We start from the raw sequence: 69,059 nt of genomic DNA, 5'->3' as shown, positions 1-69,059 counted from the left end.
ATGGTGGTTGGTTTTAGATGGAAAGGGACACCATCTCTCGAGTGTATCCCTTGAAGTTCTCTACATGCATGAGAGAGAGATGTGAAAGAGAGACATAGCTACTGTGGCATAAGAGAATCTTGATAAATACATATGTTTATTTCCTTGCCTTTATTCCACCAACTTCGTCGAAATGGAATTGGCCAATGATGATAAAGTTGCAGATAGGAAATGATGGTCAACCATCAAAGTTCTATTACAGAAGTGTGCAGTCTACGAGTTTAGTGAAGGTCGATATGTGTTTCACATAGTAATCAATGAATCGTGTCATGAAGTTACTAAATGATTGTGTTTTTTGCGTTCATGGATTAGATCTAATGCCGTTTGGCATTTGAATCATCTACCAAAACATGTATCTAACATTGTGGGTGGCATGGAAAGCAAGAAGCAAGTGTTTGCATGTTAGACTCTTGAGAGGAGTCAAGATCTATTGCTTCATGTACAAGATTGTGACAGTTGTGTCACCAGGAGCAGAATAAACTATTAGCAATCATCGAATGAAACAACTTTAGGAGAGAACAATGAGGGAAGAGTATGGAAACCTTACTTTGAAATAGACTTCAAATGAGACAATGAGTTAGCCACCACTAAGATATTGTGAATGAAGGGAAATCACCAATGACAAGAAGAAAAAAACAAAGTGATTCTAAACTAGTTGAAAAAACTATCTAAATAGCTTGTAAGGACCACTGATAGTCAAAATAAGACCTTACAATAACCATAATACTATAGAAAAAAGGAGAAGGTTATTCATTGACAATAAACAACCTTGCAATGACCATAATACTATAGAAAATAGGAGAATGTTAATCACTAGGTAAACTCTTTATGATTTGATGTGCCTTTGCATCAACTCTTTCCTAAAGACCTCCTCAAGTGGTAGCTTGAGAGTGCACATCTTAAGACCAAGTGTCAAGTTTTGTAGAACCTAAGGAGACTAAGATAATTAGAATGGTGGCCAAGAGATGAGATGGGAGGAAGAAAGTGACTAGAAGACTAGCTCGGATATCTAGTAATCAACTTTTAAAAGTGACCTAAGAAGTAAATGAGGTAATAAGTATAACTATCCACCATTATACTATTGCAAATGAAGGAAAGAGGCCTCAAATCACAAGAACAGCATGAAAGTGGTCTAAACTACTTAAAGAAAGCACCTGTACTAGTTGAAGAAACCATTTAAACCAGTTGAGGAAACTAGTTGAACCATATAAACTTTTATAAGGACCACTAATAATGAAAGAAACCATCAACAAGCCCTTACAACAATCACAATACCATAGAAAACCAAATGAATGTCACTTACCAAGTGGTCCAATTGATAGACAAGTTAAACTCTACATGCTGATATTCCTTTACCTCAACTCTTTCTTGAAGACCTTCTTGAGTAGTAGTTTTAGTGCCTCAACTTTGGTTGAACGTAAGGAATTGAATATCATTAGAATAGTGACCCCAAAAAAGTAGGAGGAAGAACGTGACTACAAGAAGACTAGCTCAAAGTGGAGGTCTCGTCAATCAAGGTGGACTCAATCCTAAATATTGGAAAGTTTTGTTAGTCAAGTGGAAAAGGTCTTCCCTAGTCTCAATCTCATTGAATTCATGTCTAGGTCTGAGGATTGAGTTCTCTGCCATTATCTCCTATGATTACCTCCATGTCTTCAGGTTCAAGGTGGTAAACACCCTTTGAGGTGAGCTGTCCACATGATTGATGATTGATTATAATATGACTTGAGATTTTGAAGTGTAAATCACTATTAGAAAAGCAATGTCGATAGTATTGAAATGTTACAAGCACAACTTCAACTCCTTATGCTTAGAAGAGGTTACTAGAGGGTCCATCTTCCTTCACTATCCAAGATTTTTTGCTCCTTGAAAATGCACTAAATGTTGGAAAAGCTTATGCCCACCTCATGTGAAGAAACTTAGCATCAATGAAGCTGGTTCACAAATGCAAGTTTGGTTCACTAAGTCCTATACATCTAGGCCCGACTCTTCTTCAACAATGTAGGATTCAATGAATAAATGTGCCAAGTGGTTGATTGTATACTCAAATTTAGTGCAATCTATTAAAAAAAACTATTGTCCTATGTTAGATACTATCTTCCAAGACTTTCACTTCACCTCTTAGATTTTATCTATATTAGTAGCAGATCCTCTCATGTTGTCTTAACTCGGCAAGAGAATTACATTATACACTCAACGAAATACTCTTATACAGTGAACGATAGTTCAAAATATTCATACATCAAAATGTAAAATAATTTATAATTGGAAATGCTCAAAAATAGAGACAAAAGATTATATAAAAGATTTCATTATATTAAAGAATTGCAATAGATTAATTGTCTTGATATGATACAATAGCTAGGTAATCAAAAGATCTCGCATCTTCTTGCCCTGCACTTGCATCTGCACTTGCATTCTTGAACTTGACACTCAAACTATATTGATTCAATCTTTGGTAGTCTATCTCTTCTCAAATACATAGCTCAACACACTCTTGAAATGCACTAGCGACTCACTGTAGCTCACCTGCTCTCAGGCAGTTAGCCAGGTGGCATCATTGCAAAAAATCCTTGAGATCAAAATGAAACTCAATAGTAAACCCAATTAGAGTACTTAAGGCCCTTGAACCTGAGTCAAAATACAACAAAGATAGCACATTCTTTCGTGCATTCATCCACTATCACATAATATCCCTCTTTGGACCAACTTTCTCAATTTGGGATTGGGATCATCCTTACTCCTCCTCCTTTTGTTTTAATTGCTCTATCAACATGGATAATCACTTTAATTCAATGGAAAGCATGGATCATGTATAATCGTACTCTGTCTAAGACTTTTAAAGGCTGACCACTCGGACTTTGCAAGGGCCGCCTTGCATGAATGGAGCTAGTTTACCATCTACGATAGCTCTTTTGCCACCTAAGATCCTTTGAAAACTTTCTCCTAAGCACTGATTCACTCATTATTACTATAGATCAAATCATCTCCTACGACCTTCACTCAAGTTTCATCTTCCTTGTATGCAACCTTGTATTGGTCCACCTTGAACTTTTGTTTGTCAACCTGGCCTCAAGGCTGCCAAGCCTAGATGCTAAGGAACATGCATGCTTCTTGGTGATTCTCCACATATTCTTCATTGCTTGTCCTTGTGTCTAAATACTTTGAAGAAAGGACTCCCATTTAGTGTTTAGTGATTGAGCTTCTCAAACTAGGGCTTGTTCCATGTCTTTGGTTAATTGATTGAGTTGATCATAGGCACTTGTTTCCCTATGCATTTTTGTTAAAACCCTTCTAATCGACTGTCTTCTTGGGGGTCTTTGTTGTCTCTAGTTATCAGCTCGATCATTTAAATCTTCTTCCTCCTTCTCCTATGGTTTACATTGTTTCATGAGAGAGAGCAACAAATTTGCTGCTTCTCACTTTGGAAGCCTAAAGTATCATCAAAATCGATGATTACAAGTGGTGTTAAGGGGGTGTGGACCCAAGCGTTAACTAAGAATATATTGAGAGAGTGCTTGTGCTCAAATGGACAATCATGGGTCAAAACATATAGACAGATAGCAATGTCAAAATGGAAAGCGACAAGTAGAATGAATAGAAAAGACATAGATAGAATGCAGAAGTACTTCATAAAAAAACAATGCTCATTTCACTATGGAGCTCACTCACTCAACACTGGATACAACTGAGTTACAAAGAGAATGTATTCAAATTCAAATGGCTAGTAACATTTACAATGGGGCAACATGCCTTTTAAATACAACTTTCCCACCATAGGTCATTTGCAGATGTGCATAATGCCGAGTGTTCTAATTACTAACAACTAATTCCTTGAGTGACAACTACATTAACTGTCTAACTATTTTTAGGCCTACAACGGTGCACCCTTTAATGCCTATCAGGCTTGGGTGTCGATGGGAGATTGAACACTACCTACATGGAGTCTAAGTTGCATAAGTCAAAGTTAGAGTCGGATGAGCCAGACCTGCTACACTTTGGCGCTCAAGGTGGATAGATGAGAATCTTTGAACCCACAAATGGATCGAACAATGCTGAGATAGAGTTAGAAATGACTCAAATGATGCTACCCTTTTTGTTGATGGCAACAGCCAGTTGGTAAGCAGACTGGTGAACTACTCATCAGTAACCCTCATGCCGCATGCGGGGAATTCTATATGAGTAAGTTAAACTCCTGTTGTAAGTTATATCCATTTCCTCCACAAGTGGTTACATAGCTTTTGTGGAGGAAATGATGGAGAACTTGCTGCCTATGGCGATAGAGAAAGCTGGCCATCAGACTGATGTTGGAAATAGAATCATGTTACTTATTGCAAAAACTCCGAAATTGGTATATACAGCGTATGAATGCCCCAAAAGAATTGGCTTCTTCCTCCCAAATTGGTATATACATCTAGTACTTCTTCCTCTTCTTTGACATTGGCGGCAAGTGCTACTGCTGGGGCTCCATCTAAGGCAAGCAAAGGTGGCAGTGGTGGGGGTGGAAGGGGGGAAGCGCTGCATGGCTTAACACATACCACTACACAATGTTGGAAAGGCCGAGTACCATAGAGGTCATGGTATTTGAGCTTGGGTCACGAGCTACACAAGGCATTGAATGCCGGTGTAGGCATCGTCAAGAACCATGTCAAAAAGCTACCAATCTCCACTGGGTCTCCACCAATTGCATCTATAGGTTGTTGCAGTTCTGCTTGCAATACCAGATTACCCATGTGTAAGTCCTCCATTTTGGTGTGCATCTTGGCATTCTCTTCTATCAAGTGTAGAACTTGATTCATGGTGGATAGGCCTCGATCACAACCTCAAGATTGAGGCATTAGAGGGGTCAGAGATAATGTACCTCAGGTCGGAAGTGGGGTGGGGTGGAGTGGACGGTGGCATTCTCGGAGTGGTCTGAGCAGCCTATGTGAGAGTGGCAACCTCCAGATATTCAGGGTCAGGATCTCTTGGAGCCAGGCCTTTGTGCACTTGGTACTTGGCGTGCACTACGTTGAGCTGCTGCTTGATGCTCCTTTTTTTTTTCATGTCCTCCTCCTCCTTATTCATGACCTTGTTCTCCTCCTAGAAGTGTCTCTTAGCTGGCCGGAGTTCCTCCTTGGAGATGTCCCAATTTTGCTAGATGATGGAGAGTTGCCTCTTCAACAGTTGGACCTTTGAGGATTCCTTGGGCCATGTCTACCAAAAGTAGGAGGGTATCCATCCAGGCTGGCTCTTCAATGAGGCCTTACTCTCTGCATCAAGGCTAGCTCCACCTTTAACTACTCTTGGGAAAGATCCAAGGTAGTAGTCAGATTTTGGGTGGGCTGCATATGCATCATGTAGCTGCCTCCTTAACTAGGTTCTATTGAGTGGTCAAGCTGATGATCCACAGGGCTCGTTGGTTAGGCAAGAGTGCCACACTGCCTACATTAGTGTTTGGCTCTAGTTCGTCCTTTTAGAGCACATGTTGAGCTTTTGGAGGATTAGGTGTAGCTAATCCATGTAATGCTACCACTGGGATATGAGCTCATTGTTCATGATCTCTGCTAGCTCTGTCAGCTCTTGTGGATCTAGTTGAATGACTGTGTTGGTTGGTGAATGCCTTACTTGAGCCTCAAGGAACGGCACCTGAATCTGAGACTCCACATTCTGATTTTTTAGGCCATCAAGCATTCGAAGATGTTCCATGCTTGCAGCTTGCTATGCATTGCAGAGCTTAGTATGGAGCTTCTCGATGAGATTCTCCAATTATTCATGTTGCTCCGCGGCTTCCCTTGTTGTGTCTATGAGGGTGGAGTATAGCTCGACAATTTCCTACTTGAGGTGCTCGATCTTCAAGGGACCGTCTCCTTGCAAGAATCGAGACAATTATTGGGCACACTACCAGGCGGCCGATAGATTTGAGGCATCTGGAAGTTGGATTGTGAGGGCGTCTGATGGGGCTTGATTGGTCGGGTGATTAAAAGTGTCATCATTAAGACGGGCTACAATTCTATGTCTGACTGCTACTTCTACGAGGCTTTCGAGGGGTCCAACACCACCTTCTATTTTACAAAATCAGCCAGCTTGTCGAAAAAGCTTGTCTGAGTTGTGGGCACCAAAGTCCAAGCAGTCATGGACATAAGGGGCTTGGGGATTGTGGACACTATGCCCAGAGGAATGATGGATCATAGTGGTGCGGGGCAATAACGCCACTAAAGGAGAGGGAGAGCAAGCATACAAAAGTCTACAAAGCAATGGACACCAAGGTATGAGGAGGCAAGGGCTCTGAGGATAGAGGAAGGATTGGGGCAAACACAATAGTTTGCGGAGCAACTCTTCCCCAGGATGGAGGAAACAAGGACTTTGGGAATAGAAGAGCATCTAGCCCAGCAGTCAAGAAAGGGAGGCATAATTGTGAAAAAGACGAGACGAGCAAAGTGATCAACTCCAAATGGGCTAACTCGGTTCGTGTTGGACTCATCCACCTCCCGTGGTGCTGATTGAAGGATTTATCAAAGATTACCTCTGCTTGGGGGATGAGCATTTTTTGAGCGAAGTCTTTCGAGCATCCGAGCGAGGGAAAAAAAAAAGCTTCCAACTATGTAAAAATATGGCAAAAATAGATCAGAACAAAACATAATTTCACTTAGAAATATGCAAAGTATTATAGCAATGCCTATTTTATACACGAATCTTTACAAAAATCTTTGGGAATGGTGAGTAACATAATGGGATGGATTTTGAAGGAAACTCACATGTAGAGTAGACTTCTCTATAAAAATTCCCTTATGATCCTTCTTACAACTTTTACTTAATAGGGGGTGACATCGAAAACCCTCTCTCAACGTCGCTTCATGAAAGGGTTTCTCCAAAGAAACCTCATTGAAGCAAGCCATCAAGGTAGTTTCGCCAGTGAAACCCCTTTGAAGTAGGTCTTCCAAGGTAGTTTCACTGGCAAAACTACCATGGACAGCACTTTTAAAAGTGGCATAACTTTCACATCCAATGTCCAAATGTAGTCATTCAATCACTCAAATTGATCCAAAAACCCCATTTGAGCACATCTATGGGGTTATATTTTGGGAAATCTTGCATATATAGTATTAAACATTACATGTATTTTATGAGAGTGATATATGAAGAGACTGAAGAGACATAGTAGCTAGCTAGGAACGGAATGGAAATATGGAAAGCATAATGAAAGGCAAAATGGAAAGGAAAGAAAGTACAAGTGCAAGGCAATAACCAAAAATACTCACAATGTATTGATAGCTTGATGTTGACTGATATATTAAAAACTCAAGACAAGTACAACACTATATAGTGTGCCACTAGACTCTAGAAAGTGACAATGTCTATGGGATATCTTCCAATATGACACGTGGCATGTCTAGGACTCAGTAGACTATAAAACACCCCCTAGACACCTAGTACACTCATTTTTGACTCACTTTGGCTTCATATTCCAACAATATATAAGCTTGTTAATAATTATTAATAGTAATTTAATTTTCTTTAGAAACATATCAATAAATATCTTGTTATTTATGCTATTGAAACACTAGAAAACTCTTGTCCTATTGATATAAATGTGTTTGATAAGTAATTATATATGTATAGTATTATTTCATTGTTGAGAGTGATTCTGAGGGATGTTTCTTAAACAAATTAATTTTCAACACTTTTTAAAGGTAATAACAGGGGTAAAAAGGATGCCTATGATAAGAAAATTTATGTTATGTAAAATTAAATGAGTGACTATTCTGGATATTTTTATGATAAAGGGATCTAGTTCTAGTGAAAATAAAATTGTAAAAATCACGTTTCCTAAAGAAATACAATTTTTTAAATCTCTTGAAAATCACCCTCGGATAAACCTGCTCATAGGTTTTTGCTTGTAAAATTGATGCATCCCCTTTGCTTAGGTGCCAGTTGAAACTTGAATCTGGGTTTTCTCTTCTTTGGCACTGGTCCTCAGGTTCCAATGCCAGAGCCTTCACCAATGGCCAGTAGCTCTGCAAGGCCTAATACTATTGGTTGGGGCGCTGACCCTAAACTTAGAAGAGTACCCCACTCGGGTACTCTTCTCTTGAATCTCTTGAAAAACACCCTTGGATAAATCTGTTCATAGGTTTTTGCTCGTAAAATTGACGCATCCCCTTTGCTTGGGTGCTAGTTGAGACTTGAATCTGGGTTTTCTCTTCTTTGGCACTGGTCCTTAGGTTCCAATGCCAGCCTTCACCAATGGCCAATAGCTCTGCAAGGCCTAATATTGTTGGCTTGGGCGCTGACCCTGAACTGAGAAGAGTACCCCACTCGGGTTTGTACATTGGACTTTTCTTCCTTGGATTTCACTCCAAAACCTTGTGAGGATGACATGGCCAAATGCCAGTCCTTGCTCTGCCAGAAAGAAGCACCCTGTTGTTGTTGCTGCCAAGATATTGACTATCCGAGTCTTGGAGACATACAAGCTCCAAAAAGAAGTGGTAGCACGAGACAAAGGGGCTTTGTGTCCAGGTCTACTTTTTGCAGAATAGCCCCTCCATTTCAACTGATCAGGGGGGGGTGAACCTCCTGCTTCCTGTCAACAGGTAGATGCAAGCGAGTTCTAACACTTGAACTTTGTCTTTGTTGGGGCAAGCCAACTTCTCCGCAATACTATCGGCTTTGGAGTGGACTTGGGATGGTGCTCCATGGGAGGGACATGACACTTTGGAGTCGGGATGTCACTAACCAACCCTGGATGTGTGATGGTGTAGTGTTGAAGGTAGAGAGGAGCTCGTAAACCACCATTTTGGCTATTTGGATGTGTAGGATAAAGCTATGAAAAAGGGCATGAATATTGACAAGCAACAGCAACAGCAACAACAACAATAACAAAATGGTGACTTGTGAGAGGGGGTGAGTGCGAAGGCGAAGGAGCTCTAGGTGTGGGTAGCAGAAGCAAATAACTTGCAAATAAGGGGGTTGTGGAACCTTCGTAAGGTCAAGAAGAGATGATAATCCTCTAGGATCTCTAATTTTTTGCTTCAACTATGTTTGCATTGCATTAATCACCTATGTATAGTGATGTGCCTACTTGCCTATTCATCGCAATCTATAGTGATGTGCTGACTTACCTATTCATTCTTTATTCATCGTTGTCTAAAAAAGGGATGGAAACAATAAGAGGTGCATAAACAACATGGATGTTGAGAAAAGAAAATGTATTGTGCTCATGTTTTGTTAGGTGTAGAATCTTAAGGATATGGCATTCTAGGTAGCTTTAAACGTGCCTAAAGTTGAGAGGTGAGGTTTGTGAGTAGCATTTTGCGATTCAATTGCATCCAAAGGCCTTATCTTTTCTTGCAATAGTCCTAGAGTAAGAAAGCATGTTATCAAGGAGAGAGGCATCTCGAATTCAGATGTTCCATCCCATATCCCCACCCATGTTATGACTGGTATGTTCTCCATGCCGTTCCACGTTCTAAGAGTTTGAAAGATTTGGTAATCGCCTCCCTCATGCTACGTTTGCCTGCCCGGTAGCAAAAATTGATGTGGAGTCCGCATCACGCCTGAGCGAAAAAAACACGATATCCAAGAGTACGTGTCCAGCATCACAGACAAATTCGCACCCGCACGGGGGAATTCCTTTTTTGGTTCTTGTAATGTGGAGCACATAACAATACTTGAACAAAACGTATCGGCCCAGAGGGAAACGGTCAAATGGGGGATTGTGGGGACTTCACCTGTCCGGGGAGGTGTGTGAAACTGCCCCAGGGAAATGTGGATTTCAGCAATAAGTAGGAGCCATGTCTTAGTATTTGTGTTATGTTTTTGGTGTAATGACAGAATCATTCGGGATCAAGCGCTACATTCCCCATATGACATACCGATCTGCCCGATGAAGATGACGCCAGGAAGAAGTTCGTGCGAGTGAGGCAACGTCCATCGCGCCGTTGAGGGCTAATGGATGCATATATATACATAGGCGGTAGAGACCCTCAGCAACGGGCTGCAGCTGCAGCGACATTATGCAGCCCTTCCGTCGCTCAGGTGCGTGGCAGCGCTTGTTCGGAGATTCAGACTCTGACTGCCCACTGCCGCAAAGGTTTGCAGCGCATGTGCGCAGGCTATCGAGCAGAAATTCTCCGACAGCTTACCCTGAGTCTTCATGGGGAAGTCAGGGGGCTTACAGAGCGATGATGGAGGATTCTTCACCTGACTCTATTCGGATTTCTTCAAAATGTTCGCGTTCAGGTACTGCAGAACAGACTTCAAGCACCAACATAGTTCTGGCAAATTGGAGTTTATTTGAAGCAAAATGACGCAGAACAGAAATCGAAACTAGATTACTGTGTAAACAAAAATAGATTTACAACCATAACCATGTAACTAGGAAGACATCCCACGCAGGGCTCTGTTCATTGATCTTACATCTTCCGCACTCATCTAGAGATACCCAAAAAGGTAATCCTATTTCAATGCACTATTTCCTACGATTATGCCATTGATTACCCGCAACCATATGTTTGCATAGCATCTGATGCCACTCCTTGGTAAGCGGCTTGGTCAAGAGATCAGCAAGCGTCTCTCGCTTGAACAATATTCTCTTCATTTTGCAGGACGTGTCGAATGAAATGGTATCGCTACTTGTATATGTTTGGTTCTTTTATGAAATGAACCATTTCCTGAAAGGCACAATGCACCTTGGCTATCTGAGAGCAAACGCATGGGCTGCTTCTGAGCTTTCAGCACTTCTGCTACGAAACGCTGCAACCATATTCCTTCTCGTGCTGCATGACTCGTTATGTATTCTGCTTCTGTACTTGATGCCACACACTAGTACGGATTCCACACACTCTTGTCTCTTTGGTGACCAACTGATAGGTCCTCCAGCCATGGGAAAAATATAACCAGAAAAGTTCCAATCCTTTATCATGATAACAGTTTTCTGCTTTCAAAGTTCCACGAACATATCTCATAACCCGTTTCAGAACTGCAATATGTAGCCCATGTAGATGAGTAACTAGTAAGATATGAAACTGCAAATGCCAAGTCAGGGCATGTTGTAAGTCCACCCAACATTTCTCTATAGGGGAAAAAACACACTGATTACTGGTAGTTCCGACTCTGACATTGGGGTGGACATGGGTTTGCAATTGCCAAATCCCCATGGTTCCAGGAATATTGACAGTTGTGATACACTGATCTTTTTTGAAATTTGCTGACCGTTGTATATGCAGCCCTAAAAAATGTGTGATTATGCCCAAGTCTTTCATTTTGAAATTTGCCTGCAATGCATCTTTAGCCTCACGGGCGAGTAAATGAATCATCACTTGGACACGTCAGCAATAAAGCATCAACATAAACTGCAATCAGGCAAAGATTTCGATTTTTGTTCATCAGATAAATGCTTGGGTCAGCATGAAGCGGCGTTAAACCATTTTGTATAAAAGAACCATCTAGCTTCTTGTACCATGCCCGTGAGGACTGTTTGAGTCCAGAGATTGCTTTGTACAGTTTGCAAACTAATTGTTCTTGCCCTGATGCTACAAAACCTTCTGGTTGTTGAAGATATATATCTTCGTCAATATCTCCATATAAGAAAGTTGTAGTGACATCCATATGATGGACTTTCCAGCCATTCATGACTGAAAGTGAGAAAATACATGAACTGATGATATTCCTGCAACTGGGGCTAATGTATTAAAGAAATTGCCGCCTTCATGCTGACTAAAACCCTTGGCAACGAGTCGTGCCTTATATATTCTACAAATCCATCTTCCTTTCTCTTAATTTTGAAAACGCATTTGGTTTGAATAGCCTTGCAACCCTCAGGCAATTTTGTGATTTTCATCTATTGATTTCATCTCTTCCTTCATCACATTGATCCATTTTTCAGCGTCTCGACACCTAACAGCTGCTCCTACAATACGAGGTTCAAATTGTTCAACGATCATACCAAAATCTTGCCTTTGATGGGAAAGGAGATAATCATCATACCTTCGTGGGATTCTCCTTTGACGTCTGGGTCAGCTCTCAATTGCATCTCCCTGTGATTATGAGGGGAATCCCACGGAGTTTGGCCAAATGAATGAAATGTTCGGTAAGAATGGGCACGGAAAATTAAGAGTCACCAGGGACTCATCACAAAAAGGGGGTTAACCGGTTGGAGAGGGCCTTTTGGTCTTCCGTATCTTGTTGGGCATCTCCTTCTTCATCTTTAGTACTTGTTTGCAAAAATATCTGAGCATTGTCACTTGCTGTTGAGACTCCTGGTGTTGGAAGCATATGTAGACTGCCATTTGTCTGACATGTGATGACGTTTCTCTGTTGAAATACTTCAGACGTAGGCATTGGATCAGATGCTGCTCTAATTCTTCTTCAGCATCACTTTCTTCTATGAAACGGACATCTCTGCTTTGAATTATTCTTTTGTATGCTCGGGCAGTAAAGACGATAGCCTTTTGGTTCTGGTTGCAAACCCATTAGAATGCAAACTTGGGTTTTGGCTTCTAATTTAGATCTTTCTTCATCTGTTACATGAACCAGTTCCTTGTTAGAATGTCACTGTCCCCACCTGTGAGCCCCTGATTCGAGGGGACAAGGGGGCAGGAGACAAAAGGGGTATGGGAGAGTTTTATAGCACACACATACCTGGCTTTCTGGATGAGGATCTGCACCAGATCTGAGGCAACAGGAAGCAGCACCTTGCATGGAATATTGCGCCAACAGAAGGGGGCCTGGATCTAAGTATGCAGGGCAGAGTTTGGGACCAGATCTGGTCAGTTATATAGGGCAGAGGATGGCTGACCAGATCCGACTGGTCTGGCCTATAAGTAGGCCCCTTTGCGGGGCTTTACCAGTCGGTGCATGCAGCAGGGGACCGACCCCTGGTCGGCCACTTCTTGAGGGCTCCTGGCCCTCCTATAAATAGCCCCCCCAATCCCCCTCATTCTCCATCAACCTACACCTGCATCCAGGCAGTGTGCTAGGAGAGGGAGAGTGCTCAGTTTGTGACAGCAACCCTTGCTGCCTTTTGTGCTCAGTTCTGAGCTTTGTCATCCCATATTCTGTGGATGAATACATATCTGAGTTCTCTCTCTCTCTCTCTCTCTCTCTCTCTCTCTCTCTCTCTCTCTCGCTTGAGAAAGGTTTTGTGTATGAGTGTGATCATGTATCTAGTTACTGAGTGTTATATGAGCTGCGATTGGAGTGAGAGGTGTGAGAGATTCTATCCTCCTATTTCCAACATGATATCAGAGCAGGGTTTCCAGCTCTAGAAGGGACTTCCTTAGAAAGAAAGTGACTCCAATCGACACTCAGGTTTGCTGTGTGGTAAAGTTCTCTACCGCAAGTTCATTTTCAGTTTGCTATTTACTATTACAGCAAAGATGGAAGAGAAGGAACCATCTATAGCCTGTTCCCATGCTTGTCCTTCCTCCTCCTTTTCTCATCTTCCTTCTTCATTCATCCCTAACTTTGGCGAGTCTGGGAAGCTGGATGGGACGAACTATCCCATATGGAAAGTGAAGATCCAAAGCCATCTCGTGGCTCGGAAACTGTGGAAGCTCATGACGGGTGTTGAAGAGAGGCTGGAGGATGTTCTGGACAAGAAAGAAAGAATTTTGATTCCAGTAGATGAGACGATCTCGTAGCATGGGAAGAAAGAGATGCCCAAGCCCTAGCCATGCTGATAGGGATGACGGCAGATGCAGTAATTCCCCACATTCAGATGGCGGAGACGTCTGTAGAGGCGTGGGCCATCCTGAAAGATCTGTACGAAACAGATAACACGTCTCGGATCCTCACTCTCCAGCATCAATTATACAATCTAGATATGAGTGAGGGAGACAATGTTCATGACCATCTGACGAAAGTCAAGGTGGTGAGGAATCAGCTCGCAGCAGTTGGTCAGAAGGTAGACTCAAGTCATCTAGCTTTGCTTACACTTCTTCACAAGCTACCTCGCAGTTTCAAGAGTTTCGTGACGACAGTCACTGCAGGACAGAGAACCAAGCCTCTCACCTTCGAAGAGCTTGGCCCTTTACTATTGCAAGAAGAGGCTCGGGAAAAACTATCAATCAATCGGATGAGAAAGCACTCGTGGCAAGGAACAAGCCAGGCAAGGGCAAGTTCAAAGATTCCAAGAATAACAAGACCGAGGATGTAGAGAAAAAGAGACAGATGAAATGCTTCTACTATGAAAAGCTTGGTCATTCATCTAAGGAATGGCGTAAGAGGAAGGCAGATCTCAAGCGAAAGAAGCAGTCCAAAGCCAAGGAGGAGCCAAAGACTGAATTGGCCAACATCACTACCGGTGCTCTCTTTATCATTACTAAGTACTGCTCAGCCTACGTGGTCAACGAAGGAAAGGAAGGCTAGTATGTGGACAATGGAGCCTTAAGCATATATCCAACAAGGAGTGGTTCAAGACCATGGAAGGTACGCATCTTGACTCCAAGGTCACTATGGGGGATAACCAGACATGCCCTGTGAAGGGTGTTGGTAGTATCCCATTCACCACGATTGTAGGAAACAAGGAGCTGATTTCCGGTATACTCTATGTACTGACTTTGTGCAAGAATCTTTTGTCTGTCACTCAGATGGACAAACACAACATGTTGGTCCTATTCGACGACGGCAAAGTAACTATCACATCCAAGGCAAATGGAAAGGTGGTGGCTCATGGCGTCGAGGAGCATGGGCTATATCGGCTCAACGCTTTGTTGGTGCACAGGGACCATGGCAGATCCAAATTATGGCATGAGTGGTTCGGTCACGTCAATTATGGCACTCTTGCCAAGATGCAAAAGTCCAAGATGGTGGATGGACTTCCACCAATTGTAGGCAATGATTGTGTTTGCAGGGCTTGCTTGGAGGGCAAGCAACACAGGGACAAGTTCCCACAGGAGGCCTCATCACGGGCCAAGAAGCTGCTCGAGTTGGTTCATTCCGACATTTGCAGCCTGATGTCAACAAATTGATTCACAGGATCGCGATATTCTCTTTTATTTGTGGATGATTTCTGTTGAATGACTTGGATATTCTGCCTGGCCAAGAAGTCTCAGGCTTATGAGAAATTCAAAGAATGGAAGGATCAGGTAGAAAAGGAGAGCGGGAAGTTAGTTAGAGCATGTTGCACAGATAGAGGGAGGGAGTTCACTTCCACGGAGCTCAATGGATTTTGCAAGAAGCATGGGATCAAGCGGCAACTCACTACAGCTCGTACATCTCAACATAATGGAGTTGCTGAGAGAAAGCACAGGTGCGTCACAGAGACAGGTTTGACCATGTTGCGAGGGAGAAATCTTTCAAAAGCTTACTGGGGTGAAGCCGTGAGGACTGTCGTTCACATCCTGAACAGAACCAAGACCAAGGATGTTGATGATAAGACTCCATATGAAGCTTAGTATGGTAAGAAACCGACCATATCTCATTTACGGATTTTCGGTTCTAATGAATTTGTTCATGCGCATAAAAATGAGCGGACGAAGCTTGATTCCTATAGCAGAAGATGTATCTTTGTAAGATACAATGAGGAATCCAAGGCCTATCGCCTTTTCGACCTGGTGAAGAAACGTATCCTTTAAGATCCTTATCGGGACGTGATCTTTCAGTAGTCAGAGCCCCAGACTGTAGAAGAGGTTTAGGAATGTCCGACATTACCCCCACCCATGGTCACCATCAAAGAGGTGGAGACGAGTGAAGAACCGGAGGAGGAGGAGGAGCATGACGTTCCAGTACCGGCTCCAAAGGTATCTCCAGCAAAGGCACCTCTGTTAGAGAAGAAGCTACCTCAGTGGTATTTGAAGACTTAGCAGACTCACGGGTCACAGACATTCTTGAGAACAGTTCCGTAGCGTGGCGGTCTCAATGCAACGTGAAGACTCCCTCTATGAACTATGCTATGGTGGCTTAGCTTGAGGAGCCTAGATCCTTTGAGGAAGCGAGGGATATTCGAGAATGGCAGGATGCTATGTAAGCAGAGATGGACGCCATTCTGAAAAATGACACCTGGGATTTGGTAGCAAGCCGACCAAGCGGAAGGTAATTGGTACTAAATGGGTGTACAAGCTTGGACAAGTACAAAGCTCGATTAGTGGTGAAAGGCTATGCACAGTCAGAAGGACTTGACTTCGATGAGACCTTCGCCCCCACAGCTAGGATGGTGACGATACGTACAGTTATTGCCTTGGCTACTCATCACAGTTGGCCTATCTTTCAGATGGACATCAAGTCTGCATTTTTGAATGGAACCCTGGAGGAGGAGGTATATGTGGCACAACCACCAGGATTTCAGATTCCAGGATCCACATCAAAAGTATGCAAGCTGAAGAAGGTAGTATACGGGCTGAAACAGGCCCCAGAGCATGGTACCAGAGAATAGATGTTTTCTTTCACATCATAGGCAAATCTTTATGTCTTCTCAGAGGGGGGTTTGCGGCTTGTATTAATCCTGTATGTGGATGACCTCATCATTACAGGATATCCTGCGAAGAAGATTGCTCAGGTCAAGAAACTTATCATGGAGGAGTTCAAGATGACGGACTTGGGAATACTTCATTACTTCTTGGGATTGAAGTGAAGCAGGGAAAGAGCTGCATCTTTATCTCACAGGAGAAAAACTGCAGGGAGCTACTCAAACACTTTCTGATGGAAGATTGCAAAGCGGCAATGACTCCCATGGAAGCTGTTCAGAAGCTGAGTGTACATGATTCATCTCAGCCAGTTGATTCATCACTGTATTGACGCATGGTGGGTAGTTTGCTTTACCTCACCAATACTAGACCAGATATTTCTTTCTCAGTTGGATTGCTCTGCTAGTTCTCTGCCACACCTAAGAAGGCCTATTGGGACGCATGCATGAGGATGTTGAGATACTTGAAAGGTACTTGCACCTACGATATGACTTACACGAAGGGCATTGAGTTGGACGGTTTCTGTGATAATGATTGGGCAGGTGATGGTGACTCCCGGAGATCGACTACTGGGTACTGTTTCATACTCTCATTAGGAGCCGTGTCATGGCTGAGTAAGAAACAACCTACTATTGCCCTTTCATCAACAGAGACAGAATACATGGCTGCTTGTACAGCGGCATGCGAGACATTGTGGCTTAGGTGGATCTTGGAGGACATGAACGTGACTCAAGAATATGCGACGGTGATCATGTGCGACAACCAGAGTTGCATAGCAATTGCCAACAACCCTGTGTTCATCGAGGTCCACTACCACTTTGTTCGAGAACTTATTGACGAAGGTGTCATAGAGTTGATGCACTGCCCGACCGCCGCTGACATCTCAGATGTTTTCACGAGGTGCTCCCCAGGGAGCAAATGGAACACCTCATTCAACGCATGGTCACATTTGTGTAATTGAGAGCTGTGCCCACTTCATCATGAAGGAGGCTTCCACCCCGAACAGCTCCGCACACTTCTGGAGGGGCCAGAAGTGTGCCTGCTCCACCTTTGCTTCCAGCGGCAATCTGATAACTCCTGTCGTCAAACCACACACCGGCTCCTCGTGTGTGAAGCTCAACTGAAAGTTCACCTCCGCACCATGGGTATACCAAAGGTCTAGTCCACGTGGCCCCATCCACTCATCCATCATGATTGTAATCTAATTCCCCAAAATAGCATCGAACACCTTCGGGGACCATTTCTCTACCCCTGTGGAGGCAAACAGAAATCTCCAAATGGGGTGTGTCGGAGATTCCATTGCACTGATCAAACCCGCCTTTCGGGGCTGAAGGACCATGAGCGTTACCTCCAATTGTAGAGGATAAGAGTCCGGAACCTCCAGATAGTTCCAGGGTTCTAACCTCTCGAAGTCCCGCGGTAAGGGACGCCCAGGCTGGAGGTTAAGGTCCGCTGACTGGGAAGACGAGCCTCGTTTCTTAGGATCCCTCCTTGAACGGGCCTGCTGTTGCGATGAGGAGGCAGAAGGGGGTGTCGTCGTTCCCTTGCCAGCTGGTAGGGGTGTCGAAGCAGGAGAACCTGCTGCTAAAGTGGAGAGGGGGAAAGCAGGAGAGGGAGCGGTGGGGATGCGGGGGATAGAGGGAGGGGGACGGGTGGTGAGGGTGACTATAGGAGGGGGAAGTGAAGAAGAAGAGGGGAAAGGGTCTGGGGGGGGAGGGGGAGGAGGAGGGACAAGGACCACAGGGCCCCCCTGCTGGTCAGGCTCGTCGGGGTTTTGGATCGGCCCCTTCGCGGTCCCCATCGGGCTAGCATCTGTGGCTTCCATCATCGCCGCATCTGGAGTTCTTTAGGCTCGCTGCTGCTGCAAGGGTGGAATCGGAGGCTGAAACTCCGAAGCTGGAGGACCGTCTGGATGGGCGGTGGCCCCCTACCGCTGGAGGAGGTGGCTCCTGCTGTTCCTCCTTCGGGGCCTCTCGGTCAATCCTGTCCCTCTCTTTGCGATTAGCCCTCTGCCTGCGGCACTTGCGGGCCTGCTTGCTTGGGTTCTTTTTCTTTTTAACTTGGGTCTAGTCCCCTTCTGAGGGGGTAAGCCAAGGGGTCTGAGACTCCTGCTGCTCTTGCCTAAGAGGACGCTGGGCCCGGGCCTGCTGACTTTGTCTACTTTGTGGAGGGGGGGGGAAGACGCATGAGGGAGGCCACGGGGGCAATCTCTGGCGAGGTGACCCATCTGTCTACACCGAAGACACTGGCCTGGTAACCTAGAAATCTCCACCCTCTGGCAAAGTGTGCCTCCTTCAAGGGTCTTGAGAAGGATCAACTCTGGGAGGGACTTTGGGCTCTCAACCACCAGTCTGATCTTGGGGACTCCATCATCTGCTCAAACTAAAGCGGCTGACTCTGGCGGGGGCTTGAGCACTGTGCCAAATGCCCGACCAATGGAAGGGAGGATGGCTCAATACTCCTTGGGGAGCCTTGGGAAGCGAAGTGTAATTGGGAAACATGGAACATGGTGTGTCTTATCCATGTCCTCCACTGTGAACCCATGATGCCAAGGAAAGAGGTAAACAAGATGTGGGCCGAGGAGGATGGGGCTCTGCTCCACAAGTGTCGAGGCAGTGTCGGGGGAGCTCAGCTGGATGAGGAGAACGCCTTGTCCATAGATGGTGACCTCCTGGATGTGGTCTCCTTTTAATGCCAAGCTCGCCTGGATCCACTCTCGCACCTGTCTCTGTGTAGGCGTGAGGCCCACAATTTTGCCCACAAGCGCCTTGTCCTGGAGGGACTGAACTGCCTGCTATACCTGTTGCTTGTCAGCTGGGGAAAGAAGAACCTAAACGGCCGTGGGATTCGAGGGTGCTGCCATAGAGCCCCTTTGGCTAGACTAAGGGTCACCACCAAGGTTTTCTTTCGCCTTAACAAGTGCAAATGCTCCCGCTGCAGGGAGGAAGAAGAAGAAAAGGGAGAAAAACGTTATAGGGGGAGGCAGAGACGAGGCGGAGTGAGGGGGGGTAAGGACGGAAGAGGAAGGAGGGAGGCAAGGAGGGCAGAAGGCAGAGAAGGGGGGGGGGGGGACGAGAAGGCGAGGAGGGAGAGAAGGCGAGGGCAAGAGGCGAAGAGGAGGCGGGAGAAGGAAGCCGGCGGGGGGGGGAGGAGAGAAGGAGGCGGAGAAGGCGGAGGGGGGAGCAGGTAGGGGCGGTAGGAGGCGGAGAAGGCGGAGGGGGAGGAGGTAGGGGCGGTAGGAGGCGGAGAAGGCGGTGTTAGAATTATTATTATAATTCAGCAGTGACCAATGTAATGTAATAAGTAGGTTAGGGGCACTTTTCCCTCATTTAGAGGTTTTCCCCCCTAACCACAGTTAGTTCACTAACTATGGTTAGTGAAGGATAAGGTTTTGTCACTTACACAAAACCCATCCCACTTCTTGTAACACTTACTTCTTCTATTGCAAACACTACGTTCAGCTCTCTAGCTTCCTGCTCTCTCACTCTCTTGATATCTAACATTTGGTATCAGAGCAGCAAGATCCTGCTCTTAGCTTCCTTGCCCGCAAGCTTACTGCCCAGCTACCCTGCTCTTCCTGCTCGTTGTCCGTACAGCCCGTCGTCCGTATAGTCCATCCGTACAGTCTGTACGGACTCAGCTCATGCACTGCTGTACCAGCTCCTGCACCGTCGTACCAGCGCCAATCTGCTTGCAGCTTCCGTTCGTACAATCTGTACGGACTGATTTCGTACAGCAGCCCACGCTTCAGCTTTCGAGGTGCCGTACAACGCCGTCAGGTCCGTACAAGCGCACGGAGCTCCAGCATTCCGTACATCTGCGCCAGTCCGTACATTAGCCGTATCTTCGCCGCACGTCCGTACTTCACCGTATAACTCCACGACGTACAAATTTCGTACAACTGCGCCGCACGTGTGGCAACTGCAAGTCGTCCGTACCTCTGTCAGCGACGTACAGATTTCGTATCTTCCGTACAACTGTAGTCCGTACTCCGTACAGCAGCACCAGTAGCCGCACATCCGTACATTTTCGTCCGTACAAGTCGCTGCACACAGTCCGTACATTGTACGGATTTCGTACTGACAGTTCCGTACTGTCAGTTCCATACAATCTGAGGAGCCCGTACTTTGTGCAGATTTTTTCTTTGCAGGTGGACTCTGGAAGGTGTTTTTTGATAGGCATTTGCTAAGATCTTGCAAGAATTTGGGGCATTCTGTATTTGTGGACAGACTATGCATTTGTTGCAGAGAATTGCAAAAATTTGGGGCTTTTGCAATCACACTACAATTTTGCAGTGAAATTTGGGGCTTTTGCAGGCAGAGTGCAATTTGTGCAACATTTGGGGCTTTCAGACCATTTGCCCTCTTTTGTATGCAATTTCCCACAAGAAATTGGGGCTTTTGCATTTGGGTTGCAATTTTGCAGGTAAAAGAGCATTTTGGAAGTTTGCAGACAGTTTTGGACTGAGTACGAGTCAAATTGCAGACTTTTGCCATCTTTTGCAGATTCTATTTGCAGATTTTTGGGCATTGAGCAGAGCATTGTGGTGCATTTTGAGCCTTTGACACGTTGTGACAGTATTTGTCACTGTGGGCATATTCTTCTTTGCAGAATTTACTTGTGCATCTTACATCCCAGGAAGGGATTCTACTTGTTCAGTTCGCTGTATTTCTGAGTTTATCTGGCAAAAATGGCACATAACAACTCAAATGAGGTGTTCGGGGTTCTCACACAGGAGGATAAGTTGGATGGCACCAACTACTCCTTGTGGAGTTTCATGGTTCGCAATATCTTAGTTGGCAGAAATCTTTGGGATTATGTCAATGGAGATGAAGAAAGACCAGATACAACCCCTATACCTGTCACTCCAGCTGGAGGCAGGGATAGAGGTACAAATACAGCACAGGTAATTGGAGCAGCCGCTCCAGGAGCTCCCACAGCAGAGCAGAAAAGATGGGACTCTAGAGATGCACAAGCTCTTTCAGTAATTTCTCTTTCTGTCAAGAGGTTCATTATACCTCATATTCGGTCATGCAAGACATCTATGGCAGCTTGGGTAATACTGGAGAGTATGTTTGCAGCAAGAAACGATGCCAGAGTTTCCTTTCTGAAGCGAGAACTTTCCCATACACATATGGAGGAGGGAGATTCCATGAATTCTCACCTCACGAAGCTTCAGGATCGCAGGGAACAATTGCTGAACATTGATGAAGTCATTCCGGATTCAGAGATGATCTCCACCACTCTGAACTCTCTTCTTGAGTCCTATCTTGGTTTCCACACCTCGCTGAATTTGTCATTGAGGGGGGGCAGCAATCCTCTCTCCTTTCACGAGTTGGTAGGACTTCTGTTGCAGGAGGAACAAACACGCAAAAATATGGCAACCCGGGCTGGCGAGCATGCTATGCTCTCTAAGTTCAAGCCCAAGAGTAAAGGGCAGCATAAGCCACATGCCCATCAGCCCACACATCAGCATAAAGCTGATTCTGGACAGCCTTCTTATAAGGCACAGGGTGATACAAACAAGCAGAAAAAGAAGGGCATCTGTCATTACTGCAAAAAGCCAGGTCATTATATTGGAGAGTGCAAGAAGCGCATAGCCAAAGAAAAGAAAAGGGATTCCGGTATGGCTGTATCAGATGCATCAGGTCCACATTGCCATGATGGAGGAGATGTTGCAGCCAACTTGGTTGAAGAGCACTATGCCTTTCTTGACTTGCACTTCAGATTTTTCAGTGGGTAGTTCAGATACTACAGCCACTAATGATGATGACCCATATGCTTTTTTGACTTGCAGTTACGATCCTTCAAAGGATGAATGCTCTTTCAGTGTTGATGAGACACTAAATACTTGGTATTTTGATAGTGGTGCTTCAAAGCACATCACTTCCAAGAAAAATCTGTTTGTAACTTTGCATTCTTCACCCACCAAGAAGAAGGTCACATGTGCAAATAATTCTTCTCATTCAGTATGTGGAGTTGGAGATATTATTCTCACATCCACTGATGGCACAGATTTCAGAATTTCAGATGTACTCTATGTGCCAGGTATAAAGAAGAATTTGATTTCAGTGTCCTCACTCAATCGAGGAGGATTTCAGGTTGTTTTTGATGATGACAAGTGTGCAGTCAAAGACAAAGAAATGAATATGCTTTGAGATTGTTTGGCACTTTGTATCGGGGTCTTTTTCAGCTTGATTTATATGAAAAAAGATCCCAACTTGCATTATCAGTTAGCACTCCCACTGCTGCAATGCACAATGCGGAGTTGTGGCATGCCAGGTATGGGCACATGAGCTATGGCAGCTTAATGACACTTCAGAGGCATAATATGGTTGATGCATTACCTCCTTTGGAGTCCCCTCCTCCTCATACATGTGAAGGTTGCATTCTTGGCAAAATGCATAGGCTTCCCTTCAAGAAGGATGGTGCAGTGAAAGCTACAAGAAAATTGCAGCTTATTCACAGTGATGTCTGCGGTCCCATGAGGACACCTGCTTTTGGGGGTTATCTCTATTTTGTTACATTCATAGATGACTTTACCAACTACACTTGGGTTTATGGTCTCAAGGCAAAATCAGAAGTGTTTATGCATTTCAAACACTTTGTGGCTATGGTTGAAAATGAGACAGGACTCAAGGTGCAGACACTTCGCACAGATCGAGGGGGGGAGTACATGTCTCATGAATTTGAGACATTTCTGAAAGAAAAAGGCATTATGCATCAGCTTACAGTGAGGCTTACACCTCAACAGAATGGCAAAGCTGAGCGGAAGAATCGCACCACCATGGAAATGGATAGATGCATGCTCACAAGTAAGAAGTTGCCTCACAGGTTTTGGCTGGAAGGCCTCATGTGCGCAAACTATATTTTAAATCGGGCTCCTACAAAGGCTTTGAAGACAATCACTCCCTATGAGGCATGGCATGGGAGAAAGCCTTCAGTGGACCACTTCAGAGTTTTTGGTTGTGTTGCATATGCCCGCGTGCCTGTGGAGTTCAGACACAAGTTGTCAGATAAGGCACTAAAATGCATTTTTGTGGGATATAGTTCACAAAGCAAAGGCTATCGTCTCTACAATCCTGCTACACGCAAGATTTTTGTCAGTAGAGATGTCATATTCTCTGAAAATTCTGCACATACAAATGCTGAATTTCAGATTCCGGCCTCTTCAGATGATGTGTTTGAGGGGATGCTTCCTATAGCATTTGGTTCCCCCGCTGAAAATCAGAATTTACAGCAACCTCCGCCAGCTCCACAAGTACAAATTCAGCCCCCAGCTGAGTTGGTACAACCTCAGGGTGTGGATGAAGTTGTCAGGCAAGAAATTCAAGAGATACACGCAGCCAAAACAGTCCCGCATTGGTTGCTTCAGACTCTCAGGGAGAGTAGGCTTGAAGCTCCATTGCCTGGCAGAAGTCGTAGTGCAGTAAGGCACATGGAGGGAGCTCATTCAGTTGAATCAGCTTATGCAGGTACTGTTCTTGATGAGGAGGAGCCTGACACATTTGAAGAAGCAAAAGATAATGTGCATTGAATGAATGCCATGCACGATGAGTTGCAGTCCATTCATAAAAATCAGACTTGGGATGTTGTGGATTTGCCACCAGGTAAGAATGCCATAGGTACACGGTGGGTTTTCAAAGTCAAAAGAAAACCAGATGGGTCCATTGATCGGTACAAGGCAAGGCTGGTTGCAAAAGGATATGCTCAGAAAAAGGGCATAGATTATGAGGATACTTTTGCTCCTACATCCAGGATGACAACCATCAGGTCGGTTATAGCCATGGCTGCAAATTTTGAATCGAATGTTCATCAGTTGGATATTAAAATAGCTTTCCTTAATGGAGATTTGTTGAAAGAGGTTTATGTCAAACAACCTCCGGGCTTTCAAATTTCAGAAAATGCACTTCAGGTATGCAAGCTGAATAAAGCTTTATATGGGCTGAAACAAGCCCCACGTGCATGGTATGCCAAAATTGATGCCTTTCGGACCAGCAAGGGGCTGCACAATAGTCCAACTGAGAGCACCCTCTACATCAAGAAGGATGGGGGGGATATTCTGGTCATCATTCTTTATGTAGATGACATGCTGCTCATTGGATCAAATGAGGAAGTAATTGCAGATTTCAAGACCCAATTGAAAGCTACATTTGATATGTCAGACTTGGGCTTGTTACATTTCTTTTTGGGGATCCAGTTTATTCAAGAGAAACGTGGCATTGTTATGTCTCAGTCCAAGTATGTTCAAAAGCTCTTGGACAGATTCAACATGCATGATTGCAAGCCTATGTCCACTCCCATGGAGCCGGGGCTGAAGCTTACAATGCATGATGTGCGTGAATCAACTGATGTCACACTCTATAGTCAGGCTGTTGGATGCCTCATTTATCTCTGCAATACACGACCTGATATTCAGTTTTCAGTTTCTCAGGTGAGCAGGTATATGCACAGCCCAAAGATTATGCATTGGCAGGCTGTAAAACGCATCTTCCGTTACTTGCAAGGTACAAAGTCTTTTGGCTTGATGTTTCCCAAGGGGGGTGACTTGCAGATGCATGCTTACAGTGACTCAGATTGGGTTGGAGACTATGATACTAGGCAGTCCACCAGTGGGAATTGTTTCTTTCTAGGACATGCTTGCATTTCTTGGTTGAGCAAGAAACAGTCTACAGTGGCTACCTCCTCATGTGAAGCTGAGTACAGGGCAGCTTTCACAGCGACAGTTGAATGTGTTTGGCTGCGTCGTTTATTTGCTGATCTTCATCTTTCATTGGAGGGTCCTTCTCCGATTCTCACTGATAGTCTGAGTGCTATAGCAATGGCAAAGAATCCTGTGTTTCATGCTCGCACGAAGCACATTGAGGTTCACTATCACTATGTCAGAGAGAAGTTGCATGCAGGAGAGATCAGTATGATCTATGTGTCAACACATGACAATGTTGCAGACATCTTCACCAAACCACTTCCACGTGAAAAGTTTGAGGCATTTCGCAGTGCCCTGAACTTATATCCTTTTGGTGATTGATCATTTCCTTGTACATGACATTGGCACTGCAGGGGTCCTTCTCCGATTCTCACTGATAGTCAGAGTGCTATAGCAGTAGCAAAGAATCCTGTGTTTCATGCTCGCACGAAGCACATTCAGGTTCACTATCACTATGTCAGAGAGAAGTTGCATGCAGGAGAGATCAGTATGATCTATGTGTCAACACATGACAATGTTGCAGACATCTTCACCAAACCACTTCCACGTGAAAAGTTTGAGGCATTTCGCAGTGCCCTGAACTTATATCCTTTTGGTGATTGATCATTTCCTTGTACATGACATTGGCACTGCAGGGGGGTGTTAGAATTATTATTATAATTCAGCAGTGACCAATGTAATGTAATAAGTAGGTTAGGGGCACTTTTTTCTCATTTAGAGGTTTTTCCCCCTAACCACAGTTAGTTCACTAACTATGGTTAGTGAAGGATAAGGTTTTGTCACTTAGACAAAACCCATCCCACTTCTTGTAACACTTACTTCTTCTATTGCAAACACTACGTTCAGCTCTCTAGCTTCCTGCTCTCTCACTCTCTTGATATCTAACAGGCGGCGGGGGGAGGTGGTAGAGGCAGCGGAAGGAGGCGGGGAGAGGCAGCGGGGGAGGCGGAAGAAACAGCGGGGAGGGGAGGGGAGGAGGAGGGGGAGCGGGGAAGCGGAGAGGGGAGGCGGGGGGGGGCAGTGCGGGGAGACGAGGCGGGGGGAGGGTAGGCGAGGGGAGACGGGGAGCGGGGGGCGGAGAGGTAGCGGAGGAGGTAGAGGGAAGAGGCGGCGAGGGGGAGCGATGGCAGAGGAGGTGGAAGGGGCTGCGGGAAGGAGGAGATGTGTGGAGGGGGGCAGCGGGAGCAGCCAGGTTCTCGCAAAAAAGGTTTTTAATAGAGTCTTCGAAAGACCAAAGCACCAAGGCTTTTCTGATCATGTGCGTCCCTCATACGAACGGTTCGAGACTGAGCTCCTGGTAGACTTCCATCCATTCACGCATGGCCAATATGTGTTGTGTTGCTCCAGAATCAATGAACCACTTGGCACCAAAATATTCCTCAGTTCCGCATGGGTCATCATCCGTCATCGCTTAGTCTTTTGTCGTTCTCTCTTTCTGCCTCCTTTTCTTTCATGTTGCAATCTCAGGCATAGGGCCCGAAACATGCCACACTTGAGGCACTTCAGAGTGTTTACATCATGTCTTTTGAATGCGGTCTTCTCTCCAAGGTTGAATCTTTTATTGTTGACCATCTTCAGCTCCCACCCAAAAAAAGAATAGCAACATCCTCCACAGTTTCTTCATGACTAGTCTGGTCTCCTTGCTCTCGTAACGGGAGCTTCACTTTTCCGATAACAGTCTCTCAAGGCCGTATTCATGCATGTATATTTCCATGCGCCACGTCCACATCTGGTAGTTAGTACGAGCGAAAGCCTTCAGGCCTTTATACCCTATGATTGTGGTTGTATCTCATGACAGTGGCAGTTGCTGCTGTAGATGTGGAGGCATTTCCAATATGGTTGGTGCTGGCCATGGTGACTAGGAAAATCACACGATGAATGACTGGAAGTAAAATGAGAGTAGAGTCAAACTCTTTCTAAACGTGCTCCAATACCATGAAGCAAAATGATGCAGAACAGAAATCAAAACTAGAGTACTGGGTAAACAAAAAGAGCTTTACAACCATGTATATACGAAGAGTTACCACACAGAACGCTATTCATTCTAGATCCTACATCACCTCCACTATTCTAGAGTTACCAAAGAGGTAATCCTATTTCCTCGCACCAGCCCGTATGGGTTGATGTGATGTAGATAAGTTTAAGTTGCATTTACATCATATTGTGGTCATGCTGCGCAGGTAGCTCAAGTACTGAGCACTTATGGAAGGAGTACTTCATGGATCCCTCCTGCTGGTGGGACATCCGAAAGACCAAAGTAAGTGTGCAACGCGTTTGAAGTACACGGTTTGCACAGACAAAGTTATAGATTGTTTCTGATGAGTCTATTGTGAACTTTAACAGACAAATCCAAGAGGTCCGGATTTCAAGCATAAAATTACTAAGGAGTTGCTATGGATAGATGGCTGGTACAACCCAGGTTGGGTTAAAGACGTGTTTGAGGAGGAATCGTCCACAAACAAAAGAATGCATAGGGCGAAAACACCTAGTGGTCAGGCCTGCTCAAGTGGTAAAGTATGTGGATTGGCGGAGAGCAGCTTGAGGTCTGAAGTACACAAGGAAGAACATCGAAAGGACGGTGTCTTGGAGATGCTTAGCTTAGAGGAGGCACTTGCATCTTTGGAACAGATTTCACAGCCACCTTCGGTTGAGGCCTTTACACGCATCTTGTGTAAGTGCAAAAAATTGAAAAAACTAGAGTATACCAAGCGCTTGCTTGCCTACATGTGCAGAAGTGGGCTGGAAGCTGATAGATCGATTGGGAACTGCCTTGTCCCAATGTTGGTGGATGTTGGAAGCATGTGCGATGCTCAGCAAGTTTTTAACCGCTTGGTTGATCGGAATGAGTATGCTTGGACTTCCCTCATCACAGGTTTTATTCAATGTGGGGAATCACAGCACGCCCTCAACCTGTACCATAAAATGCATGAGGAATGTGTACATCCAAGCAATTTTACATTTGTGGTCCTACTGAAGGCTTGTGCTAGGCTTAAAAATGCAGAAAGAGGCCGAGAAATACATGCGGAGATTGCCAGAAAGGGGTTGGAAAAAGATCTTTTTCTTGGCAGCACTTTGGTTGATATGTATGCCAAGTGTGGCCTGCTTGCAGAAGCACAGGAAGCCTTCGATAAACTTCCAGTTCGAGATGTAGTCTCGTGGACTGCACTAATAGCAGGGTATGCTGATCATGGGTTTGGTGAGGAAGCCCTGAACTACTTTGAACAGATGCAACTGGAGGGTGTCTTTCCAAACGCTTTCACATTTGTTTGCAGCCTGAAGGCTTGTGGCAGCATAGGAGCTGTAGAGAAGGGCCAAGAAATACATACTGAGATTGCCAGAAGGGGGTCGGAAAAAGGTCCTTTTGTAGGCAATGCCTTGGTTGATATGTATGCCAAATCTGGCTCACTTGCAAAAGCACGGGAAGTGTTTGACAAGGTTCCAGTTCGAGATGTAGTCTCGTGGACTGCACTAATCACAGGATATACTGAACATGGGCTTGGCAAGGAAGCGCTGCGTTGTTTCAAGCAGATGCAAATGGAAGGTCTCCCTCCAGATGCTCTCACGTTTGTTTGCAGTCTGAAAGCTTGTAGCAGCATAGGAGCCATAGACAAAGGTCGAGAATTACATGGTGTGACTGCCAGAAAGGGGTTGGAAAGAGATCCTTTTGTTGGCACCACATTGGTTGATATGTACGCCAAATGTGGCTCCCTTGCAGAGGCATGGGAAGTGTTTGACACACTTTCAGTTCGCGATGTAGTCTCATGGACTGCACTAATCTTAGGATATGCCCAGCTAGGAGAAAGTGAAATTGTTTTCCACATGCTTGAGAGAATGAGACGAGAAGGCATCCATGCAGGTGGGGTCACATTCCTCAGTGTTCTTACTGTATGCAGTCACACAGGAATAGTGGATAAGGGCCAGATATACTTTGAGGCCATGAGCAAAGACTATGGCATCACTCCAACTATCGAGCACTACACTTGCATGGTTGATCTCCTTGGCCGTGCAGGCCAATTAGACAAGGTGGTGGAAATGGTTAGGAAGATGCCTTACCATCCTGATCTTGTGGTATGGCTTACTGTGTTGTGTGCTTGTCGAAAGTGGGGTAATGTGGAGCTTGGAAGACAGGCCTTTGAACATGCCGTGCAATTTGATGAAAAAGATGCTGCACCTTATATCATGATGTCTAACATCTATGCAGATGCTGAGATGCAGGAGGAGGCGAAGAAGGTTGAGGCAATGAGAGTGAAAGAACAAGCATGGATGAAGCCAGCACAGAGTTGGTGGACTGATCTCGAGGGAGTTGTGCACTCATTTTCGGTTGGGGATACAAGACATTCCCAAAGCAAAAACATATATGCAAAATTAGAGGATCTCTCTCTCAAAATGCAGGCAAAAGGTTATACCCCAAATTTGCATTGGGCCTCATGGAACATATTCATTGATGCAAATAGAGATGGGTTATGTGGGCACATTGAAAAGCTTGCTATTGCGTGTGCCCTAATCAATACACCCAAGGGGAAACTAATACGTGTATTTAAAAATCTCAGGGTTTGTACCGACTGTCATGCAACTACTTCACTTATATCAATGATAGAGCAGCGAACTATTCTTGTCAGAGATGCAAACCGCTTTCATGTCTTCAGGGATGGAAAGTGTACTTGTGGGGACTACTGGTAACACTAGAATGTGGAACACAAGCGAGGATGCACTCAGATGATGAGGATGATGGGTGTGAGTTAAATCATCATTTGTGTCATAGTGAGTTGCCTTTATAAGATCGTGAATCTTTTGCTGAAAGCAAGCTGGTATGATCTCTGAATAGTGTCTAGAAATCAAATCTGAATTTTCTATGAATCAATAGATCTCAAAAGTTCTGTGATTTTTGCAAGCTTGTAAAATTTTTGGTGATTTTGTGGGATGTTGTGCTTGCTGTCTTACTACAGATTTATCCCATGTGATTTTCATGATTATCCTTTTAGAATTTCATTTACATGCATAGTGATCTAGATGGAATATTTGATGAGGATATGGTGTATTCTTTTAGATTGTTCTTTCTCTATTGAGGAGACTTCCAGATGGGTTGACGTGGCGAGCATGCAATCTGCTATTGAGGAGACTTCCAGATGGGTTGACGTGACCAAACGGGAACCCGCAAGGGTAACCGTTTTGGCTACCCTCATGGAGCAGCAGCAGAGAGCCAGTAAGGCTCTCAACATCAGAGTACGCGGGATCCCACGCAATGAGGCTACACCGATGGTAAATGCGACTGCATTCGTGGCCGCTACCTTGGGTGTGGCTGAGCATAGGATAGAGGGCACGGCGGGCGGGGAGAGATCCCAACTGAGAGCAACCTCTGATCATACGGTTCCATGACACTTAGGCATGACTTTCAGCTCTACGACGCAGGTCAGTCCTTTGAGATCAGTCAATGATCGCTATGGATGAGGACCTCACACCTCTACAGGTTGAGGAGAGGCGCTCTTTGCTGCAGTAGCGGGATCAAGCCTGGAAGGAGGGGAAGTGGACAGTGGTATGAGAGGGACGACTTCTTACAGGCTCCCGTAGGGCACCAGTCCCCTCCCCTACATAGGGAAGCGGGGTCTATGAGACTTAGATATCTGAGACCCTGTCCTGCACCATTTGGAACTGTAATGGTACCTTATGGTCAGAACCAGGAAACTTCTCGGAATCCTATACAGGCCAAGACATAGTCTTTTATACAGAGACACATCAGAGTCCAGAGCGCCCTCTTCCAATAGTTAGCGGATATACATGGGAGTCTGCCTACAGAGATGAGACGAGGGGTACAGGAGGAGTTCGAGGTTCAGGTGGAGTTGCAGTCCTTTTTAGATCCACACTTTGGGGGACCGTTTCAGTAGAGCAGAGAGATAACATTCCAGATTTCTTTGGATCCGGATTCGACATATGGACAGTCGGGATCTGTTTGTCGCAGTTTGCTACTTTCTCCCTGAGACCTCCCACTTTGCCAGAGATATCTGAGGTGATGATGAGACATCCCCGTTTGTTGTCCTTTACCTGTCCATCGTTGACTTTTCAGTAGAGCAGAGAGATAACATTCCAGATTTCTTTGGATCCGGATTCGACACATGGACAGTCGGGATCTATTTGTCGCAGTTTGCTACTTCCCCCCTGAGACCTCCCACTTTGCCAGAGATATTCGAGGTGATGATGAGACATCCCCGTTTGTTGTCCTTTACCTATCCATTGTTGACTTCTCTAGCCGCGGAGAAGTCCTCCTAGTGGGGGACTTCAACGCAAGGACAAGGGCTTGTCAGGTACCACTTCTTGACTTCAGAGATTATTCCACTCTACTGTCAGATATTGACCTTGAGGAGGTAGGTATGCTACGGGTTTTGGCCGACAGGCGAGGTCCATTCTCATCTTATGGGCAGGTCCTATTAGGCCTCGGTAGGATACATGATCTCATTATCTATAATGGTATTGACAGATGGCCCGCTTCAGGTGGTTTCACATGCTTTCCACATGGGGGGGCTCTAGTGTTGATTACATCATGGGATCCCCTGTCTTCACATCTCGCATTACTGACTTCACTGTAGCACCTCTCCCCCAGGGACTGATCATACATACCTTTTCTTTAGCATCTCCACCTCCCTTCACATAGCACCTTTCATCCCACTCAGTGCTTACTCCACCTACCATGATATACGCTTTGATCGGGATCACTCACCTTCTTACTCTGGCCGTTTGTATATACTTCTCGCTTATATTGACTTCATACCCCTTTTAGAGGATCGTACTGCCCTTGTCACCCGCTCACTACACGAGGCTGTCATTCACGCTTTTTTCCACACCACCTGCTCCACCCGTCCACCACTCCCTAGAACCGTACCCTGTAATAGTTGGTATGATGATGAGTGTAAGGCTTTACGCCGTCAACTCAGATTCGAAACCAAAAACAGTCTTTTGAGCGCACCAGATACGCTACGCGAATATCGTAGACTGGTACGGAGGAAGAAACTAGACTTCGTTTGTTGGAACGAAGAGGAGCTATTGAACATTTTGTTTAGTAACAACTCTTAAGGATTTTCGGCGGATATTTCTAGGATGGTCTCCTCCGCCACTCACTGACACTCAAATTTGGTTTGATTATGCACGCACACTTTATGACATCCCAAATCAGCTAGTCCCTAATCTCACACATGCCTCGTCCCACATTCTGCACCCTCTTCACTAGAGGAGAGGTAAAGGATGCCGTAATGAAACTTCATAATGGTAGAGCGAAGGATCATGAGGGGCTATGCACTGAGTTCATTGCATATGGGATTAATCTCCTAGCCTCGATCTTAGCAAAGCTTTTTAATGAAGCTGTTTGTTTGGGGTTTCTACACACTTGGACCATTAACACTATCTCACCCATCCACAAGGCAGGGGATCCCATGAGCTCGGAGAACTACAGGACCATTATGATTGGACATGTCATGTCCAAGATTTATGCATTAGTACTTGACTCCGAGGTTAGCAGACTTGCCGAGTGTTGAGGACTTACAGCAGTAGGACAAGCCGGATTTTGGTGTGATCATGAAACCATGGACCATATTCTCACGCTCAGATGTATCATCGAGGAGGCGAGGTCATGGAAGCAGAGGGTTTATTGTTGCTTCGTGGATTTTCGCAAGGCATTTGACACGGTTCCGAGAGCCCGTCTCATGCGGTGCCTACAGGACTTGGGTATGACCAGGAGATCATTTGGGCTATCATGGCACTTTACGAGAGTTTCAGGCAGGATCCGGGTGGATAGATGAGATCATGAGTACCATCAGGGTCAAACAAGGGTGTCCTTTGTCGCCTACCTTGTTTGGCCTCTACATTGACGAGCTTGAGACAGTGATGCAGACACATGGAGGTGTAGGTTGCTCTCTTGCGGGCACGTTGATCCAGATTTTGCTCTACGTAGAGGAAGTGGCTGTCTTGTCTTCCTCAGCAGAGGGGCTTTAGAGACACCTAGACGCACTATAGTCCTTTTGTGAGTCTCATGATTTGAAGGTCAACTTGGGTAAAACCAAGGTTTTGATCTTCAATACATCTCGAGCCATCATGTGTCAGGAGCAGTTCACGTTTGAGGGATCATCTGTCGAGATAGTTTCATCATACACTTTTTTTGGGGTTATCTTCTCCTGACCCAGCTTCACTGTGAGACCCGCGATGCAGGCTCGCTTGAGTAGAGGGTATGCTTCATTGGCCAGACTAGAGAGGTAGTGCTTCCGCTCGCACTTTCAGGATCCACGCACCAAGGGGTTGCTTTTTGACTCCTTGGTTCACCCAGCGGGGATGTATGACAGCCCTTGTTGGAGCTAGACTATAATGAATGCTAACTCACTCTCCCCCACTTAGCCTTACAACTATTATGATCCAAATCATGGTTCCAGGTTCTCGTGTTATCACGGATGATTCGTGGGAAGTCATCACTCGTTAAGGATCTCTCTTGGGCAGTTTCGGATCTCTTCACACAGACTTCGCATCGAGAGCGATAGAGCAGAGCGACTACCTAGGGAGAGGTGCATATGCACACTGTGTGACATGCAGGAGGTTGAGACACATGAGCATTTCATCTTCAGGTGTCTTGTGTACTATGAGATCCGAGGGCGTTTCCACTGCCTCTTCAGGGATAGTTATGGGATTCTGGCCTATTTTCTCTCCTACCCAGACCAGTGGTGTTTGACAGGTTTCATTCATGAGGCACTTAGACACCGCGAGAGGATACTCCGAGCATGGAGACAGGAGCAGACTTCTTTCTCGGCTGATCCCTCTTAGAGCTCTATCACGGAGTTCTTTCAACTAGATCACATGGATCCCCACTAGACGAGGCATCGACATGACCGTGACCCGGAGCTTGTGACCCGACAGCTCAGACAGAGGGTCGATACACAGATCACACTTGGAGACATCCCCTCCTTGTTTAGAGTCGGAGCTCGATCGACGGGGGTCACAGTAGCCCTGGTCAGACGCAGAGCTACGACCAAGAGACGTGCCAGGACCGCACCTCTGAGTGGCCGACAACACTCTATTGCCGACTTCATGCCTCCACTGCCTCATCCATCCTGATATCTTGTTGCGGCCAATGATGATGATGATATTGATGACGATGCTGAGATTGATATATAGTCGACCATCGACATGACTGTGTTGTACTTAGGACTTAGTACTGCCATTCTGCATTTTTGCATTTTGCATTGGTATGGACGCTCGTTTAGTAGCTCCACTACCACAGCTTGTTGTATCAGGATTTTCACAGTCTCATAGACCCATCGGTCTTCCGAAGACTTTAATAAACCCTCTTTCTTTCTTTCTCTCTCTCTCTCTCTCTCTCACACACACACACACACACACACACACACACACACACACACACACATACACATACTTTTTTTTTGGGGTGAAATCTTTGATTGATTATATATTATGAGTAGCAACCTCAAAACAAGGTGCTACAATTACATCAACTGAAAATTTCAGTATATGCCAAAAAGACCTCATGATCTATGCAGTGGGTCTGCAAGCAATCAAAGAAAGATTGCTGCAGAGAACGCCTAAAAAAGCCAAACAGAGAGAAAGTAGGATCACCAAAGGCTTTACAATTCCTATATGTCCATAAAGTCCATAGTGCCTAGTAGCGAATCCAAACGAAGAAAAGATGAAACTCCGGTTTGGATGGATTGAACCCAAATAGCTAGAAGAACTTCCCAAATGGAACAGATGGGAATCTCGCTCGCAGGCATTGTCGAAGCAGATAAAAAAACTCACGAGAGCATGGATAATGCCAAAACAAGTGAGGCACACTCTCCCAAGAAACAGAACATCTGTGGCAAAGTGTAGGAGCAATGTGTTGATGAGCTAATAGCTGTCCAGATGGAAACACTCCCAAAAGAACTCGCCAAAAGAAAACCTGTTGCCGAAGCTTTACTTTATAGGCCCAAAGTTGCTGTAATCTTTTCCTCCACCACTTGGCTAGGCAATGCATCACACACAGACACACACACACACACACACACTCTTTTTTTGGGGTAAAAACTCTCTCTCTCTCTCTCTCTCTCTCTCTCACACACACACACACACACACACACACACACACATGATGCATATGTATGTGTGTATGTATATAAGCATTATCAAGTTAAAGTGCCATGTTATGTCATGTTTTATTTGCAACCGTTTTGTCTCATGCAACTATTGAACAACTCTTTGAAGCTTGTTCGAGTATGGTTTGTCCATGCTCTCAATGGGATTGGAAATGGTGTCTGGGTTGTCTATTCCTTGCGTTGAGAGTGAATAATTGCAGAGGTACTAATTGTCTATCAAGTTGATGTAACGATGCTACTTTTGAATATTAATCTTATATTTCATTTGTTGGAGAGTAACCTGCATAAGGGAACTCCAGGCGGGTGGCCCCTGATTATGGCGCAATTAGAGAGTGGAATGGGCAACCGTTCGATTAACCATAGAGAGACGCAAGGAAAAAGCAAATGTTCTTTAATGTGAATTGAGGGAGGTCTTGGCTGAATCTATTTGTGAACATACGTGCTGTCAAACAAGAGGTCACGAGACGTGCCTGACAGTTTGTTGCTTTTAAGAAGTCAAGAAGATTGGAAGGAAAAAGAACTTTTCTAGAAGTGTGCCTGCTTGGCAAAAAGCGTTTGAAAATTTTCCTCGCAGAAAGATATTCGACCAGCAAACCAGAGAAAGAAGGTGTGAATTTTCCAAGTAACTGCAAGAGGACTAAAGAAGGCTCAATCTAAACTTGCTCCATGGATGCCACTACGTGCAGAGTCACAACCAATCCTATGAGTGCCTGTTGTCAACACACCCGAATTCAAAGGAGCAACTTAATCGTTGCTATAGCGTGCCCCTTTTAGGGGCAGTGCTAACAAAATTGAATTCCTTATTGCACCACTAAATCTTTCTATACAAGGTACAAATTCTATTCGATTTACTTTCCCTTCTGCATTGAGATATACCATTCTAGCTTGTTCTTGATGCTCATATATATGTATATGTAAATGTACACCTGCACCACATGCGCCATAGTTACTAGGAGATGGGAATGTTTCGTTAAGGGAAGAATGTGGGAATGTGAATGGGAACGCCATGTCATATGACACATCGTATCACATAAAATTATACGAGATCCACAGCGTGTCATGTCATGCCATTAAGAGATGAAACTATACTACAATCTGAAAGTCTAATTTTCTATAGCTTTGAACTTTCCATTTAGCTTTAAACTTTGAAGAACACACAAAAATGCATAGAAAAATAATGAGTTTTAAGCTTTGAAATGCATTAGCTATGCTTTTTAGGGATACCATTTCACTAATATATAAGAACGTCACTTTTGCAAGTTTTGAAAAAAACAATCAATCTTTTTCTAAAAAATTGGAAAATGTTTCAAAACAGCCTAGAATCAATGAACACGCTTCGAAAATGTTTTGGGAATGTTGGAATCCCATTCTTGTTCATTCCTCCTTTCTCAAACATTCCATAGATGTTTAGACGTTTCAAAAACGTGCCTTCTCTAGACCAGTGTTCCTCTGTAACTGGTTTGATTGTTTTCCCTTGGGGAGAAAACTTTTTGCTTGCGAGATGGCAACATCTTAGCCAAATGAAAATCTCTTTGCCACCAACCATTAGGGGATATTTGGGTTCTCTCAAAAGGGCATCACAAGGAATGGATTAAGTTAATTTGAAGTGAACCTCATATGGTAACCCATGGGCTAAGGGCCCCGTAGCACTGACTCAAGTAACATGGGTACTTTTGTTTTGAAATTGGGCAACCTTGGCCTTTGGATGGACGTGGATGTGGATAGTCAAAGGCTTAGGATGCCTTTGGTGGATGGTGGATGCATTTTGGTAGGCTATACAAGGCAAAATTTGACTTTGAGGAGGCCTCATTAAGTGGGAAAAGGTGCCTTTTAATGTGGGACCCTGAGTCAAGTCCAAGATCAATGGTTGAGATGGAAGCGCCTAATGGAGGGCTAAGATTGAAGCGCATTTTGGAGATCTAGTATTGAAGCGCTTCATGGATGGCTCGGATTCAAGCGCCATTGTCCACTTGCAAATCTAGGGCCGGAATTGAACGCCATTTTTGCTCATCTCACCCCTTGATCCACTTGCAAGTCTAGGGCCCGGATTAAAGCGCCATTTGCACTCATTTCCACCCTTGGATCTACTAGCAAATGTATGGCTCAGATTGAAGCACATTTTTCTCTCATCTCCTCCATCAGATCTTTGTGTTGATCTATGATGGATATTTGATCACGCTATCCTTCGATGGTATCCCTAAGATCTACCCCTTGATCTAATGGTTTGGAGTGCTCTATCTCAAATTTGAAAGTATCCCTTGGATTGGAGATTAGATCAAGGGCTAGAAGTGAAGATCATGGGCGTAGACCATGGGCAAGAGATCTCCCTACCCTTAAATGCTTTTGTCAACTTCAACATGGCATTGCCCCACGCCTCAAAGCAATCTCATTGTTACACCTCAATTTGCTCTCTAATCCCTTGAAATCAGGAAACACTAATTCAAGGCCCTTTTGAGATCCCAAATCTCCCCTAATGTTCCATGGGGCTAGTGAGAAAACTCTTGAAGTGGCTAGGGCTTGGGTTGGTAGTTAGGCTAGCAAGAAAACTTCTTGCTTTCAAGACTTGCGAGCAGAAACCGTGCATTTAAAAAATGCTATGTCTATCCCTGAGCCTACTTTAGGCGAGGAACTGGAGCTCCCTTCCACCAATCCAAGGTAGTATAGCTAGCCGTCATGTACATCACCGGAAGAACTATTTTCGATTGGTTATAATCTTCAAAGCTTCACATTTTTGAAGAGAAAGAATCGTTTTTCGGGGACCCTTACCATGTGAAATCACCCCATCTTGCTGGAAGCTATAACATGCATATATGCATGTAGACACACGAGCACACACGTGTAGTTATAACTAGTCGACAAGCTATCAATCTATTTCACACTTTTTTTTGGGGGGTGAAAACTATGTAGCTTACATTACAAAAAGCAATCCCCGAATAGGGGACATGAAATTACAGCATTAAAAGATAGCAGCAGTATGCCGGATAATCTAGATGTCGAACATATAAACAATTAAAGAAATGATACTTGCGAGAGATGGATTACCAAAGATTCTATGGTTTGTATCTTTCCATAGAGTCCAGAGTGCCCAATAGCAAAGCCATGCAATGAAAAGGTCAAAACCCTACCCCTATCAGGGTGGAGCCTAAAAAACAAAAAGAGAAAACAAGATAGTATGGAGAATAAAAAATTTGATTACTGTAGAACTGATACAATAGATGGCGCTGCCTCCCAGCCGTGCGCTCCTGTGCAAGAAGCCTCGATGGCATGCTGGAAACAGTAGAAGACGGAGGCTGAATGCTAAGGAATCAAGGTTGCTGTAGCCAGTGATGAAATGGGCTTCACGGGCTTGCTCTTCTATAGCCACCAGTTGTAGTCGGTTAGGCTCAATTGGGTGGCCGACCCAGTCCGCCCAAAACGGTCGACTGGGGGTCGGTCCCGAAATAGGCCACCGACCATATGACAGAACCAGTGCACCCATAGCCATCCGGGATCATCTGAGGCTCCAAATGGCGGCAATTTCAAAATAGATGAGCTATGGATTCCCTAGGAGCCAAACATATATGATAGGTAGTTGGAGCTACATGCCGACGTGCCAAGAACTGTCCAAATGGAATAACTCCAAGCATAACCGGCCATAATAAAATCTGACGGCAAAGGAGTTTGCATTTCCAACGTTGTTGCAATCTTTTACACACTTTTTCTTATGGGGTGAAATCTCTCTCTCTCTCTCTCTCTCTCTCTCTCTCTCTCTCTCTCACACACACACACACACACACACACACACACACACACATGCACGCATGCACGCACTTGAGTTGTGACTTACATTATTACTGACTCTCTTGCCACACTTGCCTAGTTTACCTTGCTTTTCTAGGTACACTATAATTGTTGGGAACATAAACCAAGCTCTACTATTTTGCCACTTGTTATCCTTGCACCCTATCTTTATACCCAAGACTTGGCACATATATATTTAGTCATAACTTCAATTCGTGTTGAAAACCTTTGTTGGGAATGATTGCCTTACGAGTTTAGCACTCCACTTAACCAATTCTTCCAAGATGTTAACAAATTGTGGTTGGTTGACTGAGTAGATGGCATCATTTGTTATGTGGTATCATGTGAAACTTGCAACTCCTTATCTTCTTATTCTTTTTGGTGACCACCAAGTGTCCCTCAACTCCCCTAAATCCCCTTTCTAAAATTTCTTTCCCTATCTAAATCCTTGTCGTTTTCCCTATCTAAACCCTTGTTGTCGTAAGGATTTCTCTTGTGTCTTTTGGCTTGGTAATAGTGGCTTGCTTGAAACCTATGCCCTATAATTCAAGAAGTTTGGGTACATGGTAACGCTTATTTGGGTACCTTAATTGTATGTGCTCTCTTCAATCTACTAATAGTTTGACTTGGCTCCATTGGTGCCTTTTTTTCCATAAGATACCACATATGCTCGACAAAATGATAGAATCGGTATGTCTTTTGACCAAGAAGTGGTTGTTTTTAAATTTGGATGTCACTAAAGATCAACTAGGGCAATTGGATCGATAACTTTGTTTTGACCTACCATGCATCACTGTCACATTAGCTAGGGTAGTACATAGAGTTATACTTACCTTGTTTTGTGTGTCTCTTTGTGATCAACTAGGGCAATTGGATCGATAACTTTGTTTTGACCTACCATGCATCACTGTCACATTAGCTAGGGTAGTACATAGAGTTATACTTACCTTGTTTTGTGTGTCTCTTTTAGACACTCTTGCATATATTATTAATCTTTATTTTGAGCTTAATTTTGTGTGTCTCTTTGATACATTTTTGCATACGATGTCCCTCTTTAATTGTGAGAGATTAACTGATACAACTCGGTCCCCCCCCCAACCCAACCTCTCTCCGATTCAGCTCAACAAAGGAATAGAGAACTCATCATAGCGAGGGAAGCACACAAAGCATGCAAATGGGCGGTCTATCAAGATGGGCAAGCTTTAATTAAGGATTTCAAATCCAAACCCAAAAACTCTCAGTCTTAAACTGATGTAACGAAGGTCACTTTATGCTAAAATAACTTCGAGTTGAGATGCCATTTGCACTCCTCGACGCTTTGATTCCCAGAGATGTAGTAGCTCCTCTTTTTTGGTGTGTACTTTGTCTCATAGGCCCGTGAGGCCTCCCAAAAACTTTCAAGTATTCAAATCACTCTCTCTCTCTCTCTCTCTGTGCTAATGAAATTACTTAGTTGAAATATTCAAATGGATTAAGCCACACCTTCAAGTAGGAAATCACTAGTCTTGTAGCAAGGGACAAAATTTTAGATCTCTCTCTCTCTCTCTCTCTCTCTCTCTCTTTGCTAATCGAATTTGTTAACATTTAAACTTGGCAATGATAACTTCTTCAAAATATCGATACATGACATTTCGCATAATCTCCTTAACATTCATTGCCTTGTAGTGTTGGTTGACTCTTACCCCAATACACTAGATATTGGAGTAGTCAACCAGTTCCACAAACGCAATTAATACTCTCTCTCACTCTCTCTTTCTCTCACAATGCAATTGCGGTCCCACTTTGCCCCATCAAGCTAAGTGCAATTGATTTGGTCTACAATCTTTCCAAATAAAGAGCACTCACGCCTCTAGCAAGTCTTTTGGAGGAAAAAATGGGCAGAAGCCAGTCGAAAGTATACATGGTGTGATATATTGATATTTCTAATTATATTGATGGTATTTATTAGCGTATCGAAGGTATTGTCAAAGCACACTGCGGTATTTTTCCTTTTGCAACTGGTTTATGGTTTATTACTATTGGTACTACACGTACTACCTATGCTATATTTATCTAATTCATTGGTGAAATTTTCAAGCTACTGAAGTGATGATGTGCTTTGGGGTTCATTGGGAACCCTACAAAATATTTCCAATAGGAATACATAATGATCTCCTCTCTCAGAAGAATAAAGTACAGATAACTACATCACAAATATATTGCAGAAACTCCTTACAATATCGACAACGTAATATGCATTACAGATAGCGCGATCGGAATACACAACATAATATTTCACAACTACAGAACAATGAATTGCAAAACTGTAAACATTTTAATGGAATCTCAAAGGTAATACACATATGTATTCATCAAGCTTCTCTTCTATGACCATAACTATATGAAAATAGAAAATAATTATCTGCATATGTGTGTGTGTGTGTATGCATGTGTGTCTATATATATATATATATTCGGTCGGATAGGAATTTGGAACAAATTCCTGGACCTGAACCCACCCTCAAGTGTGTATCAGTAAGTTCTAGTGGAAGAATAGTAAGCTCTCTTCATGAGGCAACATGTCCCCAATCCAAGACTATGCGATTAATTGTCAAAAGAGCTTGGTGTAGTACGAAGATTGTGGCAATTCCCATACATGGCTAAAAGATATACTGAGACCTGTGTTTATTGTCTACACTATCTAAAAAACAAGACAAGTAGAACATGAAAATGTGAGCTGTTTGTGTTTAAAAGCACGTTTAATATCCAATCTGTAAGTCACATGTGTTGATGGTTTTGACAGTGAGAAGATCCTGTAACTTTTGTGTTCTCTTAAAAATGAATGAATTTTGCTTCTGTAAATCTGTCAGAGCTGATTGAGCCTCCATTATTTTTTGCTGAGACTGCTGCTGGCTTTTCATGAGGTCCTCCTCTTGTATCCATGTAGTCTTCTCCTCTGTGAGTGTTCTGATATCTATTTGCAACCATGTTAACTTATTGTGCATGTGGTTTTTGAACTTCTCATGTCCTTGAAAGTATGATGGATCTGCCTTTCATCTTCCAACTCATCTCTGAGCCCATGCATGTCTTGCAATTTTCCTTTTTGCTGCAAGACATGCAAGGGCTCATCCTTAAGCCCCCTGCATGCCTTGCAATTTCCCTTTTTGTTGCTAATGAAATAGCTACATCAGCTGATCTTTTGAGATTTCTGTAATCTCCCATGGTTCTGTTTATTATTACTGTTGTGTTCCCACAGACTTCCCTGCTTGCTCTATTCTCAGCTTGTGGGTTGGGATATCTGGTGATGGAATCTGGATGATTTCCTTTAGCTCATCATCTGTTTGCTTAGCTCCTGTTGCAATACTGATACCAACAACTTTTTCTGCCAGAGACACTTTAACGCCTTTTGTTTGCACCCTCTATTCTTCAGCCAAGGCATGAGCACCGATATTTTCAGGTGGGTTATTCACATCCAATTATCTTTTGGTCCTTGATTCTTGTTTTTCTCCTCCATGCTTACATCTTAGCTTCATATATTCCCTTGCTCCTAGAGTAAACACATTGGCGTGAGGAGGTGATGGTAAAATATCATCAACCACTTTCACAAGCTTGTAAGGTTCCTCTAAGTCCTGCTCTATATACCCAATCTTCTTGAATTCTAAATTTTTATCCTATGTTAGTGGCACCTTCAAAGATATACTTGATAGTTCCTCTACTCCAATAGGCTTTTTTGGCTATGAACAATTCCAGCCTAGTTATACTTTTTCCCGCTCTTCGAAGGAGATATTAAAGAATAATTAGCCTCCAACATATAATCATATTTGGTGAGAAATACACTCTCTCCAGAAACGATAGAAGCTGCTTCTGTCTGATTGCTCCTGTAATTTTTGATCATGTAATAGAGTCTAGCTGTTTGAGGCATTCCGAATTCTACAATCATCATCTATGTCGTACACTTAACCCCTGCTGTCATCAGCGCATCTGGTCATTAAGGCAATTTGAACACTGTTGTACACTTAATGTCGTACACTTAACCTCTGCTTTCATTAGCGCATCTGGTTGTTAAGGCAATTTGAACAGTGTGGCCATGACTTCCTCTGTCAACTGAATACCCAAGGCTAAATATCCCCCTGACTGTTGGAACTTGGCAAACTACTGAGATTAATTTTCCATTTCCACCAAGTGGTATCCTTCCAAATCCATCTTTGGGAGCCATATCTAATTCTGTAGCTCAGTGTCATCCAAATAAAATTTAAAATCGATGAAGGGAGATGAGTCCAGAACTTCATATTGACTTACACATTTGGCTCACTTGTTTCTAACTCCACTACATGATCTTCCAGCTCTGCTAGTTTTTGTGCCTAAGATCATAGGTTGTGAGGTGCTTTGAACGATACCTTACTCTTGCCCATAGTATCAGCGAGTGTTTGTGAGTCGGACTGTGCTTGAACTCCAGACGTCACGCTTGCTGAATCTGCTGCTTTGTGATGAGAGGACAGTCTTGTTGTCTGGAGAAGACCTCGCATAGTGAGCTGAAGATTGATAGAAACGACTCCTCACACAAGGTTATTGAACTCAAGGATAGGGGTGCTCTTGAAATGAATCCTGAAATTGGACACATGCAACTCAAAACATCTCCTTAAGGTGACACACATGTTCAAACTGTCAGTCAACTGACTACGAACCACCACCACCCACTATCGTATTATATCCAAATACGGCCCCCACCAGAACCTCCAACTCCGGATCATCCAATTGGGTCATCAATTTCCGCAAACCTATAAAAGGCTTCATGTAGAATCCGTTCACTGGTGTTGGGAATACGTTACCATGCAAGTTTGCAATGGAATGTTCCCTGTTTTAGATCCTCCACTATATGGTATGGCCCTTTATATCGTAGCTTCAGCTTGCCCAAAAACCTCCCCAACCTGGAGTCGTAAACTAGCACTAGATCACCCTCAAAATTCCCAAATTTAATGTTATGGTTCACTCATTCCCTTCTCCGTTCTTGGATGACGTGCGCCGTATATTGACTTTGAATCCAATCTTTCTCCAATTGGAGTAGTTGTTCCTGACGAAAATGAACGACTCTTTACGGTTCATCTTCTAGGTCACAATTAGCAAACTTGATGAAATGAAATCCATCGATACTACAACCTCCAAGCTGTAAATCAATTGAAATAATATGCTAGTAGTGACTTTAAAAGCTATTCTGTATGCCCACAAGGCTGAATCCAATTTTGTGTCCCAGTCTTTCTATTCTCCGATATGGTCATCTTTAAAATCCACTTCATTGTCTTGTTGCTACTCGTCACCTCCTTGTTTTCTTGTGGATGATATGTTATAGACATCTTATGAACCACCATATGTACATTGGTCAACTGCTTCATAGTATCATTTACAAAATGAGGCCCCTGATCCAAGACCAACTTGATCGGGTATCCAAAATGGGTGATGATATTCCAATACAAATTTTTTTCTTACTTGTCATATTATCCCTTAGTGCAAGAGCTTCAATCCATTTTGTTGAGTAGTCCATGGCCATCAGCACATACTTATTCCTCGTATACTGTGTTGCTGGTTTAAATGAACCCATGAAATCAAGGCCCCATTCTTGAAATGGTTTCAATGGAAGAATTGGATTCAAAGGCATCCTATCTGCATTCATCAGATGATCATCCCTTTGACAATACCAACAATGCTATGCAAATTCATGCGCATCTTGGATAATGGTTGGCCACCACAATCCGTATTGACAAATCTTCTTTGCTCTGATTTCTCCTACAAAGCGGCTATCGGATACTCCTTGATGTGCCTCCGTCAGTACATCATTTTGTTCGTGTTTCGGTACACATCTTTACAACACCTGATTAGCTCTTCAATGCCATCTATTCTCTTTGATCCAATGATATTTCTTTCAGAAAAACACCATCCGTCACAAACTACACCATCCTATTATACCAATATATACCACAAATAGGTTCTACTTCAAATAGATCTACATCTGACAAATCATCTAGAATGCCCTTCGAGGGAGTTTCCCTTGTATTTAGCTGACTTAAAAAGTCCGTCACCGTTTAATCAAATTCTCAACAAGAGAATCCATTTAGCCAACTTGCCCATCGGTTGCACCTTGTTCACTAAATACAATAATACTAGGTGATCCACATGAAATACAATCTTGTTGCGTAGAAAATAATGGTAAAATTTTCCCCATGAATAAATCCTACCCAAACACTCCCTCTCAGTCACAGAGTAATGCACTAGTGAGTGTACGGCTTGCATAATAAGCTAGTTGATACCAGCCCTTTTACCTTTTTTGCATCAATACTGCACCAATGGCAATATAGATGCATTTACAAAAACATGAAAATCTAGGCTCTAATCCGATGGCTGTAACATTGGTAGAACCACCAAATTATCTTTAAGCAGTTGGAATGCCTTTTCGTGTTCCTCTCCCCAAATAAATGGGACATCCTTCTTAGTCAATTTTGGAAGAGGCTGGCAAACATATGATAGATAGCACAAAAACTGGTATGTCAGTTTACCTGGCCCACAAACGTCTACAAGTCGTTCACATTCCTAGAAAATTTAGCCTTCTGAATGGTCTCAACCTTACAGGGATCACTTGCCATCCCTTCTTTAGAAATAATTTTACGCAACAATACTCCCCGCTTCACCGCAAAGGCACACTGGCACACTTAGCTTGATTTAGGTTTAAGGGAGCTGTCTAGTATTTGTCAAAGCATAGGCATAATTGATGCAGATGTTCAATATTTTTTACAAAGATGCTGAAAGCATATAAGAACACCCGCATGAAGCTGGTAAGATAAGGTTCAAACACCTTTTGTATCCAGGACTGGAATGTTAGTGTGGTGCATTTTTCAACCCCAACGTCATCACATTACTGCAATAGGCCCCACATTCCATAACAAATGTTGTCTTATATTTATCTTCTTCAGCCATCTAGATCTAATTGTACTCACTGAAACCATCTAAAAATTGCACATCTCATGCCTAACGAGACAACATCTAGCAGAGTAGCGCAAAATGGCAAAGGGGATGAATCAGTGAGATGATTATTGTAGCATTTAACTTCCGATAGTCCTTAGCTTACCATTCTTTTTGGAAAAATGACTATCAAGAACAACCAAGTCACCTTGGTAGCATTGCTGAATCACAGGTTTGGCATCTTTCTTCAGATTGATCCAGTGAGCTTACAAAGCCACTCCCTTCATGTCCATGTAGTATCATGCAAAAATATCTATGTAATCACACAATAGCTCGACCAACACCAGCCGTAACTCTCCTATGGTATGTACACTGATCTTCACTAGTTTCATGTTTTCCTGTGTTCATAGATTGAATTCTTCCAAGTCATCTTCTTTGATGCAAGATGTCCTCCACATCTGCTCCTCATAGGCCAATTCAGCCTTCAAAATCAATCTTCTCCATACTTCTGACACAAAGCAATTTCTCCCTCATCCGGTTCTAGATCCGGGATGGGGGCGGGTTGCAGGTCATCCTGATAGACTGGCTTGTTTGGTGCCGGATCTTCCACTATTATTGCATGAACACCACTAATGGGCTGTTTCCTTCGGATGAGCTGCTCAATAATTTCTGCCACATCTATTTCAAAGATGGGAACCACTGACAAATTGCATTTAAGAACTTTTGTTCCTCATCTCATCAACAAGTTTTGTGCCCACATTCACACCTTGCACCACAATTGGTCACTCCCTTTTCTTCAAGAGCATACTTGGGATCATCTGCATCTTGAGCTCTGTTTTTCACTCCTTACTGTATTGATAAACCCCAGTCCTATTTTACTCTAGTGGCATTGAACTATGGCCTACCCAAGAGCACGGGGTACCACACATCTTCTTCTTCTATAAGAACCATGAAATTGATTTTGAACACCATTCACTGCATATGAATCGCTTGATTACTTACAATACCTACCGGTGGTGAATCCTTCTTTGATAGGCCACATAGACCTAAAATGGGGTAGGATCTAGACCAAAAAGTCCCAAGCTTTTGAACATATATTGAGGCGGAATGTTTACTCCGGAACCTCCATCTAGCAATACCCCTGCCAAATTCTGGCCATTGTACTACACCTTCACCAGTTTCACCATATAATCAACATCCTCAGGTTCAACATGGCATGAAATTGGCGCATCCTCAAGTAGGTTGCTTGGTAATATAAACTCATGTGGTCTATACTGGTCATGGGGCCACATCAGTTCTCCTATTAAACTTCTTCTGACCTCTAGGACCATCTGTAACAACTGAGTCTACAAGGATTTTCACCTTTGCCTTCTTCAAAGCTATCAAGTCCATTTGAATTTTTCCCCAATTCAGGGCCTTTCACATCAATGTGAGTTGCACGACTTACCTCTGTATCCACTTGTGGGGCTATGCTCACTCCAAGAGAATTTGGTGAGGCTTCCCATAACACAGGTGTAACCAGTCGTTGTTCCTCCTTTGGCTTGCCGGATTCTTGCATGTACATTCACTCATTCTTACACTTTCTTTTGAAAGAATACTTTATATTTTTTTTCAGAGAATGTGAATGAATGATTTGCACGTACATTCAATCATTCTTACACTTTCTTTTGAACGAATATAGAATATTCTTTCAATAGAATGTGAATGAATAACTCATATTTTACATTCACTCATTTTTACACTTTCTTTTAAAAGAATACTTTATATTCTTTTAGGAGAATGTGAATTGAATGATTTGCATTTACAATCACTTATTTTTACACTCTCTTTTGAATTAATATTTTATATTATTTTAAGAGAATGTGAGTGAATGGATGAAAGATAAATACTATTGTACTTGTCATTGAATGAATGTATCTACAATCTTTTATTCTTGAAAGTGTATTTGGATGAATATTTATTGCTTTCAATGATATATATATTGTATCGTGTTCCTTTAGCATATGCAAGTAATGATTCATGTGTCCTTTATGTTTTCAAGTTATATTTTATTTATCCTTTATGTTTCTGCATGCAACTCCAAAAGCATGGTGCATGGCAAGATTTGGACATATGTGATGGAGATATGAAAAGTGCATGCCTCTGTTTCTTTCTTGTAGTGTAAACATTGTGGACACAAATTTACGGGCAGTGCTACTCGCATCAAGCAACATTTTTTAGGGATTGGCAATGATGCTGAAGCTTGTACATGCACTCCATCTGACGTTATTCCTTTGTGCAACTCATATTTAGAAAAAGTGAAAAGAGTGGTTAATCCAACTCTAGTAAGGTATGTTGGAAGTGCTAATGTTAGCACTGAGGTCATTGAGACAATTGAAGGAGAAGAGATGGAAGAGCAATCAAATGTAAGAGATACCTCAGCACATAATGGGAATGCATATCTACAAACAAATGGATCACAGGTGAGTTCCTCAGCACATAATGTGAGTGTAGATTTACAAAAAATTGGATCGCATGTTAGTTTTGATGCAATAAATGCTAGTCAAGTAAGAAAAAGGAAAAGAGGAGATCAATCATCTATGGAGGATGGTTTTCTTCAACAACAAGTGCATGAAGAGCACTTGAGATGGACTGAAGTATTTGTAAAAAATGGCACACCATTCAATGTCATGAGAGACGAGACGTTCCGGCATGCCTTGAAGTCATGTGCTAGACCAAGAGTTGTTATGCCAGGTTATAACAAAATGAGAACGGATCATCTTGATAGAGTTAAAAAGACTGTGGCAGATTGTCTAAAGAAAAAAATATTGGATTTTATTCCTAAATATGGGTGCACTCTTGCTTTTGATGGATGGACTAGTAAGCAAGCCAGATCATTGATAAATGTAATGTGCATTACTCCCAAGGGGACAATATTCTTGGAGGGTATCGACACCTCCCTAAAAGAAAAATTGCAGCATATATTTCTAGATATATGAAAGAGAAATTCACAGAATTGGTGGTAGTGAGAATGTTACTGCATTAGTAACAGATAATGCATCAAGCTAGATGATAACAACAAAGTATCCCACAATTACATGGTGCCTTTTGGTGTTCATACTCTAAACTTGTTGTTGAAAAATATCAGACAATTGCCATTTATGCAACCAATGCTACAAGGTGCTAATACGATTGTTAGTTTTATAAAGAGCCATCAATACTTGCATGCATAATTCATAGAGCACTCAAAGAAGGTGCTATGACAATTTTGTCAAACTAGATTTGCCACATCTTTTCTTGTGCTTGCTCGATTGTTGGAAGTGCACCAGGCTTTAATCGAGACTATTGCTCTGATAGACCGATGGACAAACTCGCTTGAGAAGAAGCGCGAGTTCACAATATTGGGTAATAGATGTGCACATCTTTAACAATCATCTGCATTTTGGAGAAATATAGAAAAAATCAAAGAGGGTGTTGAGCCATTTGTGCTTGTATTGAGGATGGTTGACGTGGATGCCTTTGTAAAGTATATTGTAAGATGCCTGAAGCAATATGCCAAGTTAGAGAATTTGTGCACTTTGTAGCTAAGGAAAAGCTATAGGCCTTGCTTTTGGCCTACTAATAAGAGATGGAAGCAAAATCACACCCCTTTGCATGGAGCTGACTTTGCAATACATCCACAATACCAAATGCATGCTCAGTCACAAAATCCGGAATTCATAAGTTACTTTCAGGAGGCTTGTCAAAACTTGCTTCCAAGAGAGCAAGGCAAATTCGCCTATCAACAACGAGTGAAGTATACGAAATGTGAAGGTTTCTTTGGTGATCCTTGGAATCTTGATGCTATTAAGATGATGGTTGCACCTCCTTGGTGGAAGGGATATGGTGGAGAAACATTGGAATTGTAGCATGTTGCAACATGCGTGCTCTTTGTTGCTGCATCATCAGGTGCAAGTGAGCAAAATTAGAGTGTGTATGATTTTATTCATTCAAAGAGATTTAATCGGTTAGAGAGCTATAGATTTGGTTTATTGCTTTAGAAAGTTGCGGCTGTTGAAAGGGTTTAATGTTGCGGCAAGGGCAACAAATGAATTCAATGCAATGAGAATTTCCAAACAATGCTTGACTACAAAAGTTGTTGCTGAGGGTGCATTTAGTGAAGAAGAGGATGAGATTGAGCTACTCAGTGACAATAGTGAAGTCCAAGAGATCGATGATATCATACCAGTGTTGACTGTGATATAGGGTGTTGTGCACAAATGTCAAGGGATGGATATCAAAATATGTTAAGTGATGAAAGATAACATATGCTCATATCCATCTCGATGATGTCGTCCTAACTTGTACGCTTTTGTGGGATATTATGGTCATTTAATTCAGGTGCATGTATGCTGTGTTGTATTCTTATAATGTTCGGATGTCCATATCTCCTTCTTTTGTTCTTAACATGTCACCTTAGAAAGAAGTTGTGTGTTGGAGTTAATTTATGCACTTTGCGAGCATTGCTATAATGTATTTCTATAGTCCGCATTTCCATAGTCTTTCTATTGTGCAAGAAAGGGAGGAAAAAGGAGCACAAAGAAATAGAACATTAAAAGTTAGAAGGTTAAGGACTGTAACATCTTTATAAAATTGCATTGCATACGGAACTTGAAAAAGAGTAAATATATTTCAAGATCATATTTACAAAATTGCATTCGAGAATCTACATACACATGTTAACAATAGAATTTCAGATAATAGGTTTTTGTGAAAAACATCTCAATGGACAAATGTGTTAGGGTCCACATCAGAAGTACTATGAGTGCTAGGCCCTGCACCCTGGCTGTCCAGATTGGTCAAGTCTGTAATATTGAACGTATCAACATCATCTTCTGCATCTAAGTCCCAAAATTGGTTCTATATTGCTAGAGCTGCATCTCTAGGGTGTGGACACATGCTCACAAGTCTTGTATTTCTTTGGCTTGTCTTGGAATCTCGGCTTGCAAGTCCTCGGTGGTAACACCCTATTGACGAAGAGGTATGGCCGACATAGCTAGGTCAATTTGCGTGCATATGGAGTCAATACACGAGGCTCTTTGTTCTCAGCCCTTGCTCGCTTGTGCTTGGTAGGATGCCCCTTTCTTGTGCCCGACAAGTGGTGTCTATCGGTCTAGACTATGTGTCGATGCAAGACATCATGTACGTATACTTGCTAGATGAAGTGCATGGGAATTTGTTGATTGTTTGGCATGTTCCCTTTAACTTCTATGAATCACTGGAGTAGAATGTGCACAAGAGCCTTGTGTCATAGATCCGATAACTTGGGTTGTGAGTAAGTATTTTAACAATGTGTTTCTTATGAACTCACTTGGACAAAGGCTGGCCACCTGTCGGAGAGAGAGTGGCTCACCGTGCATGGTCTCGTCATCCACCAAACCCATGGCAAACACACCTAATCCATCCCTTCCAAGCATCTCTCGCTGCTTATTCAAAATGGCTTGAGCCCCAGCGTGATTCAGTTTCTCATCCAAATTGGCCTCTTGAGACCCTATCTCATCTAGAGGTCTGTCCATAGATACCTCAGGATGCTCCTGATTAGGTATGTTCTCTCCCTCTGTGCTCATTTCAATCCTAAAATTAACCCTAAAAAATGACACAATTAACGCATCAAGAACGTGAAAAGGTGTATAAAATAATGATAATTGCATCAAACCATATCAAAGTAGCAACATAACATTTATCATAGCAGCATGACACTTATTTAAACAAATTACTTAATTTCAAATTATTTATTTTTTAAAAAATCGTAGCAACATGAATCTTTTTAAATCGTAGCAACATTACTTTATTTCAATTTACTTTTTTTAAAAAATCGTAGCAACATGTCGCTTATTTAATAGCTTACTTAATTTCAAATTATACAAACATATTGAAGTAATCATCATGGACTGAGGACTCAACAATCTACAAAAAATGATCATGGTATGAGCCATCATGTCACAAAATGTACAAGGTTGTAGCAGATATTTGATGGTCTAACTCCTTGGTTGGGACTGAGTTGCAAACCATAGCTTGCTGCAATATTAAAAACACCACAAAACTTTGATGCTGGCGGATGACTGTTTGGGTCTATTGCTTTCCTTGAACTGCAAGTCATTGTAGCCATGTGATCAAAGCTTGTGCAGGACCAGTATAAGTCGGTGGTACACAAACGTTTATTATCCTAAGAATATGGTGGGACATTGCATACACATCTTGTGTAGTACTAAAAGGTGGGGGATTAGTGGAAAGAAACTCCAGAGCTACGTGGCAAAATCTTTGAGCAAAAGATGTAAAAGTCGTGGGACTATTACTCTTCAATGTCGGATAGTGCTTGTTGGTTCTCATTGATGTCATCATTCCCCAATCACAAATTTCCAGATACACTTCTTCAGATGACTCTGAGAAATGAAGCATAACGTTTTGTGCATACGAATCATTATGTATCACGTTATGTTGGTGCATGTAATGAGCAGTGCAAACAAGTGCACTTAGAAGATCAGAAAATGCTGACGGACACGTGGAGCTCTAACATGCATTTTTGCATTATCTGTGGAGAGGTCCTCTTTCCATCATGTCCAAGATAGGTCATCCATCTATCCAAATGATTTCCATTCCAAAATGGGAATATTATCAATGGATTAGTATCAGATACTAGACCTATAGCTCGGATGATGCTAGGGTGTGTGACATCCCCCAAGCATGTGGCTTCTGCCAATGCTTTCGTCTGCAAATCCTCTGCTATCTTGGAGTGCTTTAACACCTTGTAGAGGCATAAATTTATGGGGATCAAATGAGCTAGCTGATGGAAATGTGGCACATGCTAACATTGCCAGATGTGCCAGTGCCCACAACTACTACTGCCTGCTGGTGGGAATTGAACATCATGTCATTGGAGAAGCACGAGTGTTGGTTGATGTAGCATTCTTACTTTAATGGGTTCATCATGATTTTTTGGTGGTGTGGCTACTAGGGTGAAGGCGAGGGGGCTATGGGTGCAGATATGGGCGAGTATGAAGGAGAGGAAAACTTATCTAGTTGTGCGCAAGGGGATGTGCAAAAGGTGTGAAATCAAAACATGGCCTCTTTGAGGGATGTGCAACTAATTCCTGAACATAAATTGGGTGTGGATATGGTTATATAGGGGGTGGGGGCCATGCGAAAAAAAGGAAAATTGTGGTTGTGGTTGTGGATGTGGGGGATGCAATGGTTGTGGCTGTGGATGTAGTGGTTATGGTTGTGTGGATGTGGTGGGTAGCTATGTTCTGTAGCTGGCGAGTTTAGTCATTGATAGGGCACCATTTAATGAGACCTTGCCTCTAGAAAATTGCATATGCATTGGCTTTGTAGGTGGAAGAATTTGATGAGCACTCTACATTAGACGAGGCCTTGGTTGAAGCCTTTGGAGGGAACAATGACTCACAAGGGTTGCTTATGCTATTCCAAACACATTGATCATTTGTTGTGGTACATATGATGTATAGTCTAAACAATGTTTATAGTTCTAGCGTGCCAGAGCATTATAGAATAGGGACACTAGTAGGCAAATTGATGGGATAATGATTTTATGTTTATAGTTCTAGTCTGCCAGAGCATTATAAAATAGGGAGGCTAGTAGGCAAATTGATGGTATAATGATTTTAGTGGAGAGAGAGAGAGAGAGAGAGAGAGAGAGAGAGAGAGATGATGATGATGATGATATATTGGCATCTTCAAGAGGCCAAGGAGACATAGCCTATGGGACATAGCAAAGAACATTCTATAATGTCCCTTAAGTGGTCAGAGGATTCAATTCTTTTGAGAAGTTTTATGATTTATCGTCTCTGCTCAAATAGGAGACATAAAGAGGTACCTAGGAGATAGGGATTCTATGGCTAATCTCAAGAAGTTGGGATAGATTGGTACATTGGGTAATCAATTTGGAAGGTGCACTCTAATGTTAGCATAGGCTGGGCATGTGAGTGTGTGATTCTCAACTTTTGGATCCAACTTGGTTCTCAACTCATATGGCACATGAACATAGGCAATGCAACCAAAAAATTTCAAATGAGAAATATCTGGTTTCCTACCAGTATACCTCTCCTCTGGCGTCATGCCATGTATTGCTGCAATGGGAGTCCTGTTCATTATGTAGACTACTGTAGCAACTGCTTCAGCCCAATAATAATATGGCAGGTCTTTTTCGTTGAGCATGGCACGAGATACCTCTCCAATATACCTTTCTGCAAGTCCATTTTGCTATGGGGTATGACTGCATGAATATTGCTGCTTTATGCCATGCTCCTGCAAGAACCTTGCAAACTTATTTGAGAGGTACTCTCCCCCTCCATCTGACCTTAGGCATTTTATTTGCAGGCCTGTTTCTTTCTCAACCATAGCTTTAAAAGCTTTGAAATGCCCAAACACTTTACTTTTCTTTTTCATAAAATACACCCAAACTTTTATGCTATAGTCATCAATAAAAGTGACAAAATAATGACAGCCTCTAATAGATGCAGCTTTAGTAGTCCACACATCAGAGTGGATTAATTCCAATGGCCTCTTACTCTCTTGAACATGTCTAGGAAATGGTTTCCTTGCTTGTTTTCCAAATTGATAGGCTTCACATACCTTATGCATTTTTGCAACCTTGAACTTAGGCAATCCTGCAACAATATTTTAGGCCTCCATTAATTTAAGTCGCTGTACATTGACATGACCAATGCATTTATGCCAGATATCAATATCTACAACCACACCGGTCCCATGTGTAAACATTGTTGCACTCAATTCAAGCATGTCCGCATCCAGCATAAACATCCTACCCTTCTTCTTCCCTTTTGCTATCAAGCGACCTTTATTTTTCATATCCTCAACAAAGCATCCATGAGGGTTAAATCTGACCTGCAAGCCCTACTCGACCATTTGACCAATAGAAACCAGGTTCTTGGTGATATTCGGGACATGAAATACATCAGACAGGTATTTCTTTTTCCCATCCTGCATAGACAAAGGAATTTTAGCAATCTGCACAATAGGATGTGCAGTATCATCACCAGTCTCCACAAATCCTGGTCTTTCCATTTTCGTTGCATCCTGCATCCGTTCTGCATGACCTGTCATGTGGTTTGATGCACCTGAGTCAACATACCACACATCATTGCTTTCTTCTGCCCTTGTCACAGAATTGATCATGTACTGCACCATAAACAAATGCTCATTTCTGTCATCACCCTGTCTACCAGAGGATGCATAATTGCCTTGCTGCAATTTTCCAGTCATGATGTCATTCTGCTTTTTATAGCAGTCTTTAACCATATGGACCTTTTTACCACAGTAGTAGCATTCAACATTGCCGTTTGCATTTTGGCCTCTCTGCCATCCATCACGACCTCTTTGGCTCCCCCTGTTCAAGAAGTGAAAGGAAAGCATGAAGCTGAACACAAAACAAGAGAATGCTTATAGAATGAAGAAGGGTGAGGTCCATATGTAGGCACCTCTACATGAGCCACCAAGCTCCACAATCTATTAGATATCAATGCTCCACTCTCGTGTAACTATGCGGGAACCACCTAACTCTACTTGTAAGCCCCCCATATGAGGAGAAGGCATTTGATTAGCTCGGTTATCTGGTAGGTCCTGGTTTGAACATCACATGGGGGCCATGTGTGGCCTGATGGCTGGACGGAGTTGGCACATTGCCAACTAGGCTACATGCAAGTGCGGGAAGGCATCCCATGTTTGACTGCATTGAGGGCATGCTGGAAACAGTAGAGGATGGAGGCTGGATGCTAAGGAATCAGGGTTGCTGTAGCCAGTGATGAAATGGGCTTCACGGGCTTGCTCTTCTATAGCCACCAGTCGTAGTCAGTTAGACCCAATTGGGTGACCGACCCAGTCTGCCCAAAATGGCCGACTGGGGGTCGGTAGGCCACTGACCACATGATAGAACCGGTGCGCAAAATAGAGCAACTAACCTATGGTCGTCATTCAGCCCACAGCCATTCGGGATCATCTGGGACTCCAAACGGGCCCCGCAACCCGAGAGTGGGCTGCCCCGAGAAATGCTCTGTCTACCCTCAGTGCGGTCAGTCAAGGGATGCCTTCCCGCACTTGCATGTAGCCTAGTTGGCAGTGTGCCAACTCCGTCCAGCCATCAGGCCACACATGGCCCCCATGTGGTGTTCAAACCAGGACCTACTGGATAACCGAGCTAATCAAATGCCTTCTCCTTATATGGGGGGCTTACAAGTAGAGTTAGGTGGTTCCCGCGTAGTTACATGAGAGTGGAGCATTGATATCTAATAGATTGTGGAGCTTGGTGGCTCATGTAGAGGTGCCTACATATGGACCTCACCCTTCTTCATTCTATAAGCATTCTCTTGTTTTGTGTTCAGCTTCATGCTTTCCTTTCACTTCTTGAACAGGGGGAGCCAAAGAGGTCGTGGTGGATGGTAGAGAGGCAAAAATGCAAACAACAATGTTGAATGCTACTACTGTGGTAAAAAGGTCCATGTAATTAAAGACTGCTATAAAAAGCAGAATGACATCATGACTGGAAAATTGCAGCAAGGCAATTATGCATCCTCTAGTAGACAGGGTGATGACAGAAATGAGCATTTGTTTATGGTGCAGTACATGACCAATTCTGTGACAAGGGCAGAAGAAAGCAATGATGTGTGGTATGTTGACTCAAGTGTGTCAAACCACATGACAGGTCATGCAGAACGGATGCAGGATGCAAGGAAAATGGAAAGACCAGGATCTATGGAGACTGGTGATGATACTGCACATCCTATTGTGCAGATTGGTAAAATTCCTTTGTTTATGCAGGATGGGAAAAAGAAATACCTGTCTGATGTATTTCATGTCCCGAATATCACCAAGAACTTGGTTTCTATTGGTCAAATGGTCGAGTAGGGCTTGCAGGTCAGATTTAATCCTCATGGATGCTTTGTTGAGGATATGAAAAATAAAGGTCGCTTGATAGCAAAAGGGAAGAAGAAGGGTAGGATGTTTACGCTGGATGCAGACATGCCTGAATTGAGTGCATCAATGTTTACACATGGGACCGCTGTAGTTGTAGATATTGATATCTGGCATAAATGCATTGGTCATGTGAATGTACAGTGACTTAAATTAATGGAGGCCCAAAATATTGTTGTAGGATTGCCTAAGTTCAAGGTTGCAAAAATGCATAAGGTATGTGAAGCCTATCAATTTGGAAAACAAGCAAGGAAACCATTTCCTAGACATGTTCAAGAGAGTAAGAGGCCATTGGAATTAATCCACTCTGATGTGTGGACTACTAAAGCTGCATCTATTAGAGCTAGCACCAAAAAGAATATCAAGCTTTTGCCAAGCTTCAGAAGGAGACTCCATATCAGAAATGTGATGAATATAGTCATCTCCTAAGCCAAGAGCAATAATGCCATAGGCTTTCTCCTCTCTAGCAGGATCTCATGCCGGGCATGTAGGAGCTGAGGATTCTCCAGCATTAGAGGCTATTGAAGAAGAAGTTGAAGCAGGTTTGACAAGCCCCCAGAGGTTTTCCCTCATCAATGCAAACTTAATTTTCATCTGCCATGTGTGAAAGCCTTTACCATTGAACTTATCAATAATCAAGAAGGTAGCCATGAGAGGCTCTAAGCCAAAATGAGCAGTGCCTACTCTCTTACAAGGCTAGAAAAAGCTAAAAAGCTTCAAAATACAAGCATTTGGTGTAGCAAAGACTTGTAGCCAAATTCCATAATAAAAATCATAATGGAAATGATACTTCAACTTGCATGCTTCATAGAGGTGGCTGAATGAAAGTATTCCAAGCAAATCCAAGTATAGCAACCTAAAGGAAAGTTGTAGCCACAATTGTACTGATGCTATTCAACACTTTAAAGTATCAGAAATGCCAAAGTAGCATCTAATGTAGCACCAAATTCACAACACTGTCAAAACTATCCAAAACAGAGGCCTGATCTTGGAGGGCTTGTATCTCACTCTTGAAGGCAAAGAAAAGAGGGATTTCTAGGTAGAAATAAAGTTGGTATACCAGAGAAGAGCCACTGAAGACGAAAGGCAAAATGCCGCGTCACGTCGCCATAGCCAGGAGCTTGATTGTCGACTAGTTTTTTCATGTTTTCTCCCTCCTCGATGGACCATTTCACTTCAAATTTGGACAGCTGCTAGCTCATGTTGTTGTGCAAGCATGGCTCAGAGGAATTTTAAAATGGTTGCTCCAACAAGTTGTATTGCACGAAATGGCGTCAAGAAGAAAGCGGCTGTTGCGCGGGTCTGAGGGCACCATTCCCTAATTTCTCTAACGTGGAAGGTTGCCTATATGAAGGGTCTCTCTAGCCAGAAGGACTCTAGAAGAGGTCGCTTGTAGGAGGAGAATTCAGCCCCCAAGTGGTTGGGCAGAAAGGGGCAAAATGGAGAGGAAGGTGAAGAAGAAGAAGAAGAAGAGGAAGATGACATGGCATAAATGGGCTCAAGGAGGATCATAGTGCTCTGATACCATGTTGAAGAAGTGAAAGGAAAGCATGAAGCTGAACACGAAATAAGAGAATGCTTATAGAATGAAGAAGGGTGAGGTCCATATGTAGGCACCTCTACATGAGCCACCAAGCCCCACAATCATCTCCTCAATCAGCTCCTAGAATCTCTCAATCATCCTATGTGGCATCTACCACCACCTAACAGTGCTTATGGGCACCTAACTGTGCCTCTAGCACACACACATAGAACCCAAGGTGTGCCTGGGGCATACACCTTGAGATATCCCAATACCTCCTGCCTCTAAAGTTACCACGTTCTCCTCCATGGGGCTGGTTTTCTTGAATTTGCTGCATATTTTGATTTCTGCCACGGCCTCCAGATCAGCCTGCTCTACCTCTACCTCTACCTCTTCCAGCATTCGAGTAGAAGATAGTTTCTTTTAAAGTTCCTCCTGAAGAAGATGCACCACCATTTCTCTGCTCTTCAGAAATCAGAAGAGCAATCATCTCCTCAAAATCAGGAAAATTCTCATGGACAGCAATCATATGTACGGAATTGTACATAATCCTTTCCTAGACCATTCAAGGTCACAGAAACAATCATCATCTTCCACTGGCGACCCAATAGAAGCAAGTGCATCTGTAATCTTCTTCACCTTCATGTGGTAGTCATTGATGCTCATATTTTCTCTCTGCACATTATGCAACTCCTGCTTGAGCTGCATTTTCCTGGCTTGCGTATTTGTGCTATACATTTTTGTCAAAGTATCCCATGCCTCCTTCGGCCTGCTTGCATCTTGAATATGCACAATCATAGAATCTGAAATACTGATAGACAGTCAGTACATAACTTTTCTGGCTCTCTCATGCCATCCTTTAAATGCCTGCAAATCCTGTTGATTGAGAACATTAGGAATAACTGGTTCTTGTTCAGCTCCAGTAATGAACTCCCAATAGCCTTTTCCCTTAAGGAAATTCTTCATTCTAAACTTCCATGCTTGGAAGTTGTTCTTGTCAAACTTTTTAGTGACTATCTGTGAAAGAGCATCAGATGCCATTACAGAACACTGCAAAAATATTTTGTCACTGCAAAAAATACAACTTCTGCCTCACAAGGGCAAATCTGCAAAACTGACGAAAGGGGTATTTGACCACATAGTCACTTCCTAGTGATGATTTTGCATCAACAGGCAATAAGAATGATTCTATCACTCCCAATATCTCTGCACACAGGCATACGATGCAAATTCTGTGGCAACTTTTCACTGACCTGCGGAACAGTGGTCGCACAGCAAAAAACAGGACACTTTTTTGAGTGCATGCGGAAAACTTCTGCCACCAAAACGGGCCTCGAAAAGGAAACGGCCTCTAATCAAAAAAATAATGTCACCAAGGGCTTCGCTACACTGCAAAGGGCATCCCAATCTGAGACAGTGCACTCTTGCACTTTTTGGCTGTGCTACCTGCAGCGATTTGCTCCCAAACTCGAAAAAGGAAAGCAACACTGATCCTCTTACCAAGACAACGCGAACTTGGTTTGCTTTTTTGAGCTTCTTACCATGAACCGAGCTCTAATACCATGTGAAGAGAGTGGGAGAGAAGTAAGGAGTCTCACTTGTAGCTTTCTCACATACACAATGGGGGAATACACACAAAGGTGGAGGCTAAAAATAGTTTTCCTCTTCTTTGTTGTGTAAGCCAAAAGAACTCTCTCTAAGTACAAAAGGAATAGGTGAACCCTATATGTGGGTCTCAAACCAAACTTAGCTAACCTAGGTGGCATACTAACTGAGCCACTAACTAGAGTACATAAAGATAGCTATCATCCAGCTATTATTCATGGTGGGCGGTGTACCAACCGCATCTGTGGCTAACAAGTCGGTAACATAAATGCACAACGGTCACCCTGGCATATCACGAGTGGAGCTCGATATCTCAACACTAAATATTTCAATTGTCTCACCCTGATATGTGAAACATGAGTAGACTTTTGGCTGATTGGTTTTGACTACCATGACTCATGTTTTCCCCACATTGATTGATAGGAAACTTGTTTCACAAAACTCTTCAAAACATGTAGGAGACATTGGAGTGTGTCAACCTCATCTGCAAAGAGTACAATATCATCAACATATAAAAGCAATGTGATAAGATGCTTTTCCAATGTTTTTTTTTTGTTTTTTAAAGATGCTTTTCCAATCTTGATCCTATGAGATTTTCATCTAGTGCCACATGCATAATTTCCTTCTTCTAGATGATCTATGCATAGGCCAAATAGTGTGGTCAAGAGAGGACATCCTTATTCTACCCCCAAATCATGGACAAGAGAAACGATCCTTTATTTTGAGCATACAATGTAGATGTTCATATAAGCGTGCCACTACAATATGATATTATTTGGGTGTGCCAAGTTGTACCCTTAATGGGAACACTATCCATAGCAATAACACAACTTTTGCCCCTTGAGTTGGCTTTCTATCATAATAACCCAAACGGTAACTAGATGGTCTAATGTGGAGTGATTTGACCTAATATTTTCTTGACCAATGGCCCTTTTGGCATGCTTCTCTACCCATAGAATGATCTTTTGCTCCATAGAGGAAGAGGAAATCTCTGAAAAGTACTCATGAAACTAGCCCAAGTTTTTAAGATAGTAGCCATCATAAGGGAGGAGGGATCTCTGAGATGGGTTGAGGTGAAGATCGACCTAGTACTATCCATCCAATCTCCACCCATAGAAGGAGAATAGGACATTCTTGTCGTAGAAAAAGTCCCCTAACCACCACCTTGCATAATAAGACCCTGATCTGCAAGTCCATATCTATGATATTGATGCCCCCTTCTCGTGTGGAGAGGACCAAGTCTCCCAAGACACCCTAGCTCTAGTGTCTACTAAACCATGTAGCCACTCCATAGAAAATTCTTTATCGACATTTTGAGATAAGTGATGCAATCCCTAGAATGGCACCAACAAGAGCAAACAAACCATGCCATAGCTCCTTGTACTTGACCAACCACAACCACCTTGGAAGCAAGGTCAAGTTTGATTAAAATCTAAAAAAGGAGTTTTCTATTGATACTTTCCAACGTAGGAGAAACCTGTTGTGAATTAGAGACACCCACATCAACCTGGTAACCCAAATTTTTTATAGAAAAACCCTCTGAATCCAAGTGAAATCAAAATTAGCCCCCCAAACTAGAGTGTTCTCATCACTAATCCAAAAGTCATTGGATTTATTCCAATTGATATGTGCAAATGTTGTATAGCAAAATAAATCCAAGGTTGCCCTAGAATATGTGAGATTTTGTGGAATGGAGTCCAAAAAAATAGTAGTCTCATGAAAAAGCTCACTGTCCAAGAGCTGCTGATCCTGCTTTAGGGGGATTTTTAGCCCAAAAATATCCACATAAGATCTCAAAAATATACTCAATGCTTCAACATAAATAAATAAACAAAAGGGGGAAAAGGGCATCCTTGCAAGATTGATGTAGAAACCTACAACCTCTTTCCCCCACCCCCTATGATAAGCACTTGCCAATGGACTAATCTATAAAAAGAAGAAACACCTTTGATGCAAGCATCTAAAGATCCAAATTGTAGAAGGATACCCTCCAAAAAACCCCATTCTACCCTATCATAAGCTTTCTCAAAATCCAAGAGTAGAATGGCAAGCTACTAGCCTCTCTACATAGCCCAATGTGAAGCCTCCTCATTCTACCCTATCATAAGCTTTCTCAAAATCCAAGAGTAGAATGGCAAGCTACTAGCCTCTCTACATAGCCCAATGTGAAGCCTCCTAAAATGAGCAAATATTATAAAAAATGGTTTTGTGATGCACAAAAGCCCATCTATCATGAGTGAGATTTGGAAGAATGGGATGCAAATGCAAAGTGATAGCTTAGGTCAAAATCTTATAAAAAGTGCACAAAAGAGTGATTGGCCTCCATTCAGAAATGGAATTTTGCAACCTCTTTTTGGATTAAAATGAATGAGACCCTCTATAAATGAATCATGCGTAGTACCAGAGTCCCAAATGTTTTGCAAGGATGCGATAAAATGATCCCAATCATGTCCAAAAAGTAATAGAAAATGAGAGTGTTGACCCATCTAGCCCGAGCATTTACCCTTGTGAAGGGCAAGAAGTGCAGTCCTAAATTTTGAATTGGTAAAAGGTGTATCAAGTGTGACTCTCATGTTGGTTTCACCAATGTTGCTATACCCTGCCAAAATCTATATCTACCATCATGTTTGTCAAGTGTGGCAGGATCTATTGAAAGAGGGTAGGTATAATAATCGGTAGCTAAGCACAAGTCATCGCTATATGTAAACCCTCTATATCACATGAGCCTTATTTTTAAACCCCTTATTTGTGAATATTGTATGATTAAAAGTCACCTTTTTCTATTCAAATCTGTAACTTTTCTTTAAATAAATTTATAGGATACTCCTCTATAAATATATTTTTGTTAAAAACATTATTTAAAAGTGCCCTTTTATTGAACCCATGTGATAGTCACATTTTCTATGTAACCTCCTGAAGCATAAGACATCATTTGGATCTAACTGTAAAACCCCATCTATTCAATAAGCTAAGAGACACTTTGTCTACCATGTCATGGGCCTAAAGTAGAGAAATAATGTCGATTGACTCTTTCCTCCATCCAAAGGGCCTCTAATGCATGAAAGGCATAGTCTGCTCTGTGATCTAAGAAGCTAATGAAGCCTGACTTTAGGAAGGTGCTCCTAAATATAAGCATTTGAAGCCCTTTTGTGCTAACTACCATTTGAAGGCCTTTTGAAGGGTTTCTAACTACCATTTAAAGGCCTTTTGTGCTCTTCACTTTGAGCTATTGCTAACTACTACTCGAGGCCAAATTCTCAAATGGAAATCTTGTATCTTATAGTACTAGAAATAGGACGATAAACACGCTAATACAAAAAAAGGCTACTGCCACATGTGAAGCAAATGGCACTCCACCATGAAAATGAGATGCCCAAACCTACAAAACATCCTATGTGAGGCCCTCCTTTGAATACAAGCATCTACAATTCTAAAATTGGCATAACCGTGTCTCAAATGAGGCTCAAAAATCATAATGACCTGGTACCAAAAAGTGATTTGAGGTGGAAACCCTTAGAGCAATGCATATTGAGACACCTCTGTCAAGTGCCCAATTATCAACATAAAACCTATGCATCTGCAATCTCCTCCTTGACCATAAAGACAAGAGAAAGTGAAGCAAAGTGTGAAAGGCATCATCTATCTCCATCATTTATTCAAGCATCTCTGCCATTGAACTAAAACATTAGGGCATCCCAAGTTGCTCTATCTAGTGAGTGAATCCCACCTTCTCTTCCCCCCTTTTTCTCTAAAGCTAGCTCCACCACCTTGAAGCCACCTCTAATAATACAAAACTCTATAGTGGTAGTCTAAGAGAGAAATTGCTTATAGAAAAGGACATGATCACCTCTATTGTTGGAGGCATAAAGGTTGAGAAGATAAACCTTATGTCCCTCAATTAAAAGAATGATCCTCTATGCTCTAGAAGGTATAATGATACCATGTGTCCCACCAGTAGAAAACAAAAAGAATCTAACACTAAAATGCAAGTTCCTCCCCTAGTGCAAGCCCAATGCCCAAAGCTAGAGAACAAAAGGTATGGCTAGGTAGAAGTTTACCTGAATTTACACTTTCTTTAGCATCCAATTTTTGTTCTTGAATAAAAAGAATATCAATAAGTCCCCTAGAAACACATGGATGAAGTTGATTACAAATTAGCTACCTTGAATGGCAATGAGGCACACCACCAAGGCCTTGTATGTTCTAGCTAACAATCCTCAACGGTGGGAGGAAGTAGGGTCGAATATCTTACCCGACCTAGTGGAAAAATGAACTCCCTCTTGAGTATAAAATGTCCTAAAGTGATTGAGAGGAGGGCAACAATCCATAGGGGAAATAACCATCACCTATGGAAGATGACATCTTGTTAATGTAATACCAAGAACTATGTCACCAAAAGTAGAGGGTACAAAATTTACCTCTCTAAGATCAGCCAAGGGAGAGAAAGAAATCTGTCAATCCAAGCACTACATCAGAGGACCTAAAATCCCTACTTTAAAAAGTGATGAAGAGGAAAAGCTTCCTCCTTCCCTATTATCAATGAAGGGAGACAAAAGAGCTAAAGTGTAAGGAGGCTGCTTGGACATAAGACTAGGATCTGGGAAAGGATCTGAAGGAACTACATCAATGGCCTCATGAAAGGCTAGGTTTGGGGCATCACTGGCCATGACATGAGTAGGATTGTGGGCATCACTAGCCATGACTATGTTGGGATACCACGAGCCCCCACATTGTTGCAAATTTGGGGATAAGAGAAGTGCCATCCGAATTTATAGGTGGTTGAGGAGCAACAACTCTCACTACAATGCAATGAGGAGGGTAAACTAGGGAGGGGGGTCCTCATAATATGGCAAAAAAGATAACTTTTACATTGTCCATATTGAGAGATTACAACCAGGTGCAAATATTTCTATTGACTTTTGATTATTATTGAGCCATGTAGAAAGCACAGAATCTATGACATATACACACTTTCCAAAAACTATAGAAAACTAAGATATAATTGTACTGCACCAAAAAATAAATGAACATTAGCTCATTAGATTTAATCAAAATATAAATACTAAGCCAAGATAAAGTTTGTATCAAACGTGAGGGTGGCCATTATAAGTTTATCATTAATCTCTTTCTTACGATATCTAAGGATTTGAATCTCTTCTTCACCAAATGATAAATTTTGAGATTGTTGTCTGATGAGAACTTGAACATCTAACTTGATTCCCATGTCTTGTGGCTTAGTCAAATCTTTAGAATTCTTCAGTGTGTGTTGTGCCATCCTCATATTCTCTAAGTTCCCATATAAGCTAAGTAGTTGACTCTCCATGTTAGGGAAGTCTTTCGGTGATCCTCTTACTGTCTCAAATAATTCCTTTTTAGATTTTACAGCAATCACCATATCAATTAAACTTGAAGGGAAGACCGTGGCCTTCCCTACTTCAGATCCACATGTAATCATTTCTTTGTCCTTCCCCTTTGCCGTCTATAAAACATACCAAAGCTTGTGAGATTGATAACGTAATCTTGTGAGCCATGAAGATCATCCATGTTATTGTCTGCGATCATCTCTACATCATTACATGCATCCTCTTCATCATTATTTGCATAGTCTTTATCTTGGGAGCCATCAAGATCATCCATGTCATCATCTCCAATCCTCTTATGTTCCACCTCTTTCTTGTAGCCGGATAGTTAGATCAGCTTGCACATGAAAGTGCTATGCATTTCTTTCTTTCAACAATATTAGTAAAATACCCTATTCTGAGAAGATCTTCAAAAATATATCCCATCTGTAGTAGTAAGGCGACCTCCCAATTAGGCAGCTGCAAGTATTCTAACATAATAATAAAAAGACTTCCAATTTTTGTTGGACTTTTGTAGATTTTGGAGTGCACGTGATAATGAGAGGACCTGTGTATTTCTTTCTCCCTAGCAGTAGATGCAAACTCTTGGAATTCCCCCTTATGTTATGTCATAGGGTATGGACTTCGCATGCATAATAGGAATGATTCAAGGCATTGGATCTTTAACCCACCTTCTCTCTTGCTTGTCTTGGTTGCATGCACACCATTATAGATCTTGAAATCACAAGCATAAACTTTCTCCAAAGTGCTATGCATCTTTTCCTTGTTTTCTTTAATGAGAAAATGACAATATTGCAAATTCCAACTCTACTAATGGTGGCATATAGTATTCTATCGATGAATTGGTGAATATCATTGGAAGAAACCTCATCAATAAAGAACAATGGGGGCTTATCCCAACTTAATCCATATCTCGAGCATTCACAGCATAGGGTTTCTGACCCCATATATATGTAAGAAAACAGTACAATGTCTGTGCTCAACAGATAACAGGATCTTGTATGCAAGAGAGAAATGTAGATAGTATGGAGAATAAAAAATTTGATTACTGTAAAACTGATACAATAGATGGCGCTACCTCCCAGCTATGTGCTCCTATGTGAGAAGCTTCGATGGCATGCTGGAAATAGTAGAGGACGGAGGCTGGATGCTAAGGGATCAGGGTTGCTATAGCCAGTGATGATGATGGGCTTCACGAGCTTGCTGTTATATAGCCACCAGTCGTAGTCAGTTAGACCCAATTGGGTGACTGACCCAGTCCACCCAAAACGGCCGATTGGAGGTTGGCCCGAAATAGGCCACCGACCACACGATAGAACCATGGCGCAGAATAGAGAAACTTACCTACATTCTCAGTTCAGCCCAGAGCCATCCGGGATCATCTGGGGCTCCAAACGGGCCCCGCATCCCGAGAGTGGGCTGCCCTAAGAAATGCTCCATCTACCCTCAGTGCGGTCAGTCATGAGATGCCTTCCTGCACTTGCATGTAGCCTAGTTGGCAGTGTGCCAACTCTATCTAAAGCCGTCCAGCCATTAGGCCACACATGGTCCCCATCTGGTGTCCAAACTAGGACCTACTAGATAACCAAGCTACTCAAATGCCTTCTCCTCATATGGGGGCCTTACAAGTAGAGTTAGCTGGTTCCCACGTAGTTACATGAGAGTGGAGCATTGATATCTAACACCCCCCCTCAATGTCCACTTGCAAGTGAACTTATTTTTTCGGCCCAATGCCAAGTCAATGAAGATGCCTCTCTATCAAGTCTCTTCCAAGAGCCTTTGTGAAGATGTTCGCAGCATTCTTTGTAGTCAGACAGTACACCAAGTCAACCTCTCCATCCATGATGAGCTCGCATATAAAGTGATATTGAATCTCAATGTGTTTTGTGCGAGCGTGGAACACAGGGTTCTTTGCAATTGCCATGCAACTCTGATTGTCACATGATAACTGCGTAGGCTTGTTCTGCACTGCACCCATGTCCCCTAAAATCCTCCTCAACCACATTGCCTCACAAGAAGTAAAACATGCTGATTTGTACTCAGCCTCAGTAGAAGAAAGAGCAACTATAGGTTGCTTCTTGTTGACCCATGACACAACTCCAGATCCAAGTGAGAAACAGTAACCTGTCACTCATGTCCTACTGTTCACGTCTCCTGCCCAATCCGAGTCATAGAATCCGGTCAAGATGTTGCCCTTGGTATAGGAGATGCCATAATCTTGATGTATTTCAGCACCCGCATCCGTGCCCTCCAATGGTTCTCCCGGGGCTTATTGGAAAACTTGCTTAGTACACTAGTCATAAAACTAATGTTCGGCCATGTGTTGCACAAGTAAATCAAACTGCCCACAAGCCTTCTGTACTTCGCTTCGTCCACCATTGGTGATGAATCCTCATTTGAGAGCTTCACATCAACCTCCATAGGGGTGCCAACTGTCTTGCACTCAACTATGCCAAATGCCTTCAGTATCTCTCCAGCATACTTCAGCTGTGAGATGAAGATCTGTTTTGGCTCTTGCCAAACTTCAATCCCCAAACAGAATTGCATCAGTCTGAGGTTTGTCATTTCAAACTCTTCCTAGCAACTGCTTTGTCTGTGAGATCTTTTCTTCATGGTTCCCTATTATGACAAGGTCATCCACATAAAGGACCACGATCATACACTTGCCTCCTTCTCTATAGATATACAAATTTTCATCAGATGGGCTCCTCTTGAACCTGTTTTGCAGAAAGTAGGCATCAATTTGCTGGTACCATGCTCGTGGGGCTTGTTTCAGCCTGTAAAGTGCCTTCTTTAGTTTATAGACTTTATCTTCTAAACCGGGGATCACAAAACCTGGTGGTTGTTTCATGTATACCTCCTCCTTGAAATCTCCATTTAGAAAGGCAGATTTAACATCCATCTGAAACACATGCCAACTTTCTTATGCTACTAAAGCCAAAACACTGTGAATTGTGGTTAGTCGAGCTATGGGAGCAAAAGTATCCTGATAATCAAAACCATGTACTTGTGCGAATCCTTTTGCCACGAGCCGAGCCTTGTACTTATCCAACGTGCCGTCAGACTTGTACTTGGTGTTAAACACCCACTTGGTACTGATTGCCTTGCGTTTTGGTGGTCGATCCACAAGGTCCCAAGTGTTGTTCTTCATTATGGAGCCATACTCCGATTGCATAGCCTCCATCCACCTATCATCATCCTGTGCTTCTTCAAGACACTTGGGTTCTTCAGCACGGATCACCTCTGTCATCAAAGCATAGTTGACCAAGTGTTCTTGCGCCCTTCTTTGCTCCTTTAATCTCTTGGACCGGCGGTGTTTGGATGGTTCCTCCTCAATGGCTCAAGGTTCTCTGCCATCCAAAAGCTGCTTTACCCACTTCGGGAATGGCCGTTGCTGTTGTGGTTCTGCCCCAGTTCTACAGGCTCTTCTTCCTTTCTTTATCTTGAATTCTCCTAAGCACCGTTGGGGGAGTTCGGTCTGCTGTTGGTGGTTGTACTCGAGGGATATTAGTTGTCTGGGAAGGAAGCATCCTCCTCCAATTGATGCGGCTGTTCTGAGAAGACCACATCGCGACTTACTATTACCTTCTTGGTAATAGGATTATAGAGACGGTAACCCTTCGCCTCTTCACTGTAGCCCAAGAA

The 69,059-nt window shown here is 42.9% G+C and overlaps 1 pseudogene across 1 annotated transcript; it reads left to right on the top strand.

Annotated features, from left to right (window-relative positions):
* The first annotated feature begins 9,893 nt into the window (after window positions 1-9,893).
* LOC147891503 (pentatricopeptide repeat-containing protein At1g06140, mitochondrial-like) lies at window positions 9,894-29,698 on the top strand (annotated as a pseudogene). The gene is made up of 3 exons (XR_015542530.1): window positions 9,894-10,260; window positions 27,312-27,388; window positions 27,475-29,698. The product of XR_015542530.1 is annotated as a pentatricopeptide repeat-containing protein At1g06140, mitochondrial-like (transcript).
* The last annotated feature ends 39,361 nt before the right edge of the window (window positions 29,699-69,059 follow it).

Source organism: Dipteris shenzhenensis, chromosome 17 (genome assembly GCF_047967505.1).
Source record: "Dipteris shenzhenensis isolate YYH24624 ecotype China chromosome 17, Dip_SZ_1.0, whole genome shotgun sequence".
Taxonomy (NCBI): Eukaryota; Viridiplantae; Streptophyta; class Polypodiopsida; order Gleicheniales; family Dipteridaceae; genus Dipteris; species Dipteris shenzhenensis.
Note: the sequence above shows the minus strand (reverse complement) of the source record. Positions and strands in the feature narration are given on the sequence as shown.